This window comes from Artemia sp. Qi Xiang Cuo, chromosome 6 (genome assembly GCF_049724085.1).
Source record: "Artemia sp. Qi Xiang Cuo chromosome 6, ASM4972408v1, whole genome shotgun sequence".
NCBI lineage: Eukaryota > Metazoa > Arthropoda > Branchiopoda > Anostraca > Artemiidae > Artemia > Artemia sp. Qi Xiang Cuo.
In genome coordinates this window covers 11741627-11813715 of record NC_142799.1, presented here as the reverse complement: position 1 = coordinate 11813715, position 72089 = coordinate 11741627, and the positions used below count along the sequence as shown (strand labels likewise).

At 34.9% G+C, this 72089-nt stretch overlaps 1 protein-coding gene across 1 annotated transcript; it reads left to right on the top strand.

Annotated features, from left to right (window-relative positions):
• Positions 1–26208: 26208 nt before the first annotated feature.
• Positions 26209–62266, top strand: tex (THO complex 3 homolog tex). The gene is made up of 5 exons (XM_089090058.1): positions 26209–26390; positions 37786–37942; positions 52109–52313; positions 56945–57106; positions 62008–62266. The coding sequence occupies exons 1-5, from the start codon at positions 26214–26216 to the stop codon at positions 62234–62236; spliced, it is 930 nt and encodes a 309-aa protein (XP_088946184.1). The 5' UTR covers positions 26209–26213; the 3' UTR covers positions 62237–62266.
• The last annotated feature ends 9823 nt before the right edge of the window (positions 62267–72089 follow it).

The following is a 72089-nucleotide window of genomic DNA, read 5'->3' as shown; positions in this document are numbered from 1 at the left end:
GGATTCCCTTATTCGAAGGAATGAAAACGTTACTTTTATGCTAATTTTGGCTATAGGTTTTGCCATTAAGTAAGTGGAGTGAATAGGCAGGCATAGGTATATGTAAACGAGCAGTTATTTGTGCCGAACAAGATTCGGTATTTCCTTATTATATGGTACACACTCGAGAAGTTGGATCGCGAAGATGAGACAATAGCCGGTTTACACGGTCTTTATACCAGACAATTAGCTTCGGCTCGGTGGAAAACAATATTTTAGCCATATTTTATATTAAATTTTTAGCTTGTATTTTGGTTAGGTTAGGTTAAGTTGCGGATTTAATATAATGCGTTCTATGCCCCCCCCCGTCCATAATTTGTTGTTGTATTTTTCATAATTTTGTTACTAAAGTATTGTATTTTCATCATATTTTGTTATTTTTCATTAGCATTCACCAAACTTCACTTCTAGAGTTTGTACCATATAGTACGGAAGTTTCCAAGATTCATTAAAAAAGAAGCCGAAACCTCGCACCATCCCATATGCAAGAATAGAATTCCATTTAAGGAGAACTCCAAATCGTTCCTTGAGGAGGGACTATGAAGTATATATTTTATAGCGTATTCGTTGTATATCCCGAACTGCTACTTTTTACTAACAGCACATTGCCCTTTACAATTCGGTATCTGGTCCCACTATGACAGACTTATCTTACATCTTTCGTCGATACTACTGTTTAAAAAAATGAAAAAGGTAATTTGACAGTGATATAATGCACGTAGGCCTACACAAAGGGAGAAGTGCTCTGCTCCTGGTCCCTTAAAATCCCCAATTTTCCAGAATTTCTTGGCATATCTTATAAGTTATAAATTTTTGTTAATATCCGCCTCCCCCAGAAAAAAAACAAATCGCTCGTACATGCCTGGTTGATATGATTGAGTGAGAAGGCCGTTTTGTTAAGAACTTAAGGAGTAAACCAGGCATACACCTATGGTAACGTTTTCGTGCTCATGTCCCTCTCTCCAAATATTTTCAACTTTTCTATATTTTTTTTGATAATTCGATGACACTTGTCCCCTCTCCAAATGTAAGGTCTCCTATGAAATAATTTCCAGTGTAGGAGCCTAAGGTATGGGCGCCCATAAGCTGAATTTTAGGGGGGGGGGGCTTACCTGGTCAAACCGGCACTTCCAATGCTGTATAATCGAAATCTCAAAACAAAATATAAAAATATGAGGCAGCATCATTCAGCCAGGGGGGGGGAATAGATCCCCCTCCCCCATATGGGCACCCATGGCCTGAGGCAAACCATATCTCACGGTATAGCGTTATCCGATTATTGTTGAAAACAACAATGCTTTCGAAGGCTTTTCTAAAACTACGAGTATATTATCGTAGGAACATATATTCTTTAATTGATGTCAGGGCGTTTGCCCCTCTTATTTGACTCGTAAACTGAACTCCGAAATGAATTTGATAAGGAGTTTTCCTTTTTTTAGCTTAGATCGAAAACTTACCATAAAAAACCTTTAATCAATCATTTCCTAAAATCACTCAAGGCAAAACTAGCTTACTGCGTACGGAAACGGAAAAATTGCATACTGAAGCGTTTCTACGGGTGATATAAGTAAACAAACTGAGTTAAGAGATAGAGGCACCAATCAATAATAACAGTAAGTCAACACATAGGAGCAAGGCCGTGTCCAGGATTTTTTTTAGGGGGGGGGGGGGGGGGTACTCAGAATTTTTTTAGGGGGGGGGGAGGGTAACACACAAAAAAACTAAAAACCATGCATTTTTGTTAAGTTTTTACGAGCCAGACAAACATTTCAAGGGGGGTTGGGCTCAAGCCCCAGTAACCCCCGCCCGGGTATGGCCTTGCATAGGAGTACCTATAGAATGTCCGTGGAAGGGGAAAGAGGGGTGCTGAAAGGTCGGGGTAAGCTCGAAAAATTTTCCAATGTAGGGGGTTTTCTAGAAAAACATGCTTTCCCGAACACGATACACAGAAATCAACCGTTTTTGTGTGTTTTTTTGGTCTTCCAAAGAAGGGGCAAATACCTGGTTCACACTCCTACCATTTTCTGTGAGCAGCCACGAGTTAACCGTCATGAACTCAAACACGCAAGCCGATATTTAGGGAATAGATGAAGGACTTTCCGACGGAGAGGAGAAAGGGCATGAAACATAAAAAAAATATCTGTCGGACCGAACAGACAATGTTCAAAAACTGAAATTTTTCAGATATTTCAAACAGTTCGTGGTAATAAACTGTAAGTAAGGAGCGATCCGGCTCAATACTAACCGAAACTCTAAAGACGGAATTTTGATACCAATATATATATCAAAAGAATCAGCTTATTATGCTGATTTCAAAATTATAAATTTCATTAAGTTTAGTCTTACCCATCAAAGGTTACGGGCCTGAGAAAATTTTCTTGATTTTCAGAAATAGGAGGAAACAACCCTTAAAAGTCAAGTGATCTCAATGAAAATCACACCATCAGATTCAGCGTATAAGAGAACCCTACTGTACAGGTTTCTAGCTCCTATCACCAATTAAATAAAAAAAAAAAAAAAAAGTTTTTTTTAACTGAAAGTAAGGAACGACGTGAAAACTTAAAACGAACAAAAATTATTCCTTATATGAAAGGGGCTGTCCCCTCTTCAACGCCTCGCTCTTTATGATAAGTTTTTTATTGTTTTAAAAAAATAGGGCTGTGAGAAAGTCAAACTTTAGCGTAAAGAGCGAGGCGTTGAGAAGGGGACAGCCCCTTTCATATATGGAATAATTTCTGTTCTGTTTAAGTTTTAACGTCGTTCCTTACTATCAAATAAAAAAACTTGTTTTTTTATTTAATTTTTGAAATTTTTTGAATTAATACAGGTTTTGATTTTGGCTCACCGTACATGAATAATTAAAACAAAATTTGCATATTAATTTCACTTTTATTTGGTTAAATGGCTTTCTTGAAACTTGAATAATTTACGAACGTTTTTATTAGTAATATATGTAACTTACGAATTAACTTACGTAACGAACTTCTATATTCATATATTTTTAATACGTATATTAGGGGTTCGCCCCCTAGTCAATACCTCGCTCTTTAAGCTAAAGCTTGAATTTCGTTCCAATTCTTTAAAAATTACCCCTTAATCACAAAGGTCGTTATTTAGAATAAATAGCTCGTATGAAAGTACTAAAAAATCTTTGGCTTAAAGAGCGAGGTATTGACTAGGGGTTGAACCCAATCATATACGTAATATTTCTGTTCGTTTTTAGTTTTGCTGTTGCTCCTTACTTTCAGTTGGAAAACTTGTTTTTTTATATTTAATTTCTGATCTTTTTTTAAATAAAGCTGGGAAATCCGGTGCCCCCTTCATAGCAATGTCCCTTCCCCCATGAAAACTTCCTTCATGTAAAGATCCTCCCGAATAACCCCCGACCCCTCCCCCCACTACGAGAAAAAATACCCCCTGAAAACGTCTGTATATTTCCCAATAACCAATACTATATGTTAACATTGGGTAAAGTTCATAACTTTCAGCCCTCCCCCTGGGGTCTTTGGGGGATCACTTAAAAATCATTCTAAAAGACATAGTTGTCATATTTTCGACCATGCTGAACAAAATGGCTATCTCAAAATTTTGATCGGGTGACTTAGGGAAAAAATGAGCGTGCGAGGGGGCTTAGTTGCCCTCCATTTTTTGGTCACTTAAAAAGGACACTAGAACTTTTAATTTCCGTTCCAATGAACCCTCCCACGATATTCTAGGACTACTTGGTCGATACGATCACCCCTGGGAAAAAAACAAATTAACACGCATCCGTGATCTTTCTTTTGGCAAAAAGTGCAAAATTCCACATTTTTGTAGATAGGAGCTTGAAACATCTACAGTAGGGTTCTCTGGTACGCTGAATATGATGGTGTGATTTTTATTAAGGTTCAATAACTTTTAGGGGATCTTTCTCCCTTTTTTCCAAAATCAGCCAAATTTTCTCAGACAAGTAACTTTTGATGGGTAGGACTAAACTTGAACAAACTTATATATTTGAAATCAGCATTAAAATCTGATTCTTTTGATGTATCTATTGGTATCAAAATCCCATTTTCCAGAGTTTCGGTTACCATTGAGCCGGTTCACTTCGTACTTACAGTTCGTTACCACGAACTGTTTGAAAATGTGGAATTTTGTATTGTTTGCCAGAAGAAAGGTTACGGATGCGTGTTTATTTTTTTTTTTTTTTTAGGGTTCACCGTATAGACCCAGTGGTCCTAGAATGTCGGGAGAGGCCTAATTCGAACGGATATTAAAAGTTCTATTGCCCTTTTTGAGAGACCAAAAAACTGGAGGGAAACTAGGCCTCCTTCCCGCCCCTTTTTTCCCAAAATTGTCTGACCAAAATTTTGATTTTCCCCGTTTTCCAAGGGGGAATTTTCAATGGGGAGGGAAGTTTCCAGGGAGTGAACTTGTCAGGGGAATCATACACTGGGGGAATTTGTCAAAATTCTTATACAAAATTCTTTTTATATGTCTTGCTTTCTCTTTTCCGTCTCAATTTTAGGCGCAGAGTGGTTAAAAGTAACTGTCCACCGGCATTGAATTGTCTAGAGGATATTTCCGTGGGGAGGGGTTTCTCCGTTGAGTTGGGGCCAGATTTTCTGGCATTATTTAAAAAACAATCAGAAATTAAAAAAAAGTTTTTTCAACTGAAAGTGAGGAGCTACATTAAAACTTAAAACGAACATAATTTATTACCTTTATAAAGGTGGTCGCCTCCTCCTCAGCACCTCGCCCTTTACGCTAAAGTTTGAATTTGGTCCCAATTCTGTAATAATGAATCATGATACACATGGGCCATTTAATTAGAACAATAAGACGCTTTTTTAAAAGTACCTTTTTTAAAAGTACTAGAAAACTTTAGCGTGAAGAGCGAGGTGTTGAGGAGGGAGCAACCCCCTGTATATACGTAATAATTTCTGTTCGTTTTAAGTTTTATATGTTGCTCGTTACTTTCAGTTGAAAAACATGTTTTTTCATTTAATTAGTCAGAATTCAATTGAGGATTTATAAACAAGTTTGTGTTTTTTGTTGAATTGATTATGTGTTTCAACCTTCAATCGCTTTAATTTTGTTCTTACGGGCTTTTCGTGAAGCTACTCCAATCTTGTGGCTTTTATGTGTAAATTTTCTTGACAGAATCAGTTCGATGCACGAGGAATGACTTCATTGCGAATTCAGAAAATTTTACTTGTCTGGAGGTAAACCCTCATAGGCAGCGCAAAAGCGCTACCTAAGTAAAGAGCGATGTGGGCACAATGTACCAGGACACTTCGTATGGGAGAAGTTGTTGTAGAAACTTTGAAACAGGCTCATTCGATAGGACATTGAAAAGGCTAGTGCCCTTTTAGGTCAAAATTGATTGAAGGGCACCTCCCACGCCCATCATTTCTCCAAACTCATCCAATCAAAATTATGAGATAGCCATTTTGTTCAGCGTTGTTAAAATGTCTGGAAGTCATGTTTTTGAAGATGACAATCCCCCACAGCCCTCAGGGGAAGGGTTGTAAGTTATAACAAGAAGGCATTTAAGGCTTTCATGGAAAGGGTGGTCGTATAAACTTCGGAGGGGGCTCTTTGGATTGGACATCGGAAATTCTAGTGCCCTTTTTAAAAGTCAAACTGATTGGACGGCAGCTACCCCCCCCCCCCCCAACGTCGTATTTTCCTCAAATGGTTTTGATAAAAGTTTTGAGAAAGCCATTTGTTCAAGAATAGTGCGAAGATCACATAACAAGGCCTTTGGGGTTGACACAACCCCCCAGAGTCTGGGAATAAGGGTTGCAAGTTATACCCCGGGAACCTATTAGGTTTTTATGGAAGGGGTGGTCGTGTTTAGAGGAGGCTCACATGACTGGAAAAATTTAGTTCTAGTTCCCTTTTAAGAATTAAACGTTATCGAAGGCAACTAGCCCCCCCCCCCCTGACATCGTCTTTTCCACAAACACAAGTAGTATCTATTCTATATATTTCAGGAATACATTCATATTCTAACGGGACAAGAAACGGGACAAGATAATAGTGTATACAATATGAACGGTACATGAAACGGGACAAGAAAATCCCACGCCTTTGACACTATATTTAGACATGAACATTTTAAAAAGCTGGCATGGTAATTTGGAACAATATCAATCTTTGGAAATGCTTAACGATAACAAACATGTTTTCAACCAGATGGGTTTTTTAAAGCACATTTAGCATGGCATTTTTTATTTTTATTTTTTTTTTTTTTTTTTTTTGGCAATTGGCATTTTTGTCTGATAACAGGCACCATTAATTGCGATCATAGCTCAAAAAAGGGTTTAACATTTGTGAATTTGATCCTATTAGGGTAAAAAAAAAATGTTTAGCATTTGCGAATACTTTGATGTGTTCCGTATAATACACAAGTGATGTTTGAACAATGTTGTCAATTTATTTTTTTTTTGCACAGGAGGGTTTTATTTTTATTTATTTTTTGGCAATTGGTATTTTTGTCTGATAACAGGTAGCATTAATTGCGATCATAGCTCTAAAAAGGGTTTAGCATCTGCGAACTTGATCCTATTAAGGTGGAAAAGATGGAGGGTTTATTGGGGAGATTACGTTCCTTGGCACCGTTTCAGAGCATGTACTTGTGGATACCTTTCCAAGCAACTTGATTAAACACGCTTTTACAATCGGAATTGTTTGATTGACGTTTACAAAAAGGGATAAGGAATTCGCAAATAGGACTCTATGAACGATATTAATTAATTTTTGAATAATAGGAGTGTGATTGATTCTAATTAGTGATTGGATAATTTTTTAACAAGAAATCTCTGAATAAAATATTTTTGGAGGGATGGGATCGAGGTGTCTTAGAGTACTTATAATGGTGTTATTTGGGGAGATTACGTTCCTTGGCACCTTTCCAGAGAATGTTCCTGTGGATACCTTTCCAAGCAACGTGATTAAACACGCTTTTACAATTGGAATTGTGTGATTCCCATTTGCAAAAAAGGGATAAAGAATTCGCAAATTGGACTCTATGAACGATATTAATTAATGTTTGAATAATCAGAGTGTGATTGATTCTAATTAGTGATTGGATAATTTTTTAACAAGAAATATCTGAATAAAATATTTTTGGAGGGATGGGGGCGAGGTGTCTTAGAGTACTTATAATGGTGTTATTTGGGGAGATTACGCTCCTTGGCACCTTTCCAGAGCATGTACTTATGGATTCTAGCCGACTATATTCCTTCCTGTGCTATTTGGGTACTTTACGTTCCTTGACACCTTTCCAGAGCATGTACTTATGGATTTGCATACTTTATGTTCCTTCCTATGCTATTTGGGTACTTTACGTTCCTTGGCACCTTTAATATATGGAATTGCTGTTGATTTGAACGGTACATGAAAAAATACATGGAATTGCGCAAGAAAAACCCACGCGTGTGAAACTATAGTTAGACATGGGCATTGCGAAAAAAGCTGGCAAGCATTTTACATTCAACCATACATTCACGCCTACAAGAAAATGAAATAATTTAGGTCGTATGATCAATTTAATTATTTTTTTTTAATTCAGTAGTTTTTTAGTAAGGACACTCGATATCCTAAAAGTGTTTGATTCAAACTTTTACCTAGAGCATCGAAGTTTTTAGTAGAATTTCAAAAGGATCGTTTATAAGTGCTGACCTGTCTTTGATGAACTAATTCATGTCGCATGATAATTTTTTTTTAATACAGTAGTTATTCAATAAGGACACTCGATATCCTAAAAGTGTTTGATTCAAACTTTTACCTTAAGCATCGATGTTTTTAGCAGAATTTCAAAATGATCGTTCATAAGTGCTGGCATATCTGATGAAATAATTTAGGTCGTATGATAAATTTAATTTATGTTTTTTAATACAGTAGTTTTTTAGTAAGGACACTCGATATCCTAAAAGTTTTTGATTCAAACTTTTACCTTGAGAATCGATGTTGTTAGAAGAATTTCAAAAGGATCGTTTATGAGTGCTGGCGCATCTGATGAAATAATTTAGGTCGTATGATAATTTTTTTTTAATGCAGTAGTTTTTCAGTAAGGGAACTCGATAACCTAAAAGTGTTTGATTCAAACTTTTACCTTGAGAATCGATGTTGTTAGCAGAATTTCAAAAGGATCGTTTATGAGTGCTGGCGTATCTGATGAAATAATTTAGGTCGTATGATCAATTTAATTATTTTTTTTAATGCAGTAGTTTTTTAGTAAGGATACTAGATATCCTAAAAGTGTTTGATTCAAACTTTTACCTTGAGCATCGAAGTTTTTAGTAGAATTTCAAAAGGATCGTTTATAAGTGCTGACCTGTCTTTGATGAACTAATTCATGTCGCATGATAATTTTTTTTAATACAGTAGTTATTCAATAAGGACACTCGATATCCTAAAAGTGTTTGATTCAAACTTTTACCTTGAGCATCGATGTTTTTAGCAGAATTTCAAAAGGATCGTTCATAAGCGCTGGCGTATCTGATGAAATAATTTAGGTCGTATAATAAATTTAATTTATTCTTTTTAATTCAGTAGTTTTTTAGTAAGGACACTCGATATCCTAAAAGTGTTTGATTCAAACTTTCACCTTGAGAATCGATGTTGTTAGCAGAATTTCAAAAGGATTGTTTATGAGCGATGGCGTATCTGATGAAATAATTTAGGTCGTATGATAAATTTGATTTTTTTTAATGCAGTAGTTTTTCAGTAAGGACACTCGATATCCTAAAAGTATTTGATTCAAACTTTTATCTTGAGAATCGATGTTGTTATCAGAATTTCAAAAGGATCGTTTATGAGTGCTGGCGTATCTGATGAAATAATTTAGGTCGTATGATCAATTTAATTATTTTTTTTAATGCAGTAGTTTTTTAGTAAGGACACTAGATATCCTAAAAGTATTTGATTCAAATTTTTACCTTGAGCTTCAAATTTTTTATTAGAATTTCAAAAGTATCGTTTATAAGTTCTGACCTGTCTTTGATGAACTAATTCATGTCGCATTATAATTTTTTTTTTAATACAGTAGTTTTTCAATAAGGACAGTCAATATGCTAAAAGTGTTTGATTCCAACTTTTACATTGAGAATCGATGTTTTTAGCAGAATTTCAAAAGGATCGTTTGAGTGATGGCGCATCTAATGAAATAATTTAGGTCGTATGATAAATTTATTTTATTTTTTTAATGCAGTAGTTTTTCAGTAAGGACACTCGATATGCTAAAAGTGTCTGATTCAAACTTTTACCTTGAGCATCGATGTTGTTAGCACAATTTCAAAGGGATCGTTTATGAGTGCTGGCGTATCTGATGAAATAATTTAGGTCGTATGATAAATTTGATTTTTTTTTTTAATGCAGTAGTTTTTCAGTAAGGGCACTCGATATACTAAAAGTATTTGATTCAAACTTTTACCTTGAGAATCGATGTTTTTAGCAGAATTTCAAAAGGATCGTTTATGAGTTCTGACGCATCTGATGAAATAATTTAGGTCATATGATAAATTTAATTATTTTTTTTAATGCAGTAGTTTTTTAGTAAGGATACTCGATATCCTAAAAGTATTTGATTCAAACTTTTACCTTGAGAATAGACGCTGTTAGAAGAATTTCAAAAGAATCGTTTATAAGTACTGACATGTCTTTGATGAACTAATTCATGTCGCATGATAATTTTTTTTAATACAGTAGTTTTTCAGTAAGGACACTCGATATGCTAAAAGTGTCTGTTTCAAACTTTTACCTTGAGCATCGATGTTTTTAGCAGAATTTCAAAAGGATCGTTCATAAGTGCTGGCGTATCTGATGAAATAATTTAGGTCGTATAATAAATTTAATTTATTCTTTTTAATGCAGTAGTTTTTTAGTAAGGACACTCAATATCCTAAAAGTGTTTGATTCAAACTTTTACCTTGATAATCGATGTTGTTAGCAGAATTTCAAAAGGATCGTTTATGAGTGCTGGCGTATCTGATGAAATAATTTAGGTCGCATGATAAACTTAATTTATTTTTTTTAATGCAGTAGTTTTTCAGTAAGGACACTCGATATGCTAAAAGTGTCTGATTCAAACTTTTACCTTGATCATCGATGTTGTTAGCACAATTTCAAAAGGATCGTTTATGAGTGCTGGCGTATCTGATGAAATAATTTAGGTCGTATGATAAATTTAATTTTTTTTAATGCAGTAGTTTTTCAGTAAGGGGACTCAATATCCTAAAAGTGTTTGATTCAAACTTTTACCTTGAGAATCTATGTTGTTATCATAATTTCAAAAGGATCATTGATGATTTCTTGAGTATCTGATGAAATAATTTAGTTTGTAAGATCAATCTAATTTTTTTTTTAATGCAGTTGTTTTTTATTATAAACAATCAATATTCTAAAGGTGTTTGATTCAAACTTTTACCTTGACCATCGAAGTTGTTAGCAGAATTTCAAAAGGATCGTTGATGAGTGCTAGCGTATCTGATGAAATAATTTAGATTGTATGATAAATTTAATTTATTTTAATTTAATAAAGTGGTTTCTCAGTAAGGACACTCTATATCCTAAAAGTATTTGATTCAAACTTTTACCATGAGAATCGATGTTGTTAGCAGAATATCAAAAGGATCGTTTATGAGTGCTGGCGCATCTGATGAAATAATTTAGGTCGTGTGATAAATTTAATTTATTTTTTTAATGAAGTAGTTTTTCAGTAAGGACACTCGATATCCTAAAAGTGTCTGATTCAAACTTTTACCTTGGGCATCGATGTTGTTAGCAGAACTTCAAAAGGATCGTTTATGAGTGCTGGCGTATCTGATGAAATAATTTAGGTCGTATGATAAATTTAATTTATTTTTTTTTAATGCAGAAGTTTTTCAGTAAGGACACTCGATATCATAAAAGTGTTTGATTAAAACTTTTACCTTGAGAATCGATATTTTAGCAGAATTTCAAAAGGATCATTTATGAGTGCTGGCGCATCTGATGATAAAATTAAGGTCGTATGATAAATTTAATTTATTTTTTTTAATACAGTAGTTTTTCAGTAACGACACTCGATATACTAAAAGTGTTTGATTCAAACTTTTACCTTAAGAATCGATGATTTTAGCAGAATTTCAAAAGGATCGTTCATAAGTGCTGGCGTATCTGATGAAATAATTTAGGTCGTATGATAAATTTAATTTATTTTTTAATGCAATATTTTTTCAGTAAGGACACTCGATATCCTAAAAGTGTCTAATTCAAACTTTTACCTTGAGCATCGATTTTGTTAGCAGAATTTCAAAAGGATATCCCATAAAAGCTGGCGATTATGATGAAGCATTTTATATAGAAATATCAAATTTACTTATTTTTTTCAATTCAGTAATTTTTCTGTAAGAACACTCGATATCCTAAAAGTGTTTGAGTCAAAATTTTAAATTGAACCTCAAGTCTTTTAGCTGAATTTCAAAAGGATCGTTTATGAATTCTGGCGTATCTGATGAAATAATCTAGGTCGTATGATAAATTATTTTTTTTTTAATGCAGTAGTTTTTCAGTGAGGACACTCGATATCCTAAAAGTGTCTGATTCAAACTTTTACCTTGAACATCGATGTTGTTAGCAGAATTTCAAAAGGATCGTTTATGAGTGCTGGCGTATCTGATGAAGTAATTTAGGTCGTATGATAAATTTAATTTATTTTTTTTAATGCAGTAGTTTTTCAGTAAGGACACTCGATATCCTAAAATTGTCTGATTCAAACTTTTACCTTGAGCATCGATGTTCACACACACACACAGAGAAACGACACACACACACAGATGACACACACACACAGATACGAAACACATAAAGAGACGACACACGCACAGAGATGATACACACACAGAGACAACACACACAGAGAGACGATACACACGCAATAAGCGACGACACCCTCACAGAGACGACAAACACACACAGAGACGACACACACAGAGAGAGAAGACACACGCACAGAGACGACATACACACACAGAGACAACACACACACACACAGACGACACACACATAGCGACGACACACGCACAGAGACGACAAACCCACAGAGACGACACACATAGAGAGACGACACACACAAAGACGACACACACAGAGAGACAACACACACAAAGAGAAGACACACACACAGATAAGACACACACAAAGAGACGAAACACGCACAGATACGACACACGCACAGAGCCGACTCACCCACAGAGACGGCAAACACAAAGAGAGGAGAAACACACAGAGACGACAGACACAAAGAGACGACTCACACACAGAGAGGACAAACACACAGAAACGACACACACACACACACACACAGAAACGACACACACATAGAGACAACACAGACACAGAGACGACAGACAAACAAAGACGAAACACACACAGATAAGACGCACACACAGAGACGACACACACACACAGAGACGAAACAGATACAGAGACGACACACAAACAGAGACGACACACACACAGATATGAAACACCCATAGATACGACACACACACAGAGACGACACACACACAGTGACGACATACACATAGAGACGACACACGCACAGAGACGACACACATACAGGGACAACACACACAGAGACGACAAACACACAGAGACAAAACACACAAAGAGACGACACACATAGATACTAAACATACAAAGAGACGACACACGCACAGAGACGACACACACATAGAGCCGACTCACACACAGAGATGACAAACACACAGAGACGACAGACACAAACACACAGAGACGGCACGCACACACACAGAGACGACACACACATAGAGACAACACAGACACAGAGACGACACACACAGAGAGACAAAACACACACAGAGACGACACACACGCACACAGAGACGACAAACATACAGAGAAGATACAAAAACAGAGAGGACACACCCACAGAGATGACACACACATAGAGACGGCACACGCACAGACACGACACACACACAGAGTCATAGTGAGAGAGATATCCAAAAATTTGGGATGATCTAGGTTCACTTAGAGTGGCGCGCCACTCTAAGTGTGTGTGTTTCATCTGTGTGCGTCTCTGTGTGTGTGTGTGTCATCTCTGTGTACGTGTCATCTCTGTGTATGTATGTGTGTGAACATCGTTGCTCAAGGTAAAAGTTTGAATCAGACACTTTTAGCATATCGAGTGTCCTTACTGAAAAACTACTACATTAAAAAAAATAAATTAAATTTATCATACGACCTAAATTATTTCATCAGATGCACCAGCACTCATAAACGATCCTTTTGAAATTCTGCTAACAACATCGATTCTCAAGGTAAAAGTTTGAATCAAACACTTTTAGGATACCGAGTGTCCTTACTGAAAAACTACTGCATTAAAAAACAATAAATTAAATTTACCATACGACCTAAATTACTTCATCAGATATGCCAGCACTCATAAACGATTCTTTTGAAATTCTTCTAACAACACCGACGTTCAAGGTAAAAGTTTGAATCAGGAACTTTTAGGATATCAAGTGTCCTTACTGAAAAACTATTGCATTAAAAAAAAATTAAATTTATCATACGACCTAAATTATTTCATCAGATACGCCAGCACTTATGAATGATCCTTTTGAAATTCTGTTAAAAACATCGATGCTCAAGGTAAAAGTTTGAATCAAACACTTTTAGTATATCGAGTGTCCTTACTGAAAAACTACTGCATTAAAAAAAAAATAAAATTTATCATACGACCTAAATTATTTCATCAGATACGCCAGCACTCATAAAAGATCCTTTTGAAATTCTGCTAAAAACATCGATTCTCAAGGTAAAAGTTTGAATCAAACACTTTTAGTATATCGAGTGTCCTTACTTAAAAACTACTGCATTAAAAAAAAATTAAATTTATCATACGACCTAAATTACTTCATCAGATACGCTAGAACTTATTAAAGATCCTTTTGAATTTCTGCTAATAATACTGATGTTCAAGGTAAAAGTTTGATTCCTACATTCTTAGGATATCAAGTGTCCTTACTGAAAAACTTCTGCACTAAAAAAAAAATTAAATTTATCATACGACTTAAATTATTTCATCAGATACGCCAGCATTTGAATAACTACTGTATTAAAAAAAAATTATCATGCGACATGAATTAGTTCATCAAAGACAGGTCAGCACTTATAAACGATCCTTTTGAAATTCTACTAAAAACTTCAATGCTCAAGATAAAAATTGAATCAAACAATTTTAGGATATCGAGTGTGCTTATTAAATAACTACTGCAAAAAAAATTAAATTTATCATACGACCTAAATTATTTCATCAGATACACCAGCACTTATGAACGATCCTTTTGAAATTCTGCTAAAAAACATCGATTCTCAAGGTAAAAGTTTGGATCAAACACTTTTAGGATATCGAGTGTCCTTACTAAAAAACTACTGCATAAAAAAAAAAAATTAAATTGATCATACGATCTAAATTATTTCATCAGATACGCCAGCACTCATAAACGATCTTTTTGAAATTCTGCTAACAACATCGATGCTCAAGGTAAAAGTTTGAATCAAACACTTTTAGGATATCGAGTGTCCTTACTAAAAAACTACTGCATTAAAAAAAAAAAAATAATTTATCATTCGACCTAAATTATTTCATCAGATACGCCAGCACTCATAAACGATCCTTTTGAAATTCTTCTAACAACATCGATTCTCAAGGTAAAAGTTTGAATCAAACACTTTTAGGATATCGAGTGTCCTTACTGAAAAACTTCTGCATTAAAAAAAATAAATTAAATTTATCATACGACCTAAATTATTTCATCAGATACGCCAGCACTGATAAACGATCCTTTTGAAATTCTGCTAACAACATCGATTCCCAAGGTAAAAGTTTGAATCAGACACTTTTAGGATATCGAGCGTCCTTACTGAAAAACTACTGCATTAAAAAAAATAAATTAAATTTATCATACGACCTAAATTATTTCATCAGATACGCCAGCACTCATAAACGATCCTTTTGAAATTCATCTAAAAACATCTATGTTCAAGGTAAAATTTTGAAAAAGATAATTTTAAGATATCGATTGTCCTTACTGAAAAACTACTGCATTAAAAAAAAATAAGTTAAATTTATTATACGACCTAAATTATTTCATCAGATACGCCAGCACTCATAAACGACCTTTTTGAAATTCAGCTAACAACATCGATTCTCAAGGTAAAAGTTTGAAACAAATACTTTTAGGATATCGAGTGTCCTTACTGAAAAACTACTGCATTAAAAAAATAAATTAAATTTATCATACGACCTAAATTATTTCATCAGATACGCCAGCACTCATAAACGATCCTTTTGAAATTCTGTTAACAACGTCGATGCTCAAGGTAAAAGTTTGAATCAAACACTTTTAGGATATCGAGTGTTTTTACTAAAAAACTACTGCATTAACAAAAATAAATTAAATTTATCATACGAACTAAATTATTTCATCAGATACGCCAGCACTCATAAATGATCCTTTTGAAATTCTGCTAACAACATCGATGCTCAAGGTAAAAGTTCTAATCAAAAACTTTCAGGGTATCGAGTGTCATTACTGAAAAACTACTGCAATAAAAAAAAATTGAATTTATCATACGACCTAAATTATTTCATCAGATGTGCCAGCACTCATATACGATCCTTTTGAAATTCTGCTAACAATATCGATGCTCAAGGTAGAAGTTTGAATCACACACTTTTAGCATATCGAGTGTCCTTACTGAAAAACTACTGCATTAAAAAAAAAAAAAAATTTATCATACGACCTAAATTAATTCATCAGATGCGCCAGCACTCATAAACGATCCTTTTGAGATTCTGCTAACAACATCGATTCTCAAGGTAAAAGTTTGAATCAAACACTTTTAGGATATCGAGTGTCCTTACTAAAAAACTACTGCATTAAAAAGAATAAATTAAATTTATCATACGACCTAAATCATTTCATCAGATACGCCAGCACTTATGAATGATCCTGTTGAAATTCTGCTAAAAACATCGATGCTCAAGGTAAAAGTTTGAATCAAACACTTTTAGGATATAGAGTGTCCTTATTGAATAACTACTGTAGTAAAAAAAAAAATTATCATGCGACATGAATTAGTTCATCAATAATCTATAAAACTGAGGACTTAAGGGGTCTGGTGGCTCGGACACTTATCAGTTACTATTCTAGGAGTGAGTATATGGTTGATGCATCCTCCCCCTCCTAAAACACACTGCTCTTCCCTTAAAACTTTATATACAACATCTCTAAGTCTAAAAAGTATCATCATGCTAAGTAGTTTGCTTTCCTAGACAAAACAAGCTGATGCCTCTATAATTACCACATTCACTGTTATCACCTTACTTATAGAGGCTTTTAATTACAGTTTTCCTAAAATTGCTAGGTACTTGCTCTCTTTCAATAATCTTGTTAATAGACTTCAGTAATTTGTCTTTACCAGCAAGCATTTGATTCAGGTGATAGAAGAGCTTTAGCAAAGGTCCTATCCTTATATGGTATTAATTAAACAAACTTTTCCAACAAAATAAGTTTCTCAAAGAAAAATAATGAACTACATTAAACCAAAAATGAACGAAAATAGAATGAAATAATCTGCCAAGTGTAGAAGTACCACAAATCAGCATCAATAAATAAATGAAACCCAAATGAACAGAAATTACAATAAATAACCAAGTCAAACTCAAACAAGCAAAAATTAACATGAGTAGGGCTCATAAACTCTATGCCTTGTCAAGGCCAGAATGTAGTTAGTACTTTACTGAAAAAAATTACTTTTTTCCGGTCCTCTCAAGTCAGTAAATGCTACTTTTTTTACGCCTGGCTTTTTGGCTAATTAAAAGATAACCACAAAACATGGGTCACGATCAATCCCTCCGTAACGTACATATAAAACTACAAACAAAAAATGAAAGGAAAATGATGTGAATTAAAGATCAGGTAACATTCAATAGCGAAAATATGTGTTTTTTTAATATATAAAAGACCTTGATGAGCTTCTTGCCTTGATAAGAAATAGCCCTGAAAAATAATAATAAAAACAAAACAAGAAACTTACAGTGCACTAGAAGGCTCAGAATAGTTGTAGTCGAGAATCATTATTTTTAAATGGCGAAGGCGTTGAAAAGTTCTTGAATACTTATTAAATTAGTTTAAAAATTTGTAATCGTGAACAGCAAGAACTTATTACAAGATTTATCAAAAAATAAAATGAAAAAAAATCTTTTTGTTTACAAAAAGCATTAAAAATTAAAAAAATTATTGGTAGCTAGATTGATATGGCTTAGAAGTCCCGTGAGCGATGGCTAAAGAAAAAAAAATATATAAGTAACACAAGTAAAATAATTTCACGTACCAAAATAAAAGTACGCTTAGTACGTTTTCTGGTCTATATTCTCTAAAACAAGACAAAACCACCTAAAATAATCAAGAAATTCCAGCGTAAAATGAGCAACAGAACAAAAATATAAATAAAGTAAAAGAACACGCATATAATTATTCAATTCTGATGATCCCACTTTAACGATTCTACATCTTCACAACTAGAGCTGTATAAACAAACGTGAACAAAAATTTACTGAATTAAAACCATCCAAAAAGGGAAAAAAGAAATTAAAGATTAATTTTAAAACAAAATAAGTGCTTTGGAATAATCGTCCTCGTCCCTGAATTTTATTTCTTTGTCATAGAAAGACAGTTTGGTCTCAGAAAAAAAAACTAACTTAAGGTATTACGTCGAAAATACCCCCCCCCCCCCCCGAACCAAAAATACTGGATACAGCATGCTAGGGTGTGTATAATTTTTTTTGAAATAAGTAGACTATTTCATTTTGCTAGATTTCATTATCAAACCAAACATTAGCTGTATCCCTGCTGTTGCTTATTGCTTTGTGAAATACTGTACCAGAGACAATCTAATTTACCCTACTTTTTCTGTATTTGATGTTAGATGTTATTGCATGACAAACATTATGAAATTGACGTAATAAGAGATGCGAGTGAACTAAAACTTACTAAACTTGGCTATAGACTTACTAAAACTTGGCTGAATCTTTTGAGGCTATGAAGCTAAGAATGAGTCTAAATTTTAGATTTTTCTATTGTTTCTGTTCAGCGTTAGGTTTACTTTGGGTATGGTTTACTTTGGGTATGTTTATAAAGGTATGTTTTGGGTTTAATTTATTTACTGATGCTGATTGGTGGTAGTTGTACGCTTGGTAGATTATTTCATTTTATTTTTGGTTTAATGGGGTTCTTCACTTTTCTATGACAAACTTATTTCATGGGAAAATCCTTCTTAGTAATTTTTTGTTTGTTTTATATTGACAAAGTCTTTTTCAGGAAAAAAAAGAAAATAATAGTTTAAATTTTTTGGGGTTTTTCTTTAAGAATTTATAGTTTGACCTGCTATTTGTATGCCAGAGAAACTTTTTCAACAATTATTGACAACAGACATGCTTTTGAAAATCTTGACACAAATATTAGCCTAGTGTTTAATTTATGTTTTTACTTCCTCTAGTTGACCAGAAAAATAAAACCTAAAACTATTCCCAAAAATTCTATCTATGCTCTTAGACAGCCTGAATACACTTATACTCTTTTGATTTAATTAAATCTTAAGAGCAAAAGTAGTAATAGAAGAAGCCTGAAGCTTTGAACTTAATACCCTCAGTCTTTCTTGAGATATTGCTGAGATGTCTTATTGGCAACCAGCATACACACAGTGCATTTTGTATTAATTTTAAAACAACATTTAGTTTTTAAGTACAATGGGCAAATTGCAGAGCTATGTTGGGTTGACCTACGCAATAACCCTAGAATTCTAGGTATATATTTGCACATTAAGGGGCGTGGGGGTATATATTCTGTGAATATATGGGTCCTAAGAAACTCATGAATTTCTTAGAAAAACAAGGAAAGAAGGGAAGATAAAAGCTCCCCCCCCCATGCAAAATGTGTTAACTAAGATTATTCTGCATATTATGGAGTAAAAATTGTTTTCTTAATGTTTCCTTATGTCCATCTGGACTCATAGGCTTAAAATACTGGTTGACCATTTGGCTAATTTAAAGATTTGTATATACGTATACACTGTCAAATTAGCCATCTGGTGGTATCCCTTTGCCTTAATACCCTAACTTTAGTAGAAGTAGTAGTAGCACAAGTAGTTATAGTAGCAGCAGCAGAATTAATAGAAGTAGGCTTAGCTATATAGCAGTAGCAGTAACAATAATAGTAGCAGTAGTAGACTAGTAGTTGTAGGAAAGAAGCAGTAGTATTATGATGTAAATATTGTCTTTTGGTTAGTTCAACATCTCCTAGCCTACAAAAAGCCTTGTTTGTTTTAATTTCACATACTAAACTGTTCCTAGATATTTCTGATATGCCCTTTTGATAACCTGCATATGGATGGTGTTTTGTGATTCAGTTTAGCCTACCTTCCACGAAAAAGCTTCTTTGAAAATTTCACCTTCATACCCCTAGGTAGCCTATAGTTGTAATAGCAGAAGTTTTAGTACTCAACGCAATACAATTAGCCATTGCTATAACATTGTTGATGTTTGCTTTTGATAACCTGTATATTCATTTAGCCTACTTCTTGAAATTTCAATCTTAATGCTCTTCCCATACTGGAACATTAGGATGGAAAAATTAGAAAGCCATAATTTTATTATATTTTGCGAATCAAAATCGATTGAAAATTGTGAACAAGATTATTCATTACTCTTATATGTAGCCTCAGTATGAATGTACTGGATTAAGGAGGCGTCTTAACTGATACGGTCCTTGCTTACGTCAGTCCTTGGTAGTTAATCTGTTGTTGTTGTTGTTGATTATTAACGTCTCCTCTATAAACCAGCTTCTATTGAGACGATCTTCTTTGTTCCAACTTTTCTATGTTTCTTGATGGGATAATCTGAAACAAACAACTTCTTATAACATCATCATTGGTCCCTATCCCGACCATAAGACTAACATTGAGATTGCCTAGCTTTTCTCTTTGACATAAATTTCTCATATCCGTTCTAAGTCTCTCATAGAAACAACACTCAATTAGATAGGGGTGTACAGTTTCATTCTGCAAATTACAAGCTCTACAAACAGGGCTATCACTTTTTCCCATCCTAAATAGTCTAGCATTAGTACTTACATGACCTGATCAAAAACGGAATAACAAACTACAATTTCTCTTATCCAGTTTACTATAAATTTTACTATCAAAGTGGTTCTGTTTTTTCTTAGCTACAAGCTGATTGTGCATTAGATCCTTCAAAATTGCGAATCTCCTTTGTCTCAATCCTCCTCTGATTGATCTCAATTCCTTGTATTCATCACCCACTACATAATTCAGTGGTTGTGTTGCTGCTATTTTTGCATGTTTATCAGCCATTTCGTTGCCTTGTATACCTAAATGTTCTGGAGTCCATACTAGCTGAATTTCAAATCCTTTTTGGAGCAATTGAAGAAGTGTGTTGTAACACCTAATTACTTCTTGGTTTTGGTTTGAAATGAAATTTTGTAAGCTAAGTATAGCAGCTTTTGAGTCGCTACAGATAGCAAATTTTCTATTTTCTTATTCCTTTATTGTGGTCTTTTGGATTAAATCTAGTGCTATCTCTATTGCTTTAATTTCTGCTTCAAAGACTGTTGAGTAGTGTCCTAGAGATCGGGATGCCACTAATTTCTTCTGAGGAACAACAGCTGCAGCTCCCACTCCTTTTCCTTCTATTTTGGATCTATCAGTATATATTAGACATAAATTTTTAAATTTTTCTGTGATAAGTTTGATAAATTCAATTTTTGTAAATAATGGATTTCTTTCATTTTTTTTTTGTATTTCTTCTATGGTACAAGGTATTTGCATCAAAAGCCATGGTGGGGTGTCTAGAGGTTTCTTATATTGTAACATTTTAGTAATAGAGAAATTCAAACCTTCTTCTCTCATCAGTGCTTCTGCTTTCTCAAATGGGTTTAAATGTTTCCTTAGTTTATTCGGATTCATGGTGTGGAATAGTCCACGTTTGACAATATGTTTCTTGATTGGGTGATTTTTATCTGATGTCCATAGTTTTTGAATATATTTTAGTAATAGTACATCTCTTCTTGTTGACAGTTTTTCTATACCAGATTCAATTAATAAGAAGGGAATTGGTGTTGTCTGTTTTGCTCCAAAAGCAATCCTTATAGCTGTGTTTTGTATAACTTCTAGCTTATTTAGCTGACCTTCATTTGCACTGCCATATATAGTGGCCCCATATTCAATTTTTGGGAGTATATACTTAATATAAAAATCTTTCATTACTGCTGGATTAGCTCCATACCTTCCCCCTCCCATCATTTTCATAAGATTTATCTGTTTAAGGCATGAGAGTTTCAGATTTTCAATATGTTTGACAAATCTCATCTTACTGTCCAGTATTATCCTCAGGGCTTTGTATTCTTTTACTATTTCTAAATTTTCTCCATAAAATTTCAAAACAGGTGGTCTGGTATTTCTCCTCTGTGTTATAACCATGGTTTTTGCTTTGGATGGTTCAAATATTATATCTAGAGTACTTGCCCATGTTTCTATTTGGAGAAGTATTTGTTGAGCTTCTTTTTCAGCTTCCTCTAAGGTATCCTGGATAGTCCAAGTCTTGTTGTCGTCAGCAAAAATGCAACCATTACATGCATCATTTTTAACAGGAATGTCATGTTCACTTATGTTATAATAATCTGGACCAAGGACGCTTCCCTGTGGAACTCCTCTTTTAATTTGAACTTTGTTTTCTGATATTGACTTTCCAACAAGTACAGCAACTTCTCTGCCAGACATATATTCTATTGAAAACTTCATCAGTGGGCCATGGATGTTTGCTTTTATAAGTCCATTTAAAATTTGTCAGTGCACAATGTTATCAAATGCACCTTTAACATCTAGAAATATAAGGATCATGACTTTCCTGTTATTTAATGCAAAAAGTGAATCTCTCAAAATACTTAAAAGACTGTCAGTTGTGCTTCTACCTTGCCGGAATCCATTTTGAATATCCTGAAGAATTTGTGTTTTTTCCACTGTGTAAACCAAACTTTTTTTGACCAGTCTTTCATAGATCTTTATTACATCTGGCAGTAATGTTATAAATTGGTGATTTTCCACTAAGTTGTTTTTACCAGGTTTTGGTATCATTATGGCTATGCCTTTTTTCCAGCAGTCTGGAAATCTTCCCTTTTCCCATAACATGTTAATAATTTTTAATAAGTCCTGTCTCCATCTAGTTGGAAGATTTTTCAATAATGTTGGGTGGATTCTATCAGGTTCTGTGGCTGTTTCTGGCAATTTATTTAACACAGCTTATAGTCCTATACCTGTGAAAGGCAAGTTATGTGGTTCATTACTTTCCTCCTCAGCTAGTTTTCTGGCTTTAGCAAATACTTTAGAGTGTAGGACTGTCTTTATAAACTGATCCTCTTTGCCAATGGTCTGTCTTAGGTGCCTAACTCCTGCTTCAGCTTTTTTCCTGTCATCAATTATTAGCTCTCCATTAAATTGCACTGGTGTGTTTGGATTTGGAGGGTTATTTCTACTACCCATTCTTTTTATAAATTTATATACTTTCCCATATGAATCTCTAAAAATTTAAACTCTCTACAAACTTTGTCCATGAATCACTTCGAGCATCACTTGTAGCTCTTGCAAATTTTGCTTTGGCTTGCTTTAGCTTAATACAATTATCGGTAGATAGAATTTTATTGTAGGTGTTTGCTGCCCTATTCATTGCTTTCTTGGTATTTTCACATTCAGTATTTCACCATATAGGTTCTCTGTGCCTATCCTTCCTTAGTTTGCTCTGTGGGATAATTTTTTCTGCTGTCTCTAGCAGGAGTTGTTGGAATTTACAAATTTTATCCTCTGTGTTTTCAAAAGGGTTCAATTCATTCTCCAGTTCAATAGATTCCAGACTTGTTCTGTACTCTTTCCAATTAGCTTTTTTGAATATGAACCTTGCCTGGTTATCAATTTTTGGGCTTTCAATTCTGCCTTCAATATCCACAATAACAGGTAAGTGGCCACTGATGAGGTTACTGTTAATTTCTGATGTGACAGCTGTCTTAGTTGTCATTCTACCAGATGCAAAGGCTAAATCGGTTGTAGAGTATAAATCTCTCTGTGTATTTACCCTAATGGGTAACCCATATGGTCTTAATAGAATTACTTCATCTTGTCCTTCCAGGATCTTCTCCAGTACACTTCCACTACCATTTTTATTTCCACAACCACACCAAATACCAGAGTGAGCATTAAAATCACCTACTATTAAAAATTCTTCTGTTGGTTTTACTGCATTTTTTACTAAGTCAAACACAGTTTCCGAATCTGTATTGTTTCCATTTGGGTTATACACATTAGCTAATATCAGTACTCGTTTTATATATCTAAAAACTCTACACAACAAAACTTCCACCTGCTGATTCACCACTGATCCAAACTCCAACGCCTGATGGTACATTGACTTTTTGATGGCTGTAATCAATCCACCTCTTCTACCTTCGTCTTGGTCCTTTCTAATGACATAGAAATCTTTCATTATACATATGTCTCTGCTTGTTAGCCATGTCTCTTGTAGGCAGATAATATCAATTTCTTTATTCCTTGCAAAGCTCTCAATTAAGTCTTTTTTGACTCTTTTGATTAATTGGGTATTACCTTAATTACCTTAAGTCGCACTTCAGAGCAAATTAAGGTCCATACTGGATAAAATGAATAATAAACTCTCATTTAAGGGGTCATGTTGATTAGCTTTAATATTTCACTTGATTCTAGTTTCATAAGAGAGTTTCATAATAGTGTTTTCATAAGAGAGCATAACTTCTGGACCCTTTCTTGTAATTCCAAGTCCCTCAAATCAACCACTTCTGGTGCACTTGAAACAAAAATCACTAGTTTTGTCAGAATTTCTTTTTGGAGTCTGTTTTGTTCATTGATTTCAAAGGCCTGTTTCTTATTTAATGGATCAGCATAGGAACTATATGCTATGGAAGCCATATTGAAGCCAATATTTTTTTCTTGTGATAATCTTAAAATGTTTTTATTTTGATCTCTGACCCTACACAAGCCAGAAGTAGAAGAATGGTTACCCCTGCAGTTTACACAGCTATACTTCTGAAATTTTTCTTCTTTTTCTGTTACTTTCTTTAGTTCACAATCTTTTGACTGGTGGGGACCTGCACATCTGAGACAAACTGGTTGTGGTGCCCTGCATTGTGCCTGCATTTGCCCATACTTTTGACACTTGAAGCACTGGATAATAGGTCTTTGGTATTCTTGAACTGCTCTTTTTCTTCCATTTAGCCAGAGAGCTGCGGGTAGAAGATTATTTTCAAAGGTAGTGCAGACTGATAGGCTATCTTCTAATTGTTTTATTTCTCTATTAAATCTCTTCTATCTTTTTACAGATTTCACTGAAGCATTAGCCTCAGATTCAAGATCACTTTTAATCCCCTCTTTAGTGATTTCTTTGGGTATTCCTCTAATAACTCCTTGACATCTGGGTTTCAATTCCTCTGCCTGGACTTCTGTTTCACCTACTTTATTAATTGTTAATGCTTTTGCAACAGCAGATTTAATGGAAAGAAATATTGTGACTCTCTTTTTGTCTTTGCTTAATTCAAATTCAAAATGTTCAGGTTTCAAGGCTTCTTTTAGGCTTAAGGTAGTTTCTCTTTCCATAGGCATGGTTTTTGTTTCATCATTGCTAGACAAGATGACTCTAATCTATCTAAAATCTGGATTCCCTTATTTTTTGGCTGGTACTTAGGAAGGGCTGTATAGCAACTTTTGGCAACTTTATTGTTTTCCTTAAGGAAGGATGGGGATATAGCTCTTTTGGCTTGTTTTCCTAAGTCATGAGAGATAGTCCTAGATTAGGAAAGTTTATGATACCCTCCACTTCTTTAGGGTTTGCACTGCATAAATTCATGGCTTCATCAGAGGGAAGAGGTGGGTAATTTTCATCTATTGAATTCAAAACTGCAAATGAATTTGGTGTAGGGACTGTAGCAATGAATCTATTTAGAGAGTGTGGTGAAATATAAATGGTAAAGTTCTATGAAATCATATTATTGAGTTAGGACTAAAGTGAATACACCATTTGATGCCTTTTTTTATGCTGATTAAGAATATAATAAGCATTTCTTTGGGAAATTAATTAAAGCCCCCCCCCCCCCCTATATATGTCAATTCCGGGTTAGGTTAGGTATAGCCTATCTAGGGGAGGGGGGCTGAAATTCATGTCCAATATAAATGCTTATTATATTCTTAATCAGAATTAAAAAAGGCATCGAATAGTGTATTCACTTTATTCCTAACTCAATAATATGATTTCATAGAACTTTACCATTTATATTTCACCACACTCTCTAAATAGATTCATTGCTACAGTCCCTACACCAAATTCATTTGCAGTTTTGAATTCAATAGATGAAAATTACCCACCTCTTCCCTCTGATGAAGCCATGAATTTATGTAGTTTATTAGGCCTATATTCATAATCAGCATAAAAAAAGGCATCAAATAGTATATTCACTTTAGTCCTAACTCAATAATATGATTTCGTAGAACTTTACCATATAAATTTGATGCTGACTGTAGTGACTATTGTGGGGGGGCTAGAATAGTGACATGTGGTGATTGTCTTGCCTGATTAAATCCTAGTGTCTGTTGCATAACCTGACCCTGATACTGTATAGCTTGAGACATAGGAAGTACTTGTGGAATAAATGTTGTGTATATGGGGGCCTGCCCTTGTTCATTATTCAGACCAACTGCGTTTGGCCTCACCATCACTCCAGGGGAGTGATGTGGATCCCAATTTACCTGCATCCCAGACAAAACACACCACTTATCCCCAAACAAAAAATATCAAACCCTCAAATCAAAAAAAATATACCACGCTTCCTCAAGTCCAATAAAAAAATTGTCCAACATAATAACATATTTCTAAATTAGTACCAGTGATGCCAGGTCACTAGTTAATCTTTTTATGCGTGTTTACAATTTTCTGCTGTATCTGCCACCTATGCAAAAGATTTTATTTTTAACTCCTTAAAATTAGAGGTTACTTTCGTTAAAAAAAATTTCAAAAATTAAAAATGCCGGAAAGCCTACAGGATCTCCAAAACCATTTCAAAAGGAATAGCAAAGTCAGAGACTTTCCAACACATAAATCGAAAGTTCATTCGGTTGACTGGAATTCTGATGGTAGAAGGCTTGCTTCTGGGTCTTTTGATCAGACAATATGTATATACAGTCTTTCAGGGGACAGACTAGTAAGAAAAGATTTAATCTTGATGTGTTAGACTTGCTATTACTTTGATTGTTTGGGACGTTAATAATATGAGTTCTGGTAAAATTTTAGTGATTAGCTATTGCCTATCTTGCAAAGAAGTTGATGAAGGTGAATTAAAATCTCAGGAAATTGATCTAGGCTAGATCTCAATTATTCACAAGGAATGTATTTGAAGTACACACCTCTACCTCTTCCAAAGACCTCTAACTTTGACAACCTATGTGTTGTTAAAGTGAAGCCTTGAGAAATAGATCTGAGTATTGGTCTAGATTAGGGGCCATTGAGAAGGAATCATTCTATGAAAACAATTCTTATTTTGTAATGTGCAGAATAGTTATAGCTAACATATTTTTCATGCTGCATCACTATGCTTTATGTCTGTCCCCCTAATGTGCAAATATGTAGCCCAAATTATATATTGGTCAATATCTACAAAATCATAGGCTATTAAGTTAGGACAAAAGTGAATACACCATTTAATGCCTTTTTTTATGCTGATTACGAATATAATAAGCATTTCTATTGGAAATGAGTTTCAGCCCCCCCCCCCCTATATAGGCCAATTCAGGGTTAGGTTAGGTATAGCCTATATAGAGGGGGGGGGGCTGAAATTCATTTCCGATAGAAATACTTATTATATTTGTAATCAGCATAAAAAAAGGCATTGAATGGTCTATTCACTTTATTCCTAACTCAATAATATGATTTTGTAGATATTGACCTATATATTTCCAATGCATTTAGCCATCTGTAATCAGGAGCAAATTTCCAGCATTTTTATTGGGGGGCAAGAAGGGTCCATATCTGGATAGTCAAAGGGCATGGGATGTATAATATTTCCCTCCCCCCTGCCACCCCCAAACAATGCCCCTGCCTGTAGCTCTTGTTTAGTCATAGTTTGTTTAATTTATGGTTAGCCTTCACAGGTTGAAACAAGAGAGATGTATTAGCACAATATATTGTAGATATATATATTGGACTATATTTACACAGTAGATAGGGGGGGGGGGCAAAGTATAGTGGAGTTGCAGTCAAAATGTGTTAGTTACAACTATTATTAGGCCTATGCATTTATGAAGTAAGAATTGTTTTCTCAACATATTGCCTTCTCAACAGCTAATCTAGAATTTTACCTAGATTTGCTGCTGAAATTAAAACCAAGGGTGTGTTTAGAGCCTTGTTCCTTGGCTCAATTCTGATTTATTAAGGTAGGCTATCAAAGACATACCCAAACTCCTCCTTGAATTTTAATCAACTAATGATGACTTTTCCTTTGAAGAAAATAAAAATTGCTGGCACTATTGTGTATAAGGAACTATACATTTTCAGTATCTCCAGTAAATATACCTGACAAGAATATACTTCTTAAATTGTTCTAATTTAGTTGGATTGTTTTTTTTTTTTTTTTTTAACTGCAGATTTTTGTATAGCTATAAGACCTGAATTGGGGCTGTTTAGAAGGAATTTTGATAAGAAAACAATTCTTCCTTGATAATTTTCAGAATAATTATAGTTAACATATTTTGACTTCAGTTCTGCTATGCAAGTACATACATGCATAAATAAATAAATACATAATTTTTGCTCATTTATAAAGATAATAATACAAGCTATCTTTATAAGCAATCAATAATTGTGTATGTATGTATGTATTTATTCATTTTTTCTTGAAAATGGCTTCATATTTTTTCAGGAAAATTGGCATACTTGGATGTCCTGGCCTAAAAAAAATGATCTAGATAGGTCAGAGGTTTGAGAAAATTTGTTAAGAGCCTTAATTTTATAAAAATATATTTAAGTGAATGATGTTATATTTATATACATCAGTTGCAATGACATTGTCACAATTATGTGGAAAAATTGAAGATTTTCATGGATGGAGAAGTTTACACTAAATTGCTTAAAGAGCAAAAAACTGGTAATTGAAAAAATATTTGGACATATTTTAACAAGGGATTATAGCATTTCAAAAACCTTTAAAAGAATACCAAAAGTTTGAAGCTTAGTAGAAATGGTTGTTAGAAATCAGACTTGCTTCAATAATTGAATATATTTGAAAATATAGCTGCATGAAAAGACATTAAATTGCTTAAAGAGCAAAAAATTGGTAATTGCAAAAATATTTCTATATATTTTGACAAGAGATTTTAACAATTACAAAATCTTAAAAAACAAAACTAATAATTTGAAGCTTAGTAGATAATTAGGCTAGTGCTAAAAATCAGACTCACTTCTACTACTACTACTAACAACTTATCGCAGCACCAAGCCGCCTGAGGCCAACACAGCTACGCACGGTCCTCCTCCACCCCAATCGATTCAAAGCCTCCCTTTTTACACCCGCCCACGAAGTTCCAATTTCCTTTAAATCTCTCTTTTTGACGTCCTCCCACCCCAGACGGGGACGACCTGCTTTCCATTTAGCCCTAGATGGTTGGCCGAAAAGAACAATCTGTCATCCTTCATCCACACAACATGCCCTAGCCACCTCAACCTTTCTTTCATTATAGCCCTAGAGAGCAGTACTGAACCACATTTTTTGTATAGCCTATTGTTTGAAATATGGTCAGTCAGTCGGGTACTCAGAACCATCCCTAAGCAATTTCTCTGGAAAACATCTAGCAAATCTTCATCCGCTTTTCAGAGCACCCATACTTCACAGCCATATTTGACCACTGTTATCACTGTAGCTTCTAATATTCTAATCTTGGTTTGCAGACTTATCTTCCTATTCTTCCAGACTTTTTTTAACTGTGAAAAAACACCCTGAGCCTTGGCTGTTCTATTTTTAACATCTTCACTGCTCCCACCATCTTTACTAATAATACTACCAAGGTAAGTGAAGCTGCCCACCTGATCAATTTAGACGTGTTCCTACTGGACCAGGCAAAAGCCTTCGATAAAATGTCCCACCGGTACCTGATGATTAAACTGTCAGCATATCACATTGATGTAGACGTAGCCCAGTGGATCCATAGCTTTCTGTCTGATAGAATCCAGATTGCTGCAGTCTACGACCACAACGGAAACCTCGTGTACTCGGCACCAGTAAATGTCAGAAGTGGTGTGCCACAGGGAACTAAGTTGGGCCCGACTTTATTCAACCTCTACATTAACGATGCTCCTGAGGTTGTCCAGAATCTGCTGGAACTATATGCAGACGATTCCAAACTCTTTGGACCTGCCGCTTCTGACGAAGACTGCAATGCCCTGCAACAAGACTTAACAAACCTCTGCCAATGGGCCTCAACTTGGACACTAGAGTTTAACCCAAGCAAATGTAAAGTTTTACATCTTGGACTGAACAACCCTTGCCATAGCTACCATATGTTGGACTCTACTGGTGCTATAACACCCATCCAAAGCGCAGAGGAAGAACGTGATCTCGGGGTAATCATAGATAATAAGCTGAAGTTCCATAGTCACTGCCGAACTCAAGCCGCAAAGGCAAACAAGATCCTAGGCCTAATCAAGCGATCAGTGTCTAGTCGCCACCCCAGGGTCATTAAGAAGCTTTACACAGCCCTTGTCCGCCCTCATCTTGAGTTTGGGATGGCAGTTGCAAACCCCCACTTTAAATGCAATGCAGAGTTGCTTGAAAAAGTCCAGAGAAGAGCTACTAGGCTCCCATTTGCCAACCAACAAATCCCATATGAGCAACGCCTAGAAAAGCTTGATTTGCAAACTCTGACCTACCGTAGAAAAAGGGGGACGTAATTTTGGCATATAAGTTGATGAACAGCAGTGTTATCAAGCCCATTCTCGAACAGGACCAGTCTAGCAGAGCGCGAGGTAACCCCATAAAACTCCGCCAAAGATTCAGCAGAAAGCGTGAGAAATACAACTTCTTCACCAATCGCGTTGTTCCGTTGTGGAATTCACTGAGCGATTCAACTGTTTCCGCAGCTTCAGTTAACAGCTTCAAGACTGGCGTTGACCATGACTGGAGGAACAAGCCATGGAGGACGCAGTGGGATGAGCCTGCATCCACCACTAGGGTCTATTAGTGTGTGATATTCAATTGTCCTGTATATGTGTAGGATGTGATGATCCACTAATGAATTGTGCAACGAACTCCTGTCAATACTACCTGGCGACATCTACAGGTTCCTGCAACCTTAGTCGCTAGAAGCTGCGATTTAAGGTAATTTAAGGTAATTACCTAACGTCACCTTTTCATCTTCACTTATTCCTAGCCTTAGTGACTTAGTCTTCCTAACATTAATTTTCAAACCAATATTAGCACCCTGAACTCGCAAAACCTCTAAAACTTCATTCATTTTGCTCACACTTTCATCTAGGATGCTTAAATCATCAGCATAATCTAAGTCCAGGAGACGTTTTCCTCCCCATTTGATTCCGTGGTCTCCCATTGCCTTTCCTGTGCTCCTTAAGACAAAGTCCATCAAAATAATCCATATAAAGGGGGATAGAACACAACTCTGCTTAACTCCTGATTTAATACAAAACCAGACTCACTTCAATGATCAAATATTTTAAAAAAGACTTCAGTATGAAATGACACATCAGTATGAAAGGTTTATCTAGAGCTAGACCCCCCCCCACCCTCTCCCCCCCCCAAAAAAAAATAAAAGTGTTTTAAGTGATGATTTGTTGGAAGAAAAAGAAGTTTTTATCCCACCACCTGAATAATTAAACATGTACAACCGAGACCATCATATGAGACTAGACTAATAAGGGCAGCTAAAGCAAAGGGCATTGGCATTAAATTCACAATGGGTTAAAATCAACAACCTGGACCATCAAATGTGACATGACCCAAAAAACAAAAATTTACTAGTGTTATAATGGATAATTTATATGGAGTAAAAGAAGTTTTGTCCCACCACCTATGCAATTAACAAATCTACAACCTGGACCATCATCTAAGACTAGACCAATAAGGGCAGCTAAAGCAAAAGGCATTGGCAAATTGTCTGAAGAAATGAAAATCCAAAATGAAGAAGAAAGAAACATATTAGCATAATTATTTTATTTTTCTTTAGTTTTAAGTCATGAGGGGGTAAATCAGTAATTTCAGTTGAATGAAGAGATTTTGGCACAAGTTCAAGTCATTCATCTTGTTTATCCTTCACAGAATCATACAGTTTATAGAATTTGTTTTTTTTTCCTGAGATCCATTATGATTTTTTATGTTGTTTCTCTTATAACTACAGATTTTGTTTATGATTTGATATTATCATTGCTTGTCTTCTAACTGGACATTTCATTGTTTGTTTCTGTTCATCATTTACCTTGGAAGTTTTTTTCCATTCCTTTTGCTTAAGCATTTGGATTTATTCAACATCTTATATAATTTTGCATGAGTCAGAAATGCCAAAAAACTTCTTTTCTGGGTACAAATAGCAGATTTTTCTGTGCAAAATTTTTGGTTGCAATTCAGTGGGCTTCTTGCTATTGCTTGTTCTATACCTTTTGCTTTAGCTGTTCAACATCCATAATCAGCGGATTAAATTGACCTAAAGATTTCTACTGTGAATTTAATTCTTCCTTCCTCTTTATCTGACACTAAATAACACTTTACTGACACTGACACTTCCTCTTTGCTGACACTAAAATAACATGTTGCTTCATTTCATTGTAAATTGTCTTCTAACCACAAATTTTGTTGCTTTTTATTTGCAATTAAATGTGATTTTTCATGTTTTGTCTCCTTACCACAAATCTCGTTGTGTTTCATTTTTGTTCATTATTACCTTAGACATTTTTTTCATGCCTTTTGCTTTAGCTGTTTGGATTCATTCATCCTCTTGCATAATTTCACATTTTGTCATAGATACAAAAAAAAAATCTTGTTCTGCCTTTCCCTAGTAATTACATTTTTGCTTTAATGACATTTTTATATTGTAGTTGCAGCAGTAGCTGCAAACTAGTAAAGTCAATAGCAATCAGGGATGTTGCACTGCACTTACTCTCTAAAATATCTAAACATAAACCACGCCATAGCATGTATTGTGTATTTTGTATATGGTGACAAATAAGCAATTTCAAATGAATTTAAAAATGTTGGCATTCAATCCATCCATCCTTAAAATATTTTTTTTTTTAAATAGCACTGAAAAATAAAGATTTTACTGTTAATTAAAATACTTAATTGCTTAGATTGCCATGATTAAAATCAGTAGCCCTACATGGTAAAATATTCAGTTTGTCTTCACTATTTTTTTCCAACCATCTTGATTATTATAGTGATTTATTTTTGTTGATTTTTGGAAAAATTAAAACAAACTGTTCTTTTCAAAATTATTATGCATATAGCATCATAACATCAAGCTAAATTCCTAGTTGAAATAGTCATTTGATCTTTACAGGTTGTCAACCTGTCTGCAAAAATACCACCAATATTAAGAACCCCTGGAAAAAAAAACACGCATCCATTATCTCTTCTACTTGGTTTACTATTGGTTACTTGATCTTCTATTGGTTACTATTGGCCCAATTTGCCTTATAGAGCTCGTTACAAGAACCTACTAGATATAGCTCTTTACTTTTCTTTAGAAAACTGTTTCTCTAAATTTTTTTTTAGTTAATCTCACAGTATCCAGGTTCCTCTCACTTCTAAATTTGAACATAAACCCATGAATATAATCTGGAACCAAATCCCTCAGGGTAATGTAAGATATCATATACAAAGAGTAGTCTTTGTCAAATGTAATCAAAAACATAAAAGACGAAAGATGTATCTGTTTTCACTGTTCCTAATAAGTGGTTTCAAATAGAGGCCTTAGAAAACAGACATCCCTTTTGGTGGTTTATTTGAAAATGCTAAATTTGTGGTAATCTCAAATGTTGAATATGCACACTAATTGAAGAAATGCTCTCCTATATGCTTTTGTGGCTTTTTACCATTTTGTGTTGATGTTTTGAGTAAGGCTGCTATTTTGAGAAAAGCTCTTTTTGTATATGACCAGTACGAAAAAAATTTCAAAGCTGCCAGTAACAGAATTCGATAGAAGTCCAAAAGCTACCTAATCTGCAAACAAATTTCAAAATCTGCCAACAAATTTCACTAAGCCATGAAAACTGCCAAGTAGCATTGCTACTATTCAACCCCAGTTTTCCCATGGTGGCATATGGCAAACCAGTATAGTATTTCACCTCTGTGTCTTCTCGAGTCTAAAACGATTCCGATTCTCACTAAAAGTCTGCTCACATATTTCGCACCTGTATGGCTTTTCTCTGGTGTGAAATTTCTGGTGTTGAATAAAACTTAGCTCTTTTGGCAAATAACTCACTTGAGTGGCTTTTCACCAGTGTGAGTTCTCAAGTGAGCAGCAAGATCGCTATTCTTGTTAAAATTCCGCTTAGATATTTCACACTTGTATGGCTTTTCCCCAGGGAGTATTATAAGGTGTATACAGAAGTTGTTTTTGTAGTTGAAGCTGCTTTTGTATGTATCACGCTTATATGGCTTTACACCAGTGTGTATTCTCAGGTACTGATTGAGATTATTTATAGGAAGTACAATAGATCTGCCTAAGTAAAGAACGATGTTGGTATAATGTATTATTATTTTTATTTTCGTTTCTTCTAAACCAGGGCACTTCGTATTAAAAGAGCTGTTGCAGAAACTTCGAAAAGGTCTCATTCGATTGGAAATTGGAAGGGTTTGTGGCCTTTTTAATAGCCGAAAGTGATCCGAAGGCAACTAGCACCCCTTAAATGCCCACCATTTCCCCAGAGACATCTAATCCATTTTGCCCTGGGAGCTTATAAGGTTTTTATAGATAGAGATGTCGTAGAAAAGGGCTCATTCAAATGGATATTGAAAGGGCTAGGGCCCTTTTTAATTGCTGAAACTTATTGAAGGGCAACTAACCCTGCTCTCACGCCCTCCATTTCCCCAAACACATCCAATCAAAATTTTGAAATAGAGATTTTTCAACGTAGTTGAAAGTTCTTGAAATTAAAGTTTTTAAGGATGACAACCCCCCCCCCCCTTCCCATGGCCCTCAGGGCAAGGGCTGTAAGTAATGGCCTGGGAGCATATAAGGTTTTTATAGAAAGTGTTGTCATAGAAACTTCAAAAAGAGCTCAGTTGATTGGAAATTGAAAGAGCTAGTGCCTTTTTAATAGTCTGAAGGGGTTGGAGAGCAACTAACCCCTCTCCCACGCCCACCATTTTCCCAAACACATCCAATCAAAATTTTGAGATAGCCATTTTGTTCAACGTAGCTGAAAGTTCTGGAAATTATTTCTTTGAGGAAAATAAATCCCCCACATCCCTCTGGGCAAGGGATGTAAGTTGTTTATATAAGATTTTATAGATAGTGTTTATGTGGAAACTTCAAAAAGGGCTCATTTGATTGAAAATTGAAAGGGCTAGTGCCATTTTTAATAGTAAAAAGTGATTGGAGGACAACTAGCCTCCCTCTCACACCCACCATTTCCCGAAACACATCCAATTAAAACTTTGAGATATCCATTTTGTTCAACGTAGTTTTAAGTTCTGGAAATTAGGTCTTTGAGGATGACAACCACCCTCCCCACAACCCTCAGGGCATGGGTTGTAAGTTATGGGGGCAACTAACCCCCCCTCTCATGCCCACCATTTCCTCAAACACATCCAAGCAAAATTTTTAGATAACCATTTTTTTTCACCATATTTGAAAGTTCTGGAAATTATGTCTTTGAGGATGACAAACCCCCCTCCCACACACACACCCCTCAGGGTAAGGGTTATCAGCTATATATGCCCTTGGGGCATATAAGGTTTTTATAGATAGCGCTGTTGCATAAACTTCTAAAGGGGCTCCTTCAATTGGAAATTGAAAGGGGTTGTGCCTTTTTAATAGTCGAAAGTGATTGAAGGGCAACTAACCCCCCTCTCATGGCAACCATTTTCCCAAACACATCCAATCAAAATTTTGAGATAGCCATTTTGTTCAACGTGTTTTAAAGTTCTGGAAATTAGGTCTTTGAGGATGGTAATCCCCCACAACCCTCAGGGAAAGGGTTGTAAGTTATGCCCTGGGGGCAGGTAAGGTTTTTGTAGAAAATATTTTCATAGAAACTTCAAAAAGGGATGATTCGATTGGAAATTGGAAGATCTAGTGCCCTTTTTAATAGTCGAAAGCGATTGGTGGGCAAGTAACCCTCCTCTCAAGCCCATCATTTCCGCAAATACAGTAAATCAGAATTTTGAGATAGCCATTTTGTTCAACGTAGTTAAAGATCCAAAAATCGTGTCTTAGAGGATGACAAACCCCTCAGAGCCCCCAGAGCAAAGGTTGTAAGATATGACCCGGGGGCATATAAGGTTTTTATAGAAAGCGTTGTCGTAGAAACTTCAAAAAGGGCTCATTCAATTGTGAATTGAGAGGGCTAGTTTCCTTATTAATAGTTAAAAACGACCAAAAAAAGTTTCAGTCTTTTTCCCTGAAAAAGACTATGTCAATATAAAACAAACGGAAATTAACTTAAAAAAAGCTTTTCCACAAAATAAGTTTTTCAAAAAAAGTAAAGAACTCCATTAACCCAAAAATGAACAAAAATTGAACCAAATAATCTACCAGGCATACAACTACCACAAATCAGTATCAATAAATAAATGAAACCGAAAACAAACAGAGATTAAAAAAATAACAGAGTCAAACTCAAAACGAGCAGAAATTAGTATGAGCAGAGTTCTAAACCCCAATGCTTTCTAAAAGCAAGAAAATAATTTGTACTTTACTGAAAAAATTCTTCGAAATGTTTTCACTTTTATAATTTTTGAGAAATCGAAAATTAATTAAGATTTTCAGGAATAATATCGACGGCAGTATATTAAACTGACAATGCAGATTTTTTTCAGTAAATTCATTTAATTTTTTTCAGTACAGTACAAATTATATTCTGCCTTTTTTGACAGGTTCAGTTCTATTTTTGTTAATTTTTGCTTTAATGGAGTTCTTTACTGTTTTTGAAAAACTTATTTTGTGGAAAAAGTTTTTTTTAGTTAATTATCAAAACAAATCTTTTTGCATCCACCACGCTTGTATGGCTTTTCGCTACTGGTGTGTATTCTCATGTGTCTTTAGAGCTTATTTTGCTTTTGAAAGCTCTTTTTGCAGACGTCACACAGGTATGACTTTTCATCAGTTTGAATTCTCAGGTGATTGTCTATTTCTCCAACATCCTTGCTTGGCAGTTTCTCAGGCTTTTCGATTGGCTTTTCTCTGGTCACTTTATAATCAGAATAGGCCACGGAAGACATCATTATATTCGGCAATTCAGTTTCAGTCGATTTGGCTCAAAAGCAATCGGTTATATTCGGCAACACGATTTTATCATCAGAGGCTTGTTCTTTTATAGAAGCAGACATATTTGCGGAAATAGTTCTTGCTGCACTACACAATCGCTGAACTTCCTGGTGGAGCTGAGAAGCCCTGGAAAAGATAAATCAATAGTGAAAAACAAATTGTTTATTTAAACTAAGCATTCGCATTAATTTATTTGGTATTCCAACTAAATTTATTAATTTATTTATTTTATTAATTTTTAAATTAAGTTATTTTAAAATAAAATTTTCACTTGGTCCTGTAGTGGTGCATTGGCTTTGACTTTAGGTTGGTAATACGGGACCCAAAGATTGAACATTGCTGTAGAAACACACCGCAGGGCCGACGCACGGGCCATAGTAGTCAAGAAGAGTCGTTAATGCAATTACTTACTTACAATTAAATTTTAACTTCGAGGATTGGTTATTATGCATAGAGATCGTACAGATTTCAACTCTTTTTGACGATTTCTGCTGCTAATTACACAAGAAAGTTCACTTAGTTTTATCTTATAGAAGTGACTCCTCTTTGTATATGCCATTATTTTCTTCAAATTCTTTTGATAACCAAAGACGTAGGCCAAAGAAGAACCAAGAGGGATTGTTGTCCCATATTTCCATGTTATGAAGTGTTGTGTAGTCCCATGGGCTTATTTCTGTGACATGTTTTCGTAAAATAAATCATATTGTTCCTTATTTCTTGACAGACAATTGACCCCACCTTTTTAAAACTATGTCTACATGGATCAAAAGCCTGATAGTGATGCGAAATTCCATTTTAAGACAGTAAAAGAACAAAAACCTTTTGACTTGCTACATTTTTTTTTGTCCTGACTAGCCTTATTATTTTTGTAATAAAAGCTTTTATAATTAGCCTTATGATTTTTCAGAAATGATAATGTGATAGCATTGTTTTGTTTTATCTTAAAGATGTGGCTATTCTCTTTCTTCTTCATCTTTTATTTTGTATGTTGTCTCCTATATCTTATTTATCTTATTTTATTACTTTCTTTGGGTATTTTCTTTTATACTATTTGAGTTTCCCGTACTCTTTGGTCTGTAGCCTCATATCTCGAAGCTCTTGTTTTTTAAGGAAAAGCCTGCTTTCTGCAAAGGACACTTCAATACAGTCGATCAGATTAAGTGGCATGCAACAAATCCTGATCTTCTTAGCTCTGCAAGTGCGGACAAAACAGTTCGGGTCTGGGACGCTAGGCTAAACAGAGATATTGCCAAAGTAGCCACAAAAGGTAATTCTGTTTGATATATTGGACATAACTATTTGAAAAGAGTGATAGGCTAAACAGAAACTAGCCACTAAAAGTAATAGCGCTGGATATTTTGTTCGAATTATTAATTAATTATTTATAATTATAATTAATAATAATAATTATTAATTAGTAACAGCATTAAAGAATACAGTCGAAGACCATAAGTGATAAAACAACCAACCTAAAGACAATATTGAAGTTAGGAACTTGACACAAATAGCTAAATTTCGTAACTGTGCATTTGGATTGTTTCTACTTATGTTTACTACTTGTGACAGTAAAGTGGGTAAAGCCATGCCTGGATACTGTATTGAGATCGCTTTAATCTTAGATTTTTTATGCGTTTCTCCTTTGAGGATCAGCAAAAAAGGGTTTGTTGGTTTTAAGTGGCTTCATGTTGTGATGAATCAATAGTAGTAGTTACTCGCTTCTGTTTCTGTTTGCGGCGAACCCTAAGTCCTCTTCACACCTTAATTGTGAGTTGTCAGAGTATTTTGAGTAATTATCTAATAGTTAAAGAATTTTGTATGAAAAGCTTTGCTCTTGTTTGGTGGCAGTTGCAATATTTTTTAATCTAAATCTTTCTCCTCTTCTTCTTCTTCTATTTAACAGCAGGCGGGCTTTTCAGTAAAACTATTTAGCCCTTTTCGTTTTGCTTCACTCTGTGGGCTACAGAGCTACTGGCTTGATTGCCTCATATTTATTAGATATATTCAGATATCTTTCAGCAGATCTTTCGACTCTAGGAGTTCAAATATAAGATGATAGATGTCGATTTCTATGCTCTGTGTGCAGGTATAGTTGGCTAGGCTCTTGGCTGATAGTGGGATTTTGTGGTGTTTGAAGTATTTTAACAGTTTACAAAGCAAGGTATGTTGTGCAGTCGTCAGCATATTACATTCAAATAGGCAAAAAGCTTATATGAGAATGCAAGGAAATTTAGTCTATTTGTTCCAGAACGAATTCTATGATAAATTTTAGAAAGATAATTATTGGGAAAAGGGGAGAGGGTAGGATTAATCTTATTAAAATTAATATCTGATAGCCTCCATCGGTAAATATCTCTGATTGGGATTGGGCTCCCACTTGGCTGGTCAATATTTATAGTATTTTTTGCTATTTCATCAACCTGATGATTACCACTTATGCCAGAGTGGCTAGGAATGTACTGAAAGTAAGTATTTATGCCACTTGAAGCAAGATTATCAATAATACTGTGACAATGATAAGTGTTAATGTCCAACTTATATTGAGGAGCTGAGGCCAGCAACTCAAGGCTTGATAAAGAGTCGGAATAGATGATAATATTATTCGAATTTTCAATCAAAGGTTGGTTTTGCTTAAGGTGTTCTAATGCCATGATTATGGCATTTAACTCAGCAGACATTATATATAAATTATTAAATAATCTCTCGCCCATTGCAATTTTCAGGTGAGGAATGAAAACACCACTTGCAACCTTCTCATTCATTTTTGACCCATCTACAAATATTTGGAAGTGATTATTATAGGTAATTATATTAAGTTCTGCAAATTTTTTCTGAACAAAAGCAATGGGGGTTAAATCTTTATTCCATTTTGAAAATTCAGTATTTATTATGGGAAATGACCAATTCCATGGAGGGGATTGGGGGAAAGTAGTTGCAATAGACTTTGCTGGTACAGGGAACTTCTTTTTAATATTGGCATACTCATCTGAAATACCTCTATACATGGCTGGATATCTTAACCAATTATGTAATGTGAGTGAGCTATTTGATTCAATTTTTGTAAGATGTTTTGTCAAGAGAAAGCTACGTCTCTCCCTTATTGTTGTTAATCCACTCTCCATAAGCAGAAACTTGGTGCTTGTGGTTTTCCTAAGACCAAATATGAGACGTATTATATAATTTTGTGTTGTTTCAATTTTTTGCATCTGGGTCTTTGCACATGCACCATAAACAATGAGCCCATAGTCAATATGGGGTCTTATATGTGATTTATAAAACTGGATTAAGGTTTTCTCCTTACAACCCCAGGGTGTGGAAAGAAGTCTTTTTAGTATATTTGCTTTTCTATAACATTTTTTTATTGTGTTTGAAATGTGGAGTTGGAAATTAAGTTTTTGGTCAAGCATGAGACCTAGGTAATTAATATTATTATCTTCTGGAATAGTTGTTTTATTTAGAGTTAGTTTTGCATTAAGATGGTTTTACTTCCAGTGAAATTGGATTATTTTTGACTTGGTGGGTGCAATGGGTAAATCTGAATGTTGAGAGAATTTTTCCAACTGGAAAAGTGACTTTTGCAGATTTGACTGTGCTATTTGAAAGGTATTGCCAGATGACCATAGCACCAGATCATCAGCATATTGTAGATTCGTGTGGGGTAGGTTCATGTCCCAGAGATATAGGGCAAAAAGGAGGCAACTGAGGACTGCTCCCTGAGGTAGGACTTTGGATATTGTTTTTTGGGGTGAAGAGGCTGAACCAACACAAACAATGAAACTTCGCACTTCTATGAAGGATTTAATAAAGGATACTAGCTTAGGAGGTACTCCAAGGTTTGCAAGTTTATTTAAAAGGATTTGGGGGTTCACATTGTCATAAGCTCCTTCAAAATCTAGGAAAGCTGACTCTAGGATATTATTTTTTGAGAAAGATTCATTTATTGCATTTGTTAGCAAAATGAAAGCATCTGTTGAGGAGTGGTATTTCCTGAATCCAGTTTGAGTGTGTGGGATCATGTTATTTTTCTCAACAAACCAGAGGAGTCTGTGATAAATCATTTTCTCCATTATTTTCCCCATCACAGGTGTAATCATTATGGGCCTATAAGACTCAGGGTTATCTTTTGGTTTAGTTTTCTTTAGGATTGGTAGGAGAGACGAACATTTCCATATATTGGGGAACCTAGAAGATGCCCAAGCGTGATTATAACAATTTAGCAGTTCTTGTTTGTATGAAGGTGTGAGATTCTTTATCCGTGTAGGGTGTATATTGTCATAGCTACTGCTAGTTTTGGACCTAATATGATGTATTGCATTATTCAATTCCTGGATTGAAAATGGATTAGTTATGTACTCGGATCCTGGGCGTGGTTGGTAACTAGGGTTCATAGGAATTGTGTACAGTTTGCTTTGATTATTTGATGTTAGCTTATTAACAAAAAGAGTTGCAAATAGGTTAGCCTTTTCATTATCATTGTCATAATGGGTATTATTATGTATAAGCTCATACAGGAGTGGGTTGGGAGAAGTCTTTTTCCCACATATGTGGCTTTTGACTTTATGTATAATTGGCTCATTTGTTTCTCTTGAGAGATTATTTGCAAAATTATTCCAGTATTTATATTTAGCATCTATTATAGTCCTTTTTAGATTAGATTCTGCTTGTAATTTTTTTAAATATGTAGTAGGTGTTGGTTTTTTTATGCATTCTGTCCTAGCTGCCTTTTTTTATCCTCCATTTATTTAGGCACTCATTTGTCCACCATGTTTTAGGAATTTGTTTAGGGAATGTTTTCTTAGGTGTTGTCCTGGGGATAGCATGATTAGCTGTATTTATTAGTATAGATGTCAACGCTTCAGCATGTGTGTCAACTGTTGTGTTAGAAATGCATGAACTTTGGGTGAAACTTGTAATTTCATCATTTAGCTTATTTTGGAAAATAGACCAATTTGCTTTAGTGTTGATATATTTGGATGTATGAGATGAAGTTTCAGCAGGTTCATTTAGGGAGCAAACAATAGCAAAGTGGTCTGTACATAGACTATCAATTTTATTTATGTAAATTTTGCTCAAAAAATTTAAAGACACAATTTGTAGGTCAATTGTGGAGAAATTGCCACTTTTGGGGTTGAAATAAGTATTCAGGTTTGGAGGTGTAGCAACAGCTAATTCATTATTATTTGAAGTCATATGCTCAATAAATTTACCAGGTTCATTTGCTGGCTTATTCCCCCATAAACGACTGTGGGCATTGAAATCACCACAAATAATGATATTTTTTAACATATTAGAATTATTTATATAATTAAAGAAATCCTTGGCATCTGTAGTTTGGCCATTAGGGTTATAAAAGCTTATTATGTAGTTTTTTAAATTATTCAGCCAAACACTTATACCAATTACATCAACATCATTTTCAAAATCTGGAAATTTGATGCCACAAAATTTCATATTATTATTAACTAATAAACCTACCTCACCTCCTTTTCTCTCTGAAGATCTATCCTTTCTCAGGATAGTGTATCCCACAGACTTAATTTGTTGATTTTGGGTTAAATGAGTTTCGTGGAGGCAAGCCATATTAATGGAATTATTATTCATAAATGATATTAGTTCATTTAGCTTATTTTCTGTGAGTGATCTTACATTCCATTGGAGTATTGACAAATGTTGTGTTGTTGATTTATTCTTCATATAACTGTGTATCAATGTTCAGCTTTGTTAAAAGTAAAGCAAGATCTTTTTTTATTTGAATGAGCATATCATCTGGGATGTAGATTTTTGCCAATTCTGCAATGATTTTTGTTTTCTGTAGTTGATGTATGTTCATGGCCTGAACTGCATTACAGTTTCGAATGAATAAGAATATATTTGGGGATTGCATTTTTGGTAGTGCATCCTGTTTGTTGGTTAAGGGATTGATTCCTGGTAGTGTTTCTGGTTTGTTTCTTCTTGGGAGGGAGGGCCAGGCTGGCCTCATCTCACGGGACAAGGAGGCTTGTTGGCTTGGTGATTCCTTCTGATAGGGATTTGAGCTAGGGGGCTTAGAAGATGGTGTTTTATGTGGGGTGCTTGATCCATTGGGGGCATTTGACTTGGGGGTTTTGGTTAGTTTCATTACAGGCTTTATTTGGTATTGTTGGGCAGCATTTGCTTCCATTGCTGCAAAGGGGTATGGGATGGCCTTCTCTGTTGATATTTGGAGTGTTAGAGCTCTTTTCTTGTATGCAGGGCATAATGATTTATTTGTAGATTCATGTGGGCCTTTGCAATTGATGCATTTAGGCTGAGTGTTGTTGCAAGTTGTCAGCTCTTTAGGATGGAAAGATTTACAATTACTACACTCTTGGAGAATTTCATTGCATTTGTTTGTCGTGTGTTCCAGTTTGAAACACTTCTGACACTGAATAGGCTTAGGTTTGTATTCCTTGTGTGGTTTGATTTGCCCAAATAGGAATAATTTTTCTGGGATATCAATTTTATCCTTCAGTGTGACTAAGAAGGATCTACTAGTTTTTAGGCCATTAGAGTTAGGTTTTCCAAGTTGGGTAACATCCTCAACTGGGATTATGTTTCCAGCCCTATCTGAAAGCCCTTCATTTAACTCCTGAGTAGATATCTCTGGGGGAACATTATAAACTACTATTTTTGTTGGTGATTGTTTTGTGTTCCAATTAGATGCAATAATTGGGGTATTCAGAAGGGATTTAAGGTTAATTATTGTATCTGCTGATTTCTGATCTTCTACAGCTATTAGCAGAGATCCATCACGGTTAATGTTAAGAGAGAACATTGATTCTAGCAGTTTAAAAATTGCAACTCTTATTGCAGTGATCATTTTTATTTCAAAGGGGGTAGTGGGAGTAATTTTAAGGTAAATTCCTAAGTTTTTGGAGGGAGGATCTTGGGCAGGGAGAGGGGAAATGCTTTTACTTGGGGAAATTTTTTCTTTTTTTTGAACTTCTAGAGAGGACCTCTTGAAACCCATTATCATCATTTATGGTTACATTAGCCCCTACACTTATCATTGTGCTATTCTCCGAATTGGAGCTATCATTAGAACTTTGAGATAGGGTGCTTGACCAGCCAGGATGGGTATCTTTCACTAGGACACTTTCACTGGAATTTGATTTGGGATCTGGGGGGACTTTTTTTTGGAGGACTTCTAATCATTGCCTATTGGAAAAAGCTTTAAACACAAAAATAAAACTAAAACAAGAAGGGAAAATAGATGATATCAAACCGTCTGCACTATACTATGGGGAGGATAAACACCACAGTATAGCCCTGAGGATGAGTTGAGCAGAATTGGTTTAGTACAACTGCTGATTAGAAGAGATAATAATCACAAGAAAATATATTTCGATTTTCTTATAAGGTTGCTGTTGTTCTCCTATTTAGTATTTAAGTTTTTTTTTTTATTTCTTCCGTTTGTAATCATATTTCAACGGAGATTTAAAATGTTTGCAAGAACTTTTCTCTGTCAAAATTGCTCTTATACTTATTGGTATCTTTTGTGTAATAGTTTTTAAGTTTTATTTTTCCTGTGAAGCATGTAATTTTCTTACAAGCTTAGCTTATATCTGTAACTTGCATCGAGAGGATAATATACTTGTATCACTGGATCCCTTTGTTTCCGTAGATCCAATCATCAAGCCAGAATAATGGCATTGCTTAAAATTGGTTTAAAAAATTATCCAAACTTGAACATTGATATTTTAGGACTCAAAGGAACACAACATACATAGTTTGCAGACGAAAAATAAATCTTAAATTACCTTAAATAATAATTGCGAAAGACAAAGTACTCGTATTTATTGCCAGTGTAGTAATGATGGTGAATTCTTAAATCTGGGACATCCCATTCGAATTATCAAGGCTTAATCGACCAATTTCGGAAATGCATGGCCCTCTCCCCTCAATTGACGCCACTGCTCATTCCACGAGTGTTAGAACTTTGAATACTGTTTGAATTTGTTGGGACTAAAATAGATTTTAGTAGATTCTGTGCAAATTAACATCATTTCGGTATGAGAGAAGGTTGGGAGATTGAGGTGGATCAGTCTTGCAGGATATCTGAATTACGAAAAAGCATATAGGCCTACTAAATTCCAATTAGGGCTGTACTAGGCGATTATAAAGTGTGATGTTAACCATAGGAGAATGGCTGGCGGGTGAAGTACACTTGATCAATCTAGAAGTTTGGTAGAATTGTGAAAAAAGGATATTTTTGTGCTGCCTTATGTTTACTTCCGGTGCTGGGCTGATTCACTCTAATGAGTGCCAACACAGTCTATGTATCCAACTTGTTCCTTAGTAGTTTTTTGTTCAACCTCAGAAGCGAAAATTGCTTCCCGTTGCTGCAGAGGAACGTGAGAGAGAAATAATAATCTGTGTCAAGCTTGGAAGTGCACTGATCATGTGGTTGTCACCTGTGTCAGTGTGCTTGCCAAGCTCGCACAGAAATACTTCAAGTTCGTTTTTAATCAAATCACCCAGTGGATTGCGGATAACTCAAATTCCCACCCAGCTCTGAATATCGTTACTCACCGCTGCCTTAAAATCAACAAACTCCAGCTGAACCAAAGCCTTGTTACCAGAATTGATCTGTTTGATTATTTCTACGCATAATCTCTGATAAAAATGACACACATGTGTTAGTTTTCATCACGAAGTGCCTGAAACTTTAGCCCAAAGTAGCCGTTTTCATATCATCTCAAATTTTTGAGACCAAACATTAATCTTAAAGAGGTCATTTTTGTTCAGGACTTCCTATTTGACAATAATTTGCATAATTTCCTGTAGAATTTTGCAAAGTTTCTTAAGAATCTAGCACATTTTGCTCTGGAATTCTAGGTTTAGCTCATTCACTACCGGTAATACATTTCCAAAAAAGAGGTCATGCAGTCGAAGTTTTATAAATTCCAAGTCCCTCGCGGATACTCGTTGCAGTGAGAATATTGTAGGCGAGCATGCTCTAGAAACAAATTTTCATCGTATTCCACTGTTCCAGAAGCCTCTTGGTTACTTACTCTTTTGAGAGCCAGTGTGTTTTAGATGAGAGAATTGAGTGTCCGGCAACTTCGACAAATTTCTGGCCCTCAGCAAATTGAATGTTTTTGGGGGGTATGCAACAAAATTGTAAACGTCATGGGCAAACTGAATGATTTTGGGATCCAGGACATCGCATGCAGTGGTCAAACACCGAGCTAATGAATAGCAACTACATCCGAAAAACAGCAAACCGTGGCATATCTTTTTTAGATGTGAAGCCAGACCAGCTTGCTTGCCATATCTCACGTTTGGGTTATCCGAAGCAAAACCAATTAGGTTGATTAAAGGAATGTCTCTATCCCACAGTTCGCTCAAGATAAGGTTTTTCAAACAGTTCGTGGTAACGAACTGTAAGTAAGGAGCGACCCGGCTCAATGGTAACCGAAACTCTAAAAAACGGGATTTTGATACCAATAGATACATCAAAAGAATCAGATTTTAATTCTGATTTCAAATATATAAGTTTCATTAAGTTTAATCTTACCCATCAAAAGTTACGTGCCTGAGAAAATTTGGCTGATTTTCGAAAAAAGGGGGAAAGACTCCCTAAAAGTTATAGAACCTTAATGAAAATCACACCATCATATTCAGCGTATCAGAGAACCCTACTGTAGAGGTTTCAAGCTCCTATCTACAAAAATGTGTAATTTTCCATTTTTTGCCAGAATAAAGATCACGGATGCGTTTTTATTTGTTTTTTTTTTTTTTTTTTTTTTTTTTTTTTTTCCAGGGGTGATCGTATCGACCCAGTGGTCCTAGAATATCGTGGGAGGGCTCATTGGAACGGAAATTAAAAGTTCTAGTGCCCTTTTTAAGTGACCAAAACAAATGGAGGGCAACTAGGCCCCCTCCCACGCTCATTTTTTTCCCAAAGTCACCCGATCAAAATTTTGAGATAGCCATTTTGTTCAGCATGGTCGAAAATATGATAAAAATGTCTTTTAGGATGACTTGATCCCCCAAAGTCCCCAGGGGGAGGGCTGAAAGTTATGAACTTTACTCAATGTTAACATATAGTATTGGTTATTGGGAAGTATACAGACTTTTTCAGAGGAGATTTTTTCTGGTAGGTGGGGGAAGGAGAGGGTCGGGGGCTATATGGAAGGATCTTTCCATGAAGGAAGTTTTCATGGGGGAAGGGACATTGCTATGAAGGGGGCGCCGGATTTCCCAGCATTATTAAAGAAAAAGATCAGGAATTAAATAAAAAAAAACAAGTTTTTCAACTGATCAACTGATTGTGATTAAGAGGTCATTTTTAAAGAACTGGAAAAAAAATTCGAACTATAGTTTAAAGAGCAGGGTATTGACTAGGGGGCGAACCCCCTAATATACGTGTTAAAAATTTATGAATATAGAAGTTCGTTACGTAAGTTAATTCTAAGTTACGTATATTTATTACTAATAAAAACGTTCGTAAATAAAATTAAACAAGTTTCGAGAAAGCCATTTAACCAAATATAATATGCAAATTTTGTTTTAATTATTCATGTACGGTGAGCCAAAATCAAAACCTGCATTAATTCAAAAACGTTCAAAAATTAAATAAAAAAAACAAGTTTTTTTAACTGAAAGTAAGGAACGACGTTAAAACTTAAAACGAACAGAAATTATTCCGTATATGAAGGGGCTGTCCCCTCCTCAACGCCTCGCTCTTTACGCTAAATTTTTTTTTATTGTTTAAAAAAATAGAGTTGTGAGAAAGTCAAACGTTAGTGTAAAGAGCGAGGCGTTGAGGAGGGGACCGCCCCGTTCATATACGGAATAATTTATGTTCGTTTTAAGTTTTAACGTCGTTCCTTACTTTCAGTTAAAAAAACTTGTTTTTTTTATTTAATTAACACTAGGGTTGAAGTGTTGTCATTCAATCTAAGATTGTCATATTTGAAAAAATGAATGGTAATGGTCTAGAATACTGGCTCTTTAGATGGAAATACGCTAGAACACAAAGAGAGACATTTTTAGATTATTAACTGTTCATTTTCATAGTATTATTCACGTCTTGACAATTTATCTCTAGCCCCTTTAATGGTTTCACAGAGCCATAGGCTTTATAAAAACAAAAACTAATCAAAAAATGATACAATTCTTGCTTTATAATATACAGCAAGTATCAATATGCGATATTTCTCTTTTTTCCATTTTATCTGTTATTGAATCAGTTTTTATCAATTGTTATGCTAGTTTCTTACATAGCCTATGGCTATATGAGACCATTAGAGGGGTGACTGCATATGATTTGTTAAAAACGCTAACAAAACTGTAAAAATGAAAATGAAATTAGCAATCTAAAAGTTTAGCTCTTTTTGTTCTAGGATGTCTCCACCTGAAGAGGGCCTAATCTAGACCTATACCAAATAAGGCTTTGGCAACATATATACAAACCTTTGTAGATCTTAATCTCTTAAACTGCCTTTTATTTTCTCTTGGTCTTCTGCAAAGAACCCAGAGGACAATAGTGTACCAGTATAGCTCTCCATATTTCTAGTTTGCATTAGCGAGGGCAAGATCAGGGGCAAATTTCTTGTTTTTATTCTTAGTTATGATAGAAAGAAATTACATGCTGAAATTTTTGAAATCCCCACGCTTCTTCAGTGAGCTGGCAAATCCATCTTTGAACTATGTGAACCTATTTTGGACTGCACAAGAATAGTATTGGCTGTTTCAGAGTGACAGTAATTTTATTCCGTAGCCTATAAAAAATTAAAACTCGTGGTTCCTAAGTATAAGTCCATGATTTCACGAGAAATCAATGTTTTTAAAGTAAATCCATGGCAATCTATAGCATTTCCAATATCCATGGCGGGATTTGAAAAATCAATGAAAACATAAATAAATCCATGGCAACCCTGACCAGCATCAGCATAGATGTTTTCATCTAGCATCAGCAGCGGCTGGAGATCTGTTTGCAAAACGTGAGCGGGTAGGAAACAATTTTTGGTGGCCGTAGTTGCATAGACATGATACGGGTCGTGGTGCTAGTCTCCTTTAAGAACATGCATAGGCGATAACATTAATCTCATAATTAAATTTAAGTAGACACCCTGACACTGCGGATGTCCGTTGGATTCCCGCTGAAAACTTTCTAAGGGAATGACGAAACCTGCATAAATTTTCCTATGAGAAGGGGATGGGCAAAGTATTGGGCAAGTTTCTCGAATAAATCGATTTAAATTACTAAACATTGAGCTGGTTTTTACGTATTTCGGTGCGTAAAATTAGCTACTATCCTTCCAGGGCTACTAGTTCATGAAAATAAAGGGGTGGGGGAGAGGGAAAGGACTTTTTTAATAGATAAATTGTATACTGATGAACGATGTAACATTTAACAGTTCGGTAAACAAGGAAATAATCTAAGTCGAATAACCATTTAAAACAGTAAAAACAATTTACTGGCAGAAAAAATAGGGTCAAAAGCAAGCAATTGATCCTTGACGCAAAAAAGAAATATAGGCCATAAAGTTATAAAAAAAAATCCCCACAAGAAACCAAATATTCAAAATTAGATTTAATCCTAATTATTTACTGGCCACTAAATAGTTCTATAATGTTTTGTCCCAAACCTATCTAATAAGTTTTCCATGACGTAAATTAAAATTCCTCTTTGCCAAGTATTTTAAGCGAATGCTTATATTTGCTCTGAAATATTAAATAACAAATCCCAGAAGCTTCCAACAATTTCACTGCATGATTCTTCCTTAAAGTGTTCATTTATTAAGGCTGAAACAAGACTAGGGCGAAAAGAAATGTCTAAAAGAACACTTAATTTTAATTTTGCGCAAGAGTTTTCCTTGTCCTCAAACAGTTCCTGGTAACAAAGTGCAAGTTCGTTCAAGGTTAGGGGGTTCTTTCGGGATTTTCAATTGATAGCAACATGGCCCTCTTGGGGCAAAATTGTTGTTTGATGCCACAGAATGGCAGAAAACGCCACTTCTTTGTGACACAAGCCTTTGGCGAATGGAAACTCGATGTTTAAACGGAAATTTTTAGTTGTGTTTTGTTTGTCATATATTATACAGTACATAGTAAGAAACTGTAAGTAAGGAGCGAATCTTGCTAATTGTAATCTAAAGCCTAAAAAAGGCTTTTCGCTAACAGTACATACAATAAAAGAAACGGTTTCTTATGGTAATTCCAAATATACGAAATTCATAAAGTATAAAAACAGGGAGAAACTCCCAGAGGGCCAGCAATTCTGGTGAAAACTACATTATCGAATTCAGCATATCATAAAGCTTTGTTGTAGTAGTTTCAATCCCCTATTTACAAAAATGTGAAAATTTTACATTTTCCCTAGGCGGATAGTCATGGATGCGTGTTTATTTGTTTTGTTTGTTTTTTGTCGTTTTTTTTTTTTTTTACAGGGGTGATCGTATCGAACCATTGATTTTAGAATATTAAGAGAAGGCTTATTAGAAAGGAAATAAAAAATTCTACTGACTTTTTTAAGCAGCAAGAAAGATTGTGCCACAGAAAAGTGATGCCTTGTGCCATTTTGTGGCGCAAAACAATAATTTTTGGCCCAAACGTTGTCAAAGAGCTATCTATTGACAATTCTGAGACGGCCAGTTGATTTAATGTTATCAAGAATTAGTATATTGAGCTTTCCAGTTTGAGACACAGAATTGCCGTGCGGTGGCTTATTCATTCCCAAAGATACACTTAGTCCACACAAAATAAACGGTTAGTATAGACATTCCGTTTTAAAGCTTCATTTACTAAGTTCATTCATTTGACGTTTGATAACATTCTTCACTGTGGTGTATAACTGCGCGTCAACTAGCCATTATGGAGGGGGGCCGACGGATTTTCGTGAGTAATATTTTAAAAAAGCTCTTTTTCTCTGCCGTGCAAACGTTAAGTTTTGATTGAAATTGTAGGAGTGGAGGGGATGGTAGCCCTACTCGTATTTAGGGTAATCCTTGAAATGCTACTGAAAACGAACTGAAATTAAGTCACGGAAACCAAGTTTTTCTACATGAAAGTAAAGAGCGACATCAAAACTTAAAATAAACAGAAATTATTTCGTATATAAGGGGACTGCCTCCTCCTTGACACTCGCTCTTTGTCCTTAAGTTTGACTTTTTCTCTCAATTGTTTAAAAACGTCTGCTCAAACACAAGGGCTGTTGTTTCAGATATTAATTTGAACGAACTAAGTTTTTCCGATGAAAGTAAAGAGCGAAGTTATAGCTTGAACGAACAAATTTAATGCGTCACAGTTTATGCAACATATTTTTGCTAAACTGTTTCAAACAAACGGGCTCGTGATATTGCCCTACATTTGTAGAATTCTGAAAACTACCGCTTTACTGAAAACGCAAAACCGACGCATCAAAACAGAAATAGAAACAGGAAAACCTTTAAGTGGCCTGTGGTAACTAAATGAATAATTCATAAAGTTCTAAATTGTCTTTTACTGGCCATAAAATCAATAACCTTTATGACAAGATTTTAAATCTCTGAAAACCTCAAGAAAGCTTTTTTTTTCAGAAAAGCGCTATGTTTTACAGAACTCTACAAATGTATAAAGATATCACGAACCAGTTTATTTGAAACAGTTTTTCTAAAATGTGTTGCATAAACCGCGAAGCAGTCATTTTTGTTCGTTTTAAGTTTCAACTTTGCTTTTTACGTATCAGAAACATTTTTTTTAATTGATTTTTGTAAGTTTTTAGTTTTTGAAAATGTGGACAGTAAACCTTATAAAGAAGCTTTTTCCAACTTAGGCAAAGAAACTAATGAAAATAATATTTGCTAAAATAGAGCATTAAATATAAGTTTAACTTTGCATCTCTCCTAAACTTTGCCTTAAAAATCTTAGATTTGCCACAAAAAGATTCCAGGGGGACTTTATCCTTGGCACCCTTGAGGAGCTGCAAATAAAAATTTAATTATCTATGAAATTACTAAAAGAATAATAAGATGTGTAGTTAAAATAATTTACAATTTGTATTTTCATTATTTTTGCCTCTTCGACATTTTTGGAGAATTGGTCACTAGTAATGAATAGGCGCGTGAAAGGAAACACACATTCCAAAAAAATGTTCTTTCCAAGATTTGAATTTCTGTTGCCAAAGCCACAGTGATATTGAAATTGGTTTCAGTGATTTGGAAGCTATTAAGATGTGAGTTTTGCTTATGTATATTTTATGATAAATATGTTGGGTTTAATTTAGCTTAATTAATTTTTTTCCGTTGATAAAGGCTCCTGGACGTCGATTCGAAATATTCGGATTTTATTAAAGTTTATTGTTTGTTGTTTTTTCTACTGCTTTGTTTGAATATTATGTTCTTTTTTTCTCTCTACTTTTTCATTTATTAAATTCTGTGAAAAGGGTGGGGGTTCACCAATAAGTGGTCTAAACTTTTTGCTTTTGAAGGTGAGAATATAAACATTAGTTGGTCCCCTGATGGAACTACAATTGCCGTTGGAAACAAAGAAGATTTGGTCACTTTTATTGATACGCGCAACTTCAAAATTCGAACAGAAATGCAATACAAGTTTGAAGTTAATGAAATCGCTTGGAACAAAACTAATGACCTATTCTTCATGACAAGTGGTCAAGGACATATTCACGTACTAAAGTAAGCTTTTCTGAATGGAGACAGTGTCAATTGAATTTATTTTCTTGTGTTTAGCATGCATTTTAATGTACCCCGTTTCTAGGTAGTCAGTATTCTAGTGAACTATTCTATTTTATTATCTAATTAAGATACGCCTTAAAAGTACTAATGCTTCTTCCACTAAAATGCTTCTTCTACTTCTTTTACTTGTGTTTAGCACGTATTTCGATGTGCCCCGTTTCTAGGTAGTCAGTATTTTAGTGAACTAATCTATTTTATTATCTAATTAAGATACACCTTTTAATTTCTGAAGTAGTTTTTGTTCGTTTTGGGGTCATTTTACGTGGGAAGGAGGAGCGAACGCATTCGGAGTTTGCATTTGATCGCTTGATGCTGCGATGTGTTTTACGATGCTGCGCTTGATGCTGCGAAGAAGCATTAGTATTTTTATGAAGTTAGTGTTTTTCATGCTTTTTGTGATTTTGGATCATTAATCTCTAAACTGCATTAACTTTTTCACGTGCTGACCAATCGAGTGCGTTGCGCAGGTGCCGATCTCCTGATTCGATGCCTTTGGCCAGGAGTGCAATGCGTGGTTGGGGCAAATCATCCGACGCTTCTCCTGTTTTCTCCCCAGATTTCTCCAAGTACCCATTTAGAGCTGGGTCGACTCTGGCTGAGCTTACAGAGTCACACCATTCACCCCCATTCCAAACCAAATAACTGGCGACACCGGGACTCGTAACTTTACTTTGCACATGGAAATTGTGAGTTTTAATCCCCACTTTTGCATTGGGCTATTCAATCTCAAAACGAATTATTGCTATGATTAAAGTATTCTTTTTTTCCCCTTCTGCTTCTTTTTCATTTTTTTGTTTCCTTTTGCTTCTTTTTCTACTTTTGCATTGTGCTATTCAGTCTCAAACGAATTATTGTTGTGATTCAAGTATATTTTTTTTTCCTGCTGACACTTTTTCGTATCATTTTGGAACGTACAGACTACCCTGAGTCAATTGTGAAAGAGCTAGATTATCAACGAGATTTCATATCCCTTTTATAGCAAATGGGCTTAAATCAAGTTGTAAATCCTAAAACCTGTTTATCTTTTTGTATGAATTTTCCACGTTGGTGGAGCCTCTTTCGTCCATCTCTTGGACTAATTTGTCTTGTTTTTCCCTATCTTTATTTCTTTTTTTCTTCTTTTTTTTATTTGTGTCTTTTGGCATTTGTTAAAACTTGTCTATGAATAGCCTTTGATTTGAGCTTGCTCTGCCTTCGTTTGTTTATTTTGTGTATGTAATAAAGAATGTGGATTCTTTTGAAACATTAAAAACAAGAGCTTATAAACCTAAATTCAGTTGCCCTAAATAATTTTTGGCTAGACCTTTTTATAATAGAATACATGCATAATACCCTGCGGAGAGAACTGAAGGGAGTTCCTTTCCTCTTCAGGAAATTATTATTTTTTAAATGCTTCTTATTGTTCTTGTTTGGATTGGTATGGAGACGCTTTCGTGTAATCTCATAGCCGAAATCAAATTCTGGGGCTTGCAGTGGGTTGCTCCAGCTGAGTTAGAACTTATGGTCTAGTATTACCAAGCGTAGATCAACCCTGCTGCGCCATTACATGATCTTTTTTAAAAGCCTCTTCTTTTTTCATCTTGTTTATGAGCTTGATTATCATCTTCTCATCATCTTGATTGTTATGGAGACGCTTCCGCATAATCTCATCACCGGAATCAAATTCTGACATTTTTTATTTCAGACTTTTTCTATCTATATATTAAGTGTTTTCAAAGAGTTCGTTGTAACGAACTGTAAGTAAAGAGCATCCCGGCTCAATAATCTCCGAAACTTTAAAAAACGGAATTTGGGTACCAATAGATATATCAAAAGAATTGACGTATTATGTTGATTCCGAATATATAAATTAAGTTTAGTCTTACTCATTAAAGGCTATGAACCTGAGGAAATTTGCCTGATTTTCGAAAAAACAGGGAAACACCCCCTAAAATTCAAATAATATTAATGAAAATCTCACCATAAGATGCAGCGTATCAGAGAACCCTACTGTAGAGGTTTCAAGCTCCTATCTGCAAAAAAGTAGTTTTTTTTTTTTTTTTTTTTTTTTTTTTTTTTTTTTTTTTTTTTTGTCAAAAGAAAGATCACGGATGCGAGTTTATTATTTTTATTTATTGTTTTCCAGGGGTTATCGTATCGAACCAGCGGTCATAGAATATCGGGAGAGGGCCCATTCGAACAGAAATTAAAAGTTTTAAGTGACTTTTTAAGCCCTTTTAAGTGACCAAAATGATTGGAGGGTAACTAGGCCCCTTCCCACCCCCTGTTTTCTCAAAATTGTCCGATCAAAATTTTGAGATAGCCATTTTGTTCAACATAGTTGAAAGGCAAGGCCGAATAACTATGCCTTTGGAAATAACATGACCCCCCACCGCCTCTGGGTAAAAGTCTTTAACTTGTAAAATTTGCCCATTATTTATGTATAATATATATTATTGGGAAGTATACATACATTCTTCGGGGAGGAGGGGGGATTTTCTTCAGGGAGTACATTCCATGGGGAAGGAAGTTTCGAGGGGGGTAGAATTTTTCAGGGGAAATTTTATGCTATGGGAATTTGCCAGAATTCCTATACGAAATTCTTCTTATGTCTTGTTTTCTCTTTGCCGACACATTTTTTGCATGTGGACATGTTAAGGGTAATTGTATGGGGTAAATTTTCACCAGGATGTAAGTTTTTAGAGGATATATCCGTGGGGAGGAAGGATTTTTCCGTGGAGGTGGAGCCAGATTTCCTGGCATTCTATAAAAAAAACGATCAGAAATTAAATACAAAAAAAAGGAGTTTTTTCAACTGAGAGTAAGGAACAATATTTAAACATAAAACAAACAGAAATTATTAGGTATTTGAGGAGGGTTGCCCCCTCCTCAACACCTCGCTCTTTACGGTAAATTTTGAATCTTGTCCCAATTCTTTAAGAATGACTCCTGAAACACAAGTTTCGTTTAATTAGAGCAATAAAAAGCTAAAAAACTTTAGCGTGAATAGCGAGGTGTTGAGGAGGGTGCAACCCCACTCATATACGTAATAATTTCTGCTCGTTCTAGGTTTTTACGTTGCTCCTTACTTTCAGTTGAAAAACTTGTTTTTATTTTTGTTTAATTAATAATTTAAGGTTGAAACTATAGTTTTTATCTGTCTTTTAACAAGCAAGCTCAGAATTTCAATTTATTTCTTGAATGGATCTAAATTTTAAAAATACGTTATTACTTTACTAGTGGTACCAGGGGCTTCACAAGACTTAAAAATATACGAAGAATATGGCTCATTTTTCTGTTGTTTTTGGTCAGAAAACCTCTTCACGCCCAAATGGTTTTTTGGGAATACCTTCTTTGGGTTTTTGAATTATTTGTATAATCCAAATTTAAAACAAATCAGATTGCGATGAATATTTTTTTTAAAGAATTATTATCGCATCTTCCCTTAGAAATTGTCCTATTTCATTGAGTACGAATTAATATTTCATGTTCTTCCTTCTAGTTATCAGTTTGGTTTTGTCGCACGATGGCATTTTTAATTTTAATTATATCATACAAGACCAAACATAAACATACTCAAAATGAAAGATTCCCACTCCTCTTAAGAATCTTCTGACATAACTTAGATGTTAAGGCTACGTCCACGTATGCAGTTATACATCGATTTTCTGTAAAATATTTTATTGTTAATATTTAGACAATATCATATATATAATGCATGGAAAGTGATGGAGGAGGGTCATTATGCTAGTTTTAGAAGTTCACGTTGAGTTTTTTAAGCATAGACATGGCACAAGAAAAATTTATTATTTCGAATTAGGACCCCCCCCCCTCCCTTGGAGACATATTCTCCGACTTCCCCTTGAGTTGCAGAAACCCAATCTATACGTGATAACAGTATTAATTCTCTTTTTCTATGTTTCTCTTTATTCACGATTCCTCTCCTTTGTCTTTTCTTATTTTGTTGTTATAAACTAAGTTTTGATTAACGTTATTGTCATTTACTTTTATATGGTAAATTTAATATAAAAAATTAGTTGATGTATAATTAAGTTTAAACAGTATACACATTTATGAATATTATATTTATATACATATTATAAATAATATGTATATGTATGATTATTTATGATCATTTTATTAAAAATAATATTTTCTCTCTCTCTCTCTCTCTCTCTCTCTCTCTCTCTCTCTCTCCCTCTCTTTCATTTTTCTTTCTCTCTCTTACTCTCCCTCTTTGTGTCTCTCTTATGTCCTTCTTGTCCCATCTCCCCCCCCCCCTGTAATTCACATGCGTACATGCAAATTTATCCATTTATTGAAATTAGAAGCGTAAATATTTATGAACAGTTTTCGTTCTTATGTAGGCTCTGGCAAAAAATCATATATCATTTTTTCCTATTATTTGCAAATTGTGATTATATTTTTGTTAAGCTCATTTTTTCTAGATCAACTAACATAAAAATTAATCAATAAGATCCAAATTGTTCTAGTAAATCGAGGATATCACTAAGGTGATATTGTACAAAGGTAAAGAAAAAAGAAGAATTTAATTTGAAATTATGAGTATTACACTTTTCTTATGTTTTTAGCTATCCTGAGCTGACCACTGTATATACCATCAATGCTCATCCAGGCAACTGTATATGTATTGAATTTGATCCTTCTGGGCAGTTATTCGCAGTAGGGTCAGCTGATGCAATTGTCTCTCTGTGGGACCTCAGCGAACTCGCTTGCTTGCGGACTTTCTCTAGGTTTGTTATGTGTAATTATTATGTTAAATATGGACAATTGTTTTGTGTGTTAATTAAAAAAAAAAAACTTTTTTCCAAAAAAAAAAATCAGAGAAAAGCAAAGATCTATATTAAACCGAATTTGAACAACAATTAAGTGATATAATAACTTAAATCTAAAACGAATAGGAATGAAAATGAATACTCTCATGAACAAAAAATAATATTTGCTTCTATGGAGAAACAGATGGAACCTAAAGCGTACAGACTTACCCCATATGGGTATGTCTGGTTCATATGGTTCGTACATGAGGGTCCCGACGTCCAAATGACTTAAAAATTAAGATAATAAGTTTGAAACAGATAAAAAATACCTTTTGGAACCCCAGTTTTGGGGGACGCAACCCTCCAAACTACAATTGTTTTAGTACATTAGGGTTCCCTAGGCTCAGTGAATTTCATTTTAAAGTTTCAAGTCATTTCAAAAAGAGGTCCATGGCACTTTTCGGTCCTTAGTCAGGACCCGTTTTCGATGGTAGCAATATTTTTCTCTTTTTTCCCCTTCTCCATTCAGGTCTCCTTAACCAAAGGCCTTAAGGACATAAGCTTCCAACCAGATGGATAAAAAGTTGTCTGGTCCTTTTCGGAGCATCATTTTGAACAGGGCCGTGCCCCTAAACAATTTTGTTCGTATATTAGGTTATTCTTGGCGTAAGTACTTTCAGCTGTAAATTTCAAATGGACGAGAGATAAATGGTTTTTTCGCCCCCAGTTACCCCTTCCCCTCCCAATAAATTAGTAGTTCTTAACAACAGAGGGAACGATCCCTAAAAGTCATGAGCCATTTGGACACCTCATGTGGTAAAACTTACCCCATATAAGAGGGAGGATACTATCCCACTAAACCCTCCGAAGATTTTAACCTTATAGAGAATAATTGTTTGTTATTCTCCTCTAACTGGGTGCATTACAATATCTATTCGTAAAAAAAATTTGCTTTGTAGAGCTTTCGTTTTTGCCGTTCTCTTGTTCGACTCCAACAATTTTCTTTATTTCACACCATTTATTCTAATAGTGTCTGATAAATTTCTACGCCGGGAATCTTCAGCCTATCAGCTGTATAAAAGAAATAAAAAAAATTTGTCTCCATAAAAAAAAATTATCTTACATAAACATGTAGTTACATTTGTTTTAACTTATTCGTGTTTTATTTTATTATTCATCTTTTCGTATTTTGATCGGATTCCCTCCCATACTCTTTCTTATGTTGGCGTTTTCCAATTCGCTCAATTCTATACGATACTCATTTACTTACAATATAATTAGTAATCGTGTATAGTTAATAAATAATAATTATCTCATTATATTAATGTAACATTTGCTAATATTAGTTTATTTACTACGTATCAATTGAATGGTGTCCGGCGTTTACCCCCCCCCCGGCGAATACCGCCCCGGAAAATACCCCCCCCCCCTGCCGAAAATACCCCCCGAAAAATATCACCCCGCGGAAAATACCCCCGGAAAATACCCCCCCCCCCAAAAAAAAAAAAAAATACTCCCCGTTCCCGTGGAAATTAAGGCTTTCCAGGTTAGACAATTTTATTTGAGTTTTATTTTTTTTATATTCCGTAGGGGGATGGAATTTTGGTAATTGTGTATTATGCGCCACTCACTCAAGTTTACGCTGTGTAAAATTCGAGAACCCACCGTTTTTTTTTGTTATTTTCTTAATTAATTTAGAAATAAATTTTCGCTATAGATTGGCACATTGGGAGGGGGGTTAAGCATAACGGCTCTGCGTGCAAAATGTGCTTGGCCCACTTATTCTGCTTTTTAGATAGATAGACAAATAAATGTATTTTAAAGTCAAGCATAAGGCCATGAACACAGTAAAATAACATAAATGAATATAGTGAATTGGGGGGGGGAGGGTGTTTAATCCCCCAAAAGATGCCCTCCCCCACGAAAAATACCCCTCCCCATAGAAATATCCTCTGGACATTTCAATCCTGGCGAAGATTTACCCCGGACAATTACCCTTAACATCCCAACGCGTATTTCCGAAGGAGGGAGGGGGTGTATTTTTCGTTGGGGAGGGCATTTTTTGGACGGTTAAACACCCCCTCCCCCATTCATTATGTTCATTTATGTTATTTTAATGTGTTCATGGCCGTATATTTGGCTTTAAAATACACTTATTTGTCTATCTATCTAAAATGCAGAATAATTGTGCCAAACACATTTTGCATGCAGACCCGTTATGCTTACCCCCCCCCCCCAATGTGCAAATCCATAGCGCAAATATATTTCTAAAGTAACGAATAAACTAACAAAAAACTGGTGTGTTCTCGAATTTTACACAGCGTAAACTTGAGTGAGTGGCGCATAATACACAAGTACCAAAATTCCATCCCCCTGCGGAAATTAAAAAAGTAAATCTCAAATAAAATTCTCAAATTTGGAAAGCCTTATTTTCCTCGGGTTTTTTTTTTGGGGGGGTGGGGGTATTTTCCGTGGGGGGGTACTCGTCTAGAACCCAATTGAATACAGAATAAAAAATCGTATGAAAATCAATCGAAAATTAAACAAGACAGAAATTGATAAAATTGAAAATAAAAGAGAACTCAATCAGACAAGAGCAATATGCCACGCTGCTGATTTTTAATTTTATATCTTTATTGAAATTTGATCAACATCATATTATTTTGAATTTATTTAATAAATCAATTTCTTATTTTTTCAAAAATGGATGTAAAGCTAAGACCTATTACCTTAAAGACTGAGAACTCGTATTTGTTTTTTGACTGACAACTCTGACAGTGGTTTTACATTGGCCTGTTCCAATGTCTACATAAGGCCCTTAGAAATATATCTTGGCGTCTAGCTTTTAGATTATCTTGAGGAAACTCATATATACTGTTTTACATACTTAAGTCAAATAGCTTTTGTACTGAATGGTAATGTGAAGCTTATTGCTTGTATTATTTAAACCGAGGATGGAACATTTATGTTTATTCTTCCATACCTGCTCCACTATGCATCTTCTTCCACAGATTCGGTATAAAAATAGAAATTAATGGCTACTTGTGCCACTGACTGCATATCGACGAATCAAAAGTAAAAACACCTATATGAAAATCTCCACGGGTGGCATTATTGGGTGCTGTTGCCAGTTGTACTAGTGACATAGGCTCCTTTAAGATTTTTCTCGGTAATTGTAGATGGCGTTTTTCGGACAACTGCTCGAATTTTTGCTCTAATTGGTTGCTTATACTTTCTGGAGGTAGTGGTAAGTTGGTTCAGCTATTAGGGGCGTTGGATAAGTATCTATTGAACGGAGGAAGTCAAAAACTAACGAGTGTATTCCTAGGCCATTGTTTTTCTAATTGTCCAGGGGAAAGATTCATTGGTCCATTTTTGGTGGAAATCTCCCTTACCATAGAAGACAAATCTAAGATCTTTAAATAAACAGCAATGGGATAAGACTTCTAGTAGTGTTATAATATTCCATATATTTTACTATTATATGGTTTGCTACAGTGGCGTAATCTCGTCAAAACCTGGGGGGGGGGGGAAGTTGTAGCCCATTTTCCCAAATCAAATGAAAATGACAGTGAAAACTGAAAAGTGATCCATATAGTACCACAGACGCAAAGATATATACAAAAAAACTGACCCGTTTCTTTGGATACTGGCATTTTTCAGGCTTATTTAGTTTTGACAAGAATTTTTGCAGAAACTAAATTTCAGCTGGGGGGCAAACTGAGGTTGGGGAACGGGGCAAACTAGGGTATGAAGGGGGAAGTTTCCCCCCTCCCCACCAGCCCCATAGTAAATTACGCCCCTGGTTTGCTGTTATTGGCCTTTTCATGTTGTTTTCTGTTGTTGTTTTTTATCTTTTTCTTTTGTTTTTTTTTTATTTGTTTTTTTTTTTTTGTCCTGATTCGCCAATTTGGTTTTTAAATTTATAATCCTCCTTTTCCCCTTTCTCTTATATATACGAATTTACCTAAAAATGCAACCACCAAATGTACCTAAAATTATGCCCATTTTATCAAAAACTGGGCTTTATTTGTAAAAAAAAAGCTAGTATTATTACGCCTTGCTACTGGCACAAGTGCTATGAACTTTCCATGCTTATAACAAGGCTATATTTTTTTTTTAAATAGCTTTCATAGAAAGGACCGAAAATAATCAACTATTAACTGATTACGATGATTAATGACAGAAAATTGATTTGACTTGTGAATACAGAGATTTTTCACTATAGAAGTCATGATTTAAAACCTTAGAATTTCCAATAAAAGCTCTGACGTGAAATCTTGTAATTTTTTATATATGTAATTTTACTATATAAGTTTCTTGTAATTATATAGATTATTAAATGGAATTTTATCCGAAAATTTTTAAGTATTTAAGATAAAGTAGGGTATAGAAGCTAGAGACATGATTCTCTACAGTTAGGGTAAACAATTGCTTTTGGACAACATTTTCTTTGGTAAGAAAGCATTTTTAAAATGTTTAAAATAGTATTATTTTATATCCTATTTTAGGGTATCGCATCTAGAAAGTATGTAATATTTTAGGAAGGATTTAAAATAATATTTTAGAAAGTTCTCTATACCCTACTTTAGGGTATTGTGTCTAGAAAGTATTTAGTAAATTAGAAAGTGTTTTAGAAAGCATTTAAAGAAAATATTAAAGCTTGGTGAATGATGTTTCAGAAACCGACTCAGATATCAAGTGCAGAAACTATCAGAAAGTTTTATTCCCATAGCTCAACTACTGATCTTTGAATCTTTGAAGAAGTTTCACTACAGCTCAATAATACTTAATTTTTTCTTTGCATGTGTTACTTTTGAAAAAAAATATGTTTTTTCTTTTTAAATTGAGACTCTTATTTTTTATTTTTTTTTAAGATTGGAATGGCCCGTTAGAACTATTAGCTTCAGTCATGACAGTCGGCTACTTGCTTCTGCTTCAGAAGATCTTGAAATTGACATTAGTGATGTGGAGTCTGGTGAGAACGTATCCTCGGTGAAAATAGGTCAGCCCTGCTTTACTGTTGCTTGGCATCCAAAACGATATTTGCTGGCTTTTGCTTGTGATGATCCAGGCAATGTCCAGTTGTATGGTGTTCCAGATTAATAATTCATTACAATAAATTTTTTAATTATGTCTGTAGTTGTTGATTTTGCCCACATCTTAGTGTCTTCGGCAGATTTTTTCATGAATTGAGAGTTAAACGAGCTACAAAACAGTTGCACCCAATTAAACAATAAACAACCTGAATATTAACGTTAAGTTTCTATAAAAGTGACATATTGGGAAAACTATGTCTAGAAGCGGGTATTTTCTATCATTATCGCTTTTCCTGCTTTTCTAACGTTTTCTGTCCAATGTATTCCCTTGGTATATTTTGATCTTAGAGACAGGGGCCTGCTGATCTTGAAAATTTATTGATAGATTGACGTCACAGTTCAAGCAATAATGTGTATTATGGTTACAGCAATAGCTGTTGTCCAGTAAAAGACAGCTTGCACGGATTTTGATGACTTTATACTGGTTGGATATGTACGCGATTCATTTGAAGTCAGTTCGGATCGATTTCGAAGTTCGAAGCTTGTCATAAATTTTCGTTTTAGAGATGAGTGAAGAGTTAAGAAGTAATTTTCTTAGGCAGCGCAATAAATGTCTAAGTAAAGAGCGATTTGGTTACCATGTTTTATTTGCTTCTTTTTTTCACCATCGCCCTTTGCATAGAAGGAGCTGTCGTAAGAACTTCGGAAGGGGCTTATTCGATTGAAAAGTGAAAGTTCTAGTGCCCTTTTTAAGAGTCAAAAGGGATTTGAGAGTAACCAGCCCCCCTCCACCGTCCATTAATTTCCCAAACACATCAAATCAAAATTTTGAGGTAACCAGTTTCGTTCAGCATAATTGAAAGGTCCAGTAATTATGTCTCTGGGGATATCAACCCCCCAGAACCCTTGGGGCAAGGGGGTAGGTTGTGCAATTCACCCATTCTTTACGTATCGGGAAAGAGAGCATGATTCACCATTAGTGTTCAAAAAGATCAAGCACATTCAGGTGAAGCTTTTAGAGATTGCTGAGGTTAGTGTTAAAAACTAAATCAAAACGTGTTATGTACGTACAGGTTGTCTTAAAGGTGTACCTCAGGAATGATTTAAGATATTCAGTCGGAACTTTTCAGGGAATGATGAGGGGGATGATCAATTGACGAAAAAGGCAATATTTGCATGTTACTATTACTACTACTGTTACTAAAACTACTATATCTGTAGTGACTACTACTAAGGCTGAGGATGTTTAAGTGAAATTTTAAGGAAATTTTGAATGAAAAGTTGAACTAAATCAAAACATACTGCCTCCATACAGATTTTCAAAAGGGCATATCAACAATATCGTAACAATGGCTTACCGTATCAAGCTGAAACTTCCAGGGGATCCTGAGGAGGATGTTCAACTAGCCAAAAAGTTACTGTACATGCTATTACTGCTAATTTTGTTGCTAGTACTACTAATACTACTACTATGCTACTAGTAATTATGGGCGTAATATCAGTATTTCGATTGGGGGGCTGGAGGGGGTCTACAGCTGAGGGATCCACATCTCCAGGGGCAAGGCAGGTTTCCTGGGGACCTCCCCCGGGAAAACCTATTAGAAAATACAAGCCTGACGTGTTTTTAAGCTGTCTGAAAACTTATTATGGGAAATTATTTTATAACGGATACCAAAAACCAAACAGTAAAAAAGTAATGGGGGTGTGACTCTGTCCTAAGTTTTCAGTAGTACATATATAATATAATTTGTTTTTAGGAAAGCGCAAATGCCACAATATCGTTTACACCTTTTACGATTTGGGGAAGGGGACATAAGCCAAACTCATGTTTGTTGTAGTTTCGATTCGTTTTCAGTTTAGTTTGAATATTCAGTTAAATTTTTAATCTTTTTAAGATTTCTTTATTCATTTATATCTGTATTTATTAACTTCATATTTAATATGATAATTTATTTTCATTTCCGGTCGTTTTGAGTTTGAAATATCATAGGACTTTATTTCTGCTTGATTTCTGTTCGTTTTTATTACAAAAGTTTTTTATTGCCTTATAAAATGAATATTTCTACGGTCTTTTGCATCTTCGGCTTAAGAATTGAAATATTCGATTCTAATTTATTAGTTATAATTAGTGCATTTTTATTTATTTCAATATTCCCTGAAAGTCTCAACTATCTTCCCTCCCAAAGAGGTGGGTTAAATTCATAGAGGCTATATGCGAGGGTGTCAGTTACAATTAAAGGGATACGTAACGTTTTTTGTCTCTCTTTTTATCTTTTAGAGGAATTTATATTTTAAAAGCTTCCTGTGACTAAAATTAAATTTTAGAACTTAAATATGATACAAGTTCGTCCAATTTTGTTTCTAAATCCTAAAAAGTTTTATTGTGGTCTGCAAGAGAATGACAGCAGAAAATCGGGGAGAGGAAAATCCTTTTCCAATACTAAAATAATTTTGATTAAAATTATAATTTTGTTATAATTTTTATTGCAGATGCTTTAGAAGGGTATCCTTGGCAAAGAATTATCTGGTTATTGGTAAGATAGGAGAAAATTTGGTCATGGCATGGGGATTGTCCTCTGGTTTTTCTTCTATCTGTAACTTTAATTTATAAGTATACGTTTAAGGTGCATTTTGAATTGAATTTATTCAATCAATTCAATTAGCTTGTAGGCTTAGCTTGCACTGCAGCTTGTAAGACGTGCAATAGGACAGTATGTTCTAATTCTTCAATAATCGAAAGCTATAATGATGAGCAGAACGTCGAAGCTTAGATGCCTAAATTAAAAAATTAGTTTCAAATACTGGTCGGAGTTTGATTCTGTCTTTCAAATGCTCATGAAGTTCATTTGATAATTTTATCAGTTGTGAAGACTAGTCAGTGTGTTGATAATAGTTTATTCTAAGAGGGATTTTAAATGTCGGCCGCTGATAACTAGTTTCATAGAAGATTTCCCTTTTCTAATATTTTTAATGTTTCAATAAACATCTTGCAATCACTTTTTTTAGGCCGACGCATCAGGTGATTGAGCCAGTGACGCTAACTAATTATTAGATCTTCAAACCAACAATTTAGCCAGCGAAAGATGGTCTGGTAAAAAAAAAATAGGGGTTTCGACGACGAGAAGCGTAAAAATTTCATATTGATGATAATGAAACTTTTTATATACCGTAAACCAAATTTTGACATCATTTCCGCACTCATTTCGTCTTTTTACATCGGAATAATAATTCAGTTCAAGAAAAAACGAACAATTACCGGAATTTTTTTTTTTTTTTTTTTTTTGGTTAGGAAAGTGAGACACCTGACACGATATGCAAAAAAAATTAGTTTTTGCGTCGACCTAGAATGTGCATCTGTGGATATGTTATTCAGCTTGTTTTCGTCTACAACATGGTGTAAAAATCATTTCTGTTGCAATTTGTTTTTACCAGCAATCGACGAATTGGTGGACAATAAGTGCTAAAAGAATAAGTGCTAAGTGCTAAATTTTCAAATGAAAATAAAAAAAAGTGCATGTTTATGAGTATGAAACGGGTTTTCTAGTAGACATTACATCAGGTTAATTTGATTTTTGGGCTCAGCTCATCATTTCATGTCAGAATAGTTGCCTTTGAAAACTATGGGGAAAAGGAGATCACAACGATGAGAAGGGTAAAATCACATAGCGATGATTATGTTACTTTTTTCTTTTATGTTACAAATTTGCTTTCATTTTCGGGCTTAGCTCTTCATTTTACATCGGGATGATACTTCATATACAGAAAAACGTACATTTACCGATAGTTCATTTTTTTAGAAAAAACTGAAAAATTGACACGAAAAGCAAAAAAAACTAGTTTTGCGTCGACCTAGAATGTGCAACTTTGGATATGTTGTTCAGCTTTTTTTTTCTCTCTACTATATGGTGTAAAAATCGTGTCTGTTACAATTTGTTTGGGGTCAAACTCTAGTTTGCCTGTACTATAAAAGCTAAATCGTTGTTAATAATCTAGTTTAAGTACAAAAGACATTAATTAAAAACACTCGTCGCCCCATAGTTGACCCAAAAACATAAAAGACCTAAGAACTGTAAAAATAAATAAACAAACCTAACGAGTTAATTTTGTCAATCCTTTTCGTCTGTAAATTCAAACAGTTACGATTTGAACTTCTAAAATTTTTTTTCAGTTTCGTCAGTGTTGGCATGTCGAGCCGTGAAAATGAATAAACAAAATTAAACAGATCATTTCGGTAACTCTTTTCGTCAGTAAAATTAAAACATAAAACGTTTCGAGGATTTCCAATAAACCAAATTTTCTTTACCCGTTTGATACCATATGTTTATTTTATTACTAATTTTTTTTTTTTTTTTGCTAGTTTCTCACCAATGTTTTTTGTTTTCAAATTAGGCACCCTCTTTTTCCAAAAACTGTGCAACTGCATAAGGATTTTTTCAAAAAGAACTATAGTCCCGATTATTTTATTTTCTGTATAAGGGTTTTTCATAAAGAATAATATTCCCAACTATTTCAAAAGATTTAATTTTCATTGTCCTTGGTACTTTTAACACAAAGGTAAAAAGACTACATTTCGAAAGAAATGTATCTTCCATCCCGTATCCTTTCAACGTGTCTTTTTCGTATCAGATATTACCATGCAAAAACAAAATCAACCCTTTTCCAATAAAAAATGGCTCCAAACCCCAATTGAGACACAGGTGGAGTATATGAAGACATACACCACTTCATCCAAACTGCGTTAATGCACTGTTTTTCATATCATGTCGAAATTTCTTGAGACTTCGTTTTCATTGTCCTTGGCACTTTTAACACAAGGGTAAAGGGATTTTCTGAGTACTTGTACCCCCGGTAACAAGTCTTTGCAGCACCAAGCCACTTGAGGCCAACAAAACAACACAGCAGGGCCGTATCCAGGATTTTTTTTTTCAGGGGGGGTTTTACTAATTTTTTACTTTTTTTGGGGGGGGGGGTTACTAATTTTTTACTCAGTTTTCGACTAATTTTACTGATTTTTAGCTAGGTTCTACTAATTTTTGACTTATTTTCGAGTCGGTCAAAAAATTTCGGGGGGGGGGGGTTCAAACCGGGTAACCCCCCCCCCCCCTGGATACGGCCTTGCAACACAGGCTTCTCTTTCAATCTGATATGTTACAAACATTGATCGTTTATACCTCCCATGAAATTTCAAATTCCTTCAATACCTTTCTGATGACCTCTTGCCACCTTATTGGGGGACGACCCGCATTTTGTTTGCAAGATTTTTTGCTTTCCTGTCATTTGTCATCCATAAAATACACTGGGACCGATTTAATTGACTTTGTCCGTGCAATTGAACAATCCAGAACTTTAATTTATAAGTATACGTTTAAGGTGGGGGGTCGACCCCCCCCCCCCCCCACCATTTAGGCTTTGAATTGAAGAATCCAGATTATGGTTGAATTACAGAGAGACTGAGAGGATATCTGTGAATAATAATGTGGGTCCGAAAGTGGTTCTTTTTAATTCTTTGAAATTTCAAAAGAAAAGAACCAATCATATTCCTCATTCTTCTTACACGCTCCAAATTTGACAGAGAAACAACGGGAGGATGCAGAAACCAAAAAAAAGGCAGAGCCATTCATAAAACTTCAAATATTGTTTGGCAAATACCCGCCAAACGGGTATTTGCAATTGAGAAATGGAATGCAGAGCGTGGTTTTCATTACGTTTACAATATTTAAACTGTTGTTTCTTGGAGCTTCGGGGGGGGGGGGGAGGTACCTAGGTTAGGTTAGGTTACGCATTTAATATATACTTCGCTTTAAAAAAAAAATGGTTACATTTGGCTTCCCAAAAATAACCCAGTGGAATTAAAGCAAACATTCTAACATGAAGGTATGTGATAATATTCTCCGTTTGTCTCAATCCTTTGATTAACCTTGTACTTAAAAGAGCCACCAGTCAGGCACTTACAGTTTCTCCAGGGGGCGGGAGCCTTTAAAAATATATTCAAGGCTGGCCAATAATAAACGCCAAACTTAACTTTTTAATTTGAATTAGAAATGCCCAGAAATTTCGAAAAAATTCAGGATTTAAGGGTGCCGGCCCGAAGCCCCTTCATCTTTGCTAGGAAATTTATTGTGAAATTAAAAGATTTTAAGAGTTTAAAAGATTTTGGATATATTTGTAATCAGGTGGACTGGATAAAGACTGGAGAGAGAAAAGATATATTTGCATACATATCTATCATTGTGACAAAGAGTCAATCTTTAGCGTAAAGAGTGACGCGTTGAGGAGAGGACAGCCCCTTTCATATACCGAATAATTTCTGTTCGGTTTAAGCTTTAATGTGTCTCCTTACTTTCAATCATAAAAACTAGTTTTTTTTTTGTTTTTTTTTTAATTGGAATTAAGACTGTATTTGAGCAAATATGAAAAGAAATTTCCGGGAAGGATATCAACAACCTTAGAAAACGTTTGTGTTTCGTCTGGGGCTTAGAGAATCCCTGGAAACCTACTATAGTAGGATACTGTAAGAAGATGGTTAAAATTGACGGCTGTCATATTGACGAAATTTTTCTGTTAAGAAGTTACAAAGAAATGAACTTTTCCAAGTTTCTAAACTAAAATTTTTCTATCAAAACAAATTCTTCCCAGTGTGTTGCGACAACCAGAACCAGACACTGGTTAAACTTGAGGAATGTTTCGTCTTTCAGAAGGCATGATTGGATTCTCTAAGACAAATCGGCAAGTTAAAACTAATTCCTGCTAGGCCAAAGACGGTAATTTAGAGCTTGTGGCCAGTATGAGGGAACTAGAATCCCACAACATTAAAATAAAACATAATCAAATTGGATTAGTTGATTTTGGCTTTGCTTCAAATTAAATTAAGTCTGCAATGCAATTGAATAAAGACAAAAATAGATGCCGCGATAGTGTTCTCCTTATTTTCTTCAAATGTTCACTCTTTTAAACTCTGTAGCAATTTTCAGGGAACATAAGTTTCATTTTTAATAGCAGAATGCAATCAAATTCTTTAATTAGTTTTGTGCTTTGCTTCAAATTAAATTCATTACAGGCAATAGATAGATGGCGATAGTGTTCTCCTTTTTCTCTAAAATTTTCACTCTTGAAGCCTTATAATATAACTGGTTCAAATTGGATTAGCTGGGTTTGGCTTTGCTTCAAATTGCATTCTCTGGCATCTGACAGTAAATTCAGTTATTCCCATCTGTATTTTAAGACAGACATTTGCAGCTTGTTCCCTGAAAATACTAAAAAAAGAATGATAGATAGCTATTGACCACGAGGAAGATGATGAAAACGAGGAACTAAAAACTTCGACTACCCACACATTGTACAGCAATGCAGAACAACACTAGATCCTAAGTCATATTAAGCTGGCTCATACCGTGTCAAGAAGAACAACATCACCGATGAGGATAGAGGGGACTCAACTTGAGTATCCGCAGATTATTAATCCTTGCACTTAACGCTTCCTTACGCATCAGACACGTTTGGGGTCCCATGATCTCCCATTTGAAATTATGTAATATTCTTCACAAGTTTTCGTTGAGAAGAAACAACGTTGTGAAGATAAATTCTGCAAAACGTTTAGAGCAGTTTTATTTCTAACACTTAATAATTGCATCCTCGGAGGAGTTGCCCCTTCCACAAAACCTTTCCCTTTACCCTAAGGTTTTGACTTTTTGTCCTAATTCTTTAAGAACCATTCCGGTAACACAATGACCGTTTAATTAGAATAATAAGCTTTGTTTTAAAACTCTATAAAAAAAACTTTAGCGTAAAGAGCGAGGTCTTGAAGAGGAGGCAACCCCTTTCATATACGTAATAATTTCTGTTCGTTTTAAGTTTTTTATGTTGTTCCTTACTTTCAGTTGAAAAAAAACTTTTTTTTAATTTAATCTCTGATTGTTTTTAAATAATTCCGGGAAATCCGGCTCTCTCTCCATGAAAAATATAGCGGGTTTAGTGGGTTATAGCGGGTTTCCAATTTCTGCATGCAAAATATGTCAGGTACAATTATTCTGCATATTATGAACTAACAATTGTTTTCTGACCTTCAAACTGTCCAAATACTTTACCCCCCCCCCCTTTATTTGAAAATTTATAGCTCAAATTGTATATTTCCCATCTATTTTGTCACTTGTCTTTGTCTTGTCTCACGCTAAGCTGAAAAAAACTAACAAAAACCGGTTTGTTCTCGTGTTTTATACAGCGTAAACTTGAGGGAGCGGCGTAGAATGGGGAAGGACCAAAATTCCTTCTCCGTACGAAAAAAAAAACTTAAATAAAATTATAAAATTTGGAAAGTCTTATTTTCCACAGGAGGGGGGGGGGGTATTTTCCAGCTGGTGTTTACCGGGGGGTATGTTCTACGGGGGAGGGGTTATTTTCCGTAGGGGAATATTTTCCGGGGGGGGTGTATTTTCCAGGGGGGGGGGGTAAACACCAGGGGATAAACGCCTAGAACCATTTTATGTACCTATACATAATGACATTATACCTATTGAACCTTGATTTTTAGGATTAATTATCAAATAACTTGGTTCTCCTGTTCATCGTGCTTTATTGTGTAGTAGCTTCTGTTTTGTAATTTCATTAAAGAGGTTACAACCAGGACGGTATCCAAGGGGTACCTGGTTTAAGACCTCTACCCCCCCCCCCCCCAAAAAAAAATGTGTGAATCGTAAAAAAGTGAAAAAATAATACATATAAACGAATTTTTGTTGCGTTTTTTAGTTTTTTGGACCCCTTCCCCGCAGAAAACACTGGACACTCCCATTGTTATACCACCCTTTCTTGCATTTTTGAAATGCGTTTTTGACCCATGGTTGAATTTCTCCTGGTGTAATCAAATGTTTCATATTCAAAAACACTGCTTAAGTTTTCCATGGTTGGTGATTCACCAATTATAAAATTTTAAAAATGAAATGTAACAATTAGTATTCACCGATGGTGAATGCTAATTCTTACATTCTATTTTTAGTCCAGGTGCCATGCTTGGCTATCTCGCTAATTTCAAGAAGGGGTACGGCTGAATGGGTCTATTTTTAAACTTGTACCAAAAAAATAGCCTAAAAAACGCCTATACCGAAAATAAACACGGCACTGTAAAGCAAGAAGGGAATCTATTAAATTTGGATTTGGACTTTAGATTTCCCGAAAAGTGCTATCTAGCGAGCAAAAGACGCAAAAACCGGTTTCATACGTCATTTTCCGGTATCCTTTGTGTTATTTTGACTGCTGTTGTTTTAGTGTCAAGGCCGAATCAAGACAGCAGACTAAGTTGAATGACATGTTTATTTCTTAGCTATCACATCAGGTCCTGAAATCCAAATTAACCAAATTGCGAGCAGACATAGTATTGACAGATACAATTGTAATTTGGTGGTAGTGTCGAATGTTGCAAATATTTTTTTTCAGCTAAGCTTTGAAAATTGATAGTTTTTAAGATATAGTTGGTGGAATGTAGCTACATAGGTAGTAATTATTTAGAGCTATATAAAGGATAGTACAGTTTAGTCTAGATGTTGCTATATGCCTTCCTTGATTTTTTTTTCGATGGACCTTAGAGTAACCAGTCTTACTAGTTTCCCATTCTCTTGGCCAATATCTATCTGCCAACTAAATTGCTATATGTGATGATATTCCACACATTCAGCATATAATCCTGCAAGGGCTTTCCTGTACCCTAATGAAAATCCATTCCCCCAGGGACAACTTTGGGGAGCTTGAATTTTACATTCTTTAGGGACAATGAACTCCTACTGCAAACTAATGGGTGATTATGGAAGCAGCAGCATCCCGGGGGTGGGGATGGGTGTATTACTCCTAAATTTTGACCATTTAGTAAATTTTTCGTCAAACTGTTTATTTATTTTCGTCCATTTCCAAATTTGGTGATTTAGCGTGTTGAT

Bases quoted from the DNA above. Each gene is read 5' to 3' on its own strand.
- tex (XM_089090058.1), top strand. From the start codon at position 26,214: ATGCCGGAAAGCCTACAGGATCTCCAAAACCATTTCAAAAGGAATAGC. The intron at 26,391-37,785 runs GTAAGAAAAGAT...TTGTTTTTTAAG, and splicing joins GTCTTTCAGGGGACAGACTA to GAAAAGCCTGCTTTCTGCAA. The intron at 57,107-62,007 runs GTTTGTTATGTG...TTTTTTTTTAAG, and splicing joins TGCTTGCGGACTTTCTCTAG to ATTGGAATGGCCCGTTAGAA.